Source organism: Salvelinus alpinus, chromosome 5 (assembly GCF_045679555.1).
Source record: "Salvelinus alpinus chromosome 5, SLU_Salpinus.1, whole genome shotgun sequence".
In the NCBI taxonomy this organism is placed as follows: Eukaryota; Metazoa; Chordata; class Actinopteri; order Salmoniformes; family Salmonidae; genus Salvelinus; species Salvelinus alpinus.
In genome coordinates this window covers 50941457-51013545 of record NC_092090.1, presented here as the reverse complement: position 1 = coordinate 51013545, position 72089 = coordinate 50941457, and the positions used below count along the sequence as shown (strand labels likewise).

The window sequence follows — 72089 nt, the reverse complement described above, 5'->3', positions numbered from 1 at the left end:
AACTCTCTAAACAACTTCTTCCGTGGTGACCCAAATCCTAATGACTTAATAGTTACATGATTAATTTAATCTGGTAACAATTAAACATAGTTAATTGATTAAATAAATAACAGTCATCATATTAATTAAAGTAAAGTCACGACAAGTGTCATTTCTCTTTGCTTATTTAAACTGTTCTGGCCATATTATGAAGTTGGTATTTAAAAAAAAAATGCAATTGAATATTCGAAACATACAATACACTTGCAGTGAAGCAGCACAACAACTACATCATACCAGCCATCCAACAGATTCCCATTCAGAGCGACAAACAGAAGCATCCAGGGTCAATGGCCTGCTCAAGGGCATGTTGACCGATCTACCACCAGGCCAAAAAACGTGAACCCGAACCCTCCAAGGTCCCCCCACAGTTCCCCAATAGCTGTCCCTTGACCATTCGAGACCCCTCCCACAGTCCCCCCAGGAAAAAAATAAATAATATTTTTTATTCCATTCCCCACCCCCAAGAACCCCCCAATGCACCAACAACCAAGAGAATGAACAAAAGAGAAAAAAGGAAAAGACAGAAGAAAACAGCAAACAACAATGCAAAAAATATATATATACACTGCTCAAAAAAATAAAGGGAACACTTAAACAACACAATGTAACTCCAAGTCAATCACAAATCAAACTGTCCACTTAGGAAGCAACACTGATTGACAATAAATTGCACATGCTGTTGTGCAAATGGAATAGACAAAAGGTGGAAATTATAGGTAATTAGCAAGACACCCCCAATAAAGGAGTGATTCTGCAGGTGGTGACCACAGACCACTTCTCAGTTCCTATGCTTCCTGGCTGATGTTTTGGTCACTTTTGAATGCTGGCGGTGCTTTCACTCTAGTGGTAGCATGAGACGGAGTCTACAACCCACACAAGTGGCTCAGGTAGTGCAGCTCATCCAGGATGGCACATCAATGCGAGCTGTGGCAAGAAGGTTTGCTGTGTCTGTCAGCGTAGTGTCCAGAGCATGGAGGCGCTACCAGGAGACAGGCCAGTACATCAGGAGACGTGGAGGAGGCCGTAGGAGGGCAACAACCCAGCAGCAGGACCGCTACCTCCGCCTTTGTGCAAGGAGGAGCACTGCCAGAGCCCTGCAAAATGACCTCCAGCAGGCCACAAATGTGCATTTAAACAGGTATTTACCTCACCATGGGTGCAGGATCTTGTCTATTTTTACAAGTTTTCTATTGAAATTCATTGTGGAGAGCGTATTTATATCTTTTGTGATATGAATACCGAGTATGTCAAATCAAATGTATTTATATAGCCCTTCTTACATCAGCTGATATCTCAAAGTGCTGTACAGAAACCCAGCCTAAAACCCCAAACAGCAAGCAATGCGGGTGTAGAAGCACGGTGGCTAGGAAAAACTCCCTGGAAAGGCCAAAACCTAGAAAGAAACCTAGAGAGGAACCAGGCTATGAGGGGTGGCCAGTCCTCTTCTGGCTGTGCCGGGTGGAGATTATAACAGAACATGGCCAAGATGTTCAAATGTTCATAAATGACCAGCAGGGTCAAATAATAATAATCACAGTAGTTGTCGAGGGTGCAACAGGTCAGCACCTCAGGAGTAAATGTCAGTTGGCTTTTCATAGCCGATCATTGAGAGTATCTCTACCGCTCCTGCTGTCTCTAGATAGTTGAAAACAGCAGGTCTGGGACAGGTAGCATGTCCGGTGAACAGGTCAGGGTTCCATAGCCGCAGGCAGAACAGAACAGCACGGCCAGGTGGACTGGGGACAACAAGAAGTCATCAGGCCAGGTAGTCCTGAGGCATGGTCCTAGGGTTCAGTTCCTCCGAAAGAAAGAAAGAAAGAAAGAAAGAAAGAAAGAAAGAAAGAAAGAAAGAAAGAAAGAAAGAGAGAAAGAAAGAGAGAAAAAGGGGAGAAAAAGGGGAGAAAGAGAGAGAAAGAGAGAAAGAGAGAATTAGAGAGAGCATACTTAAATTCACACAGGACACCGGATAAGACAGGAGAAATACTCCAGATATAACAGACTGACCCTAGCCCCCCATATAAACTACTGCAGCATAAATACTGGAGGCTGAGACAGGAGGGGTTGGTAGACACTGTGGCCCCACCCGATGATACCACCGGACAGGGCCAAACAGGCAGGATATAACCCCACCCACGTTGCCAAAGCACAGCCCCACACCACTAGAGGGATATCTTCAACCACCAACTTACCATCCTGAGACAAGGCCGAGTATAGCCCACAAAGATCTCCGCCACGGCACAACCCAAGAGGGGACACCAACCCGGACAGGAAGATCACATCAGTGACTCAACCCACTCAAGTGACGCACCCCTCTTAGGGACGGCATGGAAGAGCACCAGTAAGCCAGTGACTCAGCCCCTGTAATAGGGTTAGAGGCAGAGAATCCCAGTGGAGAGAGGGGAACCGCCCAGACAGAGACAGCAAGGGCGGTTCGTTGCTCCAGTGCCTTTCCGTTCACCTTCACACTCCTGGGCCAGACTACACTCAATCATAGGACCTACTGAAGAGATGAATCTTCAATAAAGACTTAAAGGTTGAGACCGAGTCTACGTCTCTCACATGAGTAGGCAGACCATTCCATAAAAATGGAGCTCTATAGGAGAAAGCCCTGCCTCCAGCTGTTTGCTTAGAAATTCTAGGGACAGTAAGGAGGCCTGCGTCTTGTGACCGTACCGTACATGTAGGTATATACGGCAGGAACAAATCGGAAAGATAGGTAGGAGCAAGCCCATGTAATGCTTTGTAGGATAGCAGTAAAACCTTGAAATCAGCCCTTGACTTAACAGGAAGCCAGTGTAGAGAGGCTAGCACTGGAGTAATATTATATTTTTGGGGGGTTTTAGTCAAGATTCTAGCAGCCGTGTTTAGCACTAACTGAAGTTTATTTAGTGCTTTATCCGGGTAGCCGGAAAGTAGAGCATTGCAGTAGTCTAACCTAGAAGTGACTAAAGCATGGATTAATTTTTCAGCATAATTATTGGACAGAAAGTTTCAGATTTTTGCAATGTTACAAATCAAGTTTCAAATCAAGTTTATTTTATATAGCCCTTCGTACATCAGCTAATATCTCGAAGTGCTGTACAGGCACCCAGCCTAAAACCCCAAACAGCAAACAATGCAGGTGTAGAAGCACGTAAATGGAACAAAGCTGTCCTTGAAACAGTCTTGATATGTTCGTCAAAAGAAAGATCAGGGTCCAGAGTAACGCCGAGGTCCTTCACAGTTTCATTTGAGACAACTGTACAACCATCAAGATTAATTGTCAGAACCAACAGAAGATCTCTTTGTTTCTTGGGACCTAGAACAAGCATCTCTATTTTGTCCTAGTTTAAAAGTAAAACACTTGCCGCCATCCACTTCCTTATGTCTGAAACACAGGCTTCCAGGGAGGACAATTTTTGGGCTTCACCATGTTTCATCAAAATATACAGCTGTGTGCCATCCGCATAGCAGTGAAAGTTAACATTATGTTTCCCGAATGACATGACCAAGAGGTAAAATATATAGTGAAAACAATAGTGGTCCTAAAATGGAACCTTGAGGAACACCGGAATTTACAGATGATTTGTCAGAGGACAAACCATCCACAGAGACAAACTGATATCTTTCTGACAGATAAACCAGGCCAGAACTTGTCCATGTAGACCAATTTGGGTTTCCAATCTCTCCAAAAGAATGTGTTAATCGATGGTATAAAAAGCAGCACTAAGGTCTAGGAGCACGAGGACAGACTGAAGCGTTTCGTATACATTGTTTGTCTTCAGGAAGGCAGTGAGTTGCTGTGCAACAGCTTTTTCTAACATTTTGGGAGATGGGAGATTCGATATAGGCCGATAGTTTTAAAAAGTTTCTGGGTCACGGTTTGGCTTTTTCAAGAGAGGCTTTATTACTGCCACCCATAAATGATATGTTGAAAGAGGAAGCTAAGTACTTTAAGCATATGTGTTCATTTGAGTCTCCTCCATCTCTTCTAACCGAAGCTAATTGTATGGATTTTTTTCATATTAATAATGTAAAATTAACTGTACAGAAAGACTCGTGTGAAGGCGAAATTACAGAGGTGGAACATCTTGATGCAGTTAAAGCCTTTAAGTCCGGGAAAACTCCAGGGCTGGATGGCATACCAGTTGAGGTATACCAAACTTTTTTTGATATACTCAGAGGAACATTAATAGCATGTTTTAACCAATCCACCATTGATAGCATGTTTTAACCAATCCTATGTAAATGGTAGATTATCGGACACTAAACAAGAAGGTCTGATTTTATTATTACTGAAACAGGATACAAGTGGTAAAAATAAAGATCCAGTCCATTTAAAAATTGGAGGCCCAGGAATGGCTATAGATTGCAACATTTACCTGAAGCTAACTCTAAAGATAGCACTAATGGGTGATCTGAAAAGTCAAAGTCAATTGATCAATAACATAATAATACCTTTATCCAAAAACTTTTTTTTTTTTACAATCTTTAGAAATAGAAAGGTTCAGAACTTTTGAGAAAAACACAGCACAGTTGAAAAATATATGGCTGGTGTTAACTTGTTATGGCTGCAGGGGGCGTATTGAAAACTGGAAAATATGTGCCAATTTTCAAACGGCCTCTTCATCAATTTTTGCTCTTACAATATGCATATTATTATTACTATTGGATATAAAACAGTCTCTAGTTTCTAAAACCGTTTTAATTATTTCTCTAAGTGGAACAGAACTATTTTTACAGCCCATTTCCTATCCGGAAGTGAGATTTCCAAAATCGATGTCGCTCTTCAAGACCTTGTCTATAAAAGGGCATGTCACTTAGGACTGTAGAAACACGTCATACGCCTTCCTCTGGGTGTCATGCGGAAGTGAGAGCAGAAATGACTTGATTATCTCGTCCTGGGATTGAACACAACCTCTTGGAGTGAGACTTGCGCACTTAATTTTTTTTTCTGGGCGCGAAGTAGGACCTGGACTCGGCTCCTGGAAAACCCTCGATAAAAGGTGAATATGATCTCTGGCTTCGATTTTATTTGATACATGTCACAATATCATCCTAAAGTATGTTTTTTCAATATAGTTTCATTATATTATTGAAATTTATTCTGGACTTTAGACGTGATGCGACGCAAGAATTGGTTCAAGAACGAGAGGTTAGCAACGCACGGCCAGTGTGCTTGCTAATTCAAGAGGGAAATCGTTCGTTCTGGATCGAAATAAAGACGTTTCTGAACAAAGGACCCCTTGGAGAACATTCTGATGGAAGATCAACAAAGATAAGGACCCAATTTGGGATGCTTTTTCATATATCTGTCGAACTGTGCTATGCTACCGTTTGACTAGAATCAATGCTGCTGTGTGCTAGCTATTGTAGTAAGCTAATATAACGATATATTGTGTTTGCTGTAAAACACTTCAAAAATCGGAAATATTGGCTCTATTCACAAGATCTTTGTCTTTCTTTAGCTATCCACCATATATTGTTCTGAAATGTTTTATGATGTGTAATTAGTAGTTGACGTTGGTGTCTGTATTTTCTCTGGCTACTCCCGTGCGATTTCTGACTGTAGCTATGATGGTAGCAGTAATGTAAAACTGATTTATAGCTAAAATATGCACATTTTTTGAACAAAACATAGATTTATTGTGTAACATGTTATAGGACTGTCATCTGAGGTAGTTTTTTCTAGGTTATTTAGGTTGGTTCTAGGTTAGTTAGGTTGGCTTGTGCATGCTACTTGCATCCTACTTGTGCTGTGAAAAATGTCTGTCCTCCTTTTTTATTTGGTGGTGAGCTAACATAAATATATGTGGTGTTTTCTCTGTAAAACATTAAAAAAATTGGACATGTTGGCTGGATTGACAAGATGTTTATCTTTCAAATGCTGTATTGGACTTGTTAATGTGTGAAAGTTAAATATAAAAAAAAAATAGATTTTGAATTTCGCGCCCTGCACTTGAGCTGGATGTTGTCATAGGTGTACCGGCGTCGGGCTGCAGCCATAACAGGTTAAACTGAAGGCGCTGTGAATTATGGGCCTGCTCTGAAATATGTGATAGTTGGCTTCTAAACGAGTTGGAAAAAGTGGGTTTGGTGTCAGATTGTATCAGTTTGGTGTCAGAATGATATCTAATTGACTGATGGACGCTGACTTGCTAGGTGACTATTGTACATATGCAATATGTTTAAACAGTGAGAAACCATCACCAAAATGAAAGACTGAAATCAACACTAAAAATCACATCACCATAGTCTCTAGGCCGTGCCGAGTTCAACAAGACGCCCCGCTTGACCATTGCTCGCTCTGAGTGCAGCGACCGTGAAAAAAGTAGGCCCAAAATGAAGCCTTGCCCTAAATTTCAGGTGATTTGGGGGACAGCGTCGGAACCGTTGGGGTGAGAAGGACAATTCAACCACAGGAATGTTCCTAAGGTCCTCCCGATCTGTGCAAGCCTCACCTTGACCGTATGGAATTAACATTTAAGAGTAAAAACTGTTTTTTTTTCATCTCACAGATTACAATGACATCTCTCCCCATAGGAATACATTGCCTGCTCCCCTAAATTCAACCTGAAGTCTATGTGGGTTATGAATTCCTTATGAACCTGTCTTTGATGACAATCCATCAGGCCACTATGAGGTCTACCTGTGTCGATTCTAAGCTCCTTGGAGCAACCGGAAGCGGTGAAAATCACCCTAAAAGTGTTTTGCCATACCCAACCTGCAGTTTGTGAGAAATAGTGCATTCAACCCTGTGTAAATCAGTCAGTTCTTAATATAAAGACTTTAAACTCAGGATTCTGTAAAAGCCTACCCCAATGAGGATATGTGTTTACTTTAAGCTTCTTGTGCCAACCGGAAGTGCCATAATTGGGGTCACAGTGTATCTTTCGAAGTGTTAAAAAAAGTCACATCTTTCCAAAACGTCATACGTATGACTAGGTAACCCTCATGAACTGTAAATCAGTCATTTCTCCCAACAGATGTCAAAGACAAACCTCTCACACGCACACACACACACATAAAGTGACACAGTGCGGGGCTTAAAAACACACAGAGCATGCAATGGCATTACCATAATCTCTACGCCGTGCCGAGTTCAACGAGATGCCCTGCTTGACCGTAGCTCGCTCGGTCTGTCCCTAAATTTCAGGTGCTTTTGGGTGACAGCGGGAGAACCGTTAGGGTTAGAAGCATATTTCGACCGTAGGAACGTTTCTGAGGTCCTCCCGATCTGTGCAAGCCTAACCTTCACCGTGTGGCATTAACCCTTAACAGTTAAAAAAGCTGTTTACATCAAATAGTTTTAAATGACTTCTCTCCCCATAGGAATACATTGCCTGCAATCCTAAATTCAACCTGAAGCCTATGTGGGTTATGAATGCCTTATGAACCTGTCTTCGATTACAATCCATCAGGCCACTATGAGGTCTACCTGTGTCGATTCTAAGCTTCCTGAAGCAACCGGAAGTGGTTAAAATCACCCTAAAAGTTTTTTGCCATACGTATGCACGGTGAGTTATGTGGCTCTAGAAGGTTCTCAGACCGAGAAACAGCCTCGTACATTTGCAATAACTTCAATTCATTTTGACCATTATGAAAATGACGACATTTAGAAAAGTCCCCGAGTCGCAAGACTAGGTGCATTGAAAATGCCTCGGACCATCGAGACGGACCCAAGCGTTTCTGTCCGATAGCTCATTCAAGGACCCTGTAGCAACGCCCGGAAAATGTAGATTTTCAACACCAATTAAGGTCGCTACTCGGGCTCCAAATGACCTATTGAGCCGAAACTTGGGATTCGGGGTCACCTCAGCTAGGCCTACACATAATGTCAGAACTGGACCCGCAGCTAGATAGTAACTACGTGTTATATGTTTTTATTATGGTTTAAACAGAAGGCGCTGTGAATTTTGGGCCTGCTCTAAAATATGTGATAGTTGACTTCTAAACAAGTTGGAAATGTGGGAGTTGTGTCAGTTTGTATCAGTTTGGTGTCAGAATGATATCTAATTGACTGATGGACGGTGACTTGCTGGCTGACTTTTGTCCATTTGCAATATGCACATTGCAAATGCACAGTACATTTGCAATATGATTTAACAGCGAAAAAACATCACCAAATGGACATGATGAAATCAACACAACAAGCGATGGAGAGGAACCACTATCACTGCCCGGCCATCCCGAGTTCATCAGGCCAGTCAATAATGATAAAAATACTCTTTCAAAATTCTGATGTTTATTTAGATATGGATCCATAACGAATTACTATGGGAATAAATATCAGTGTATTACAGAAATATTGGAACAAAGTTGTCTAATGAAGGTAAAAAAATTGTTGCTTACTGGAAAATACTCTTTCACACATACGGTTACGTTGTACAGTGCCATTATGGCTATTAGCAGGGCTATATTTTGGCCTTTATGGGCGGCGCACAATTTGCCCAGTGTGTCTCTCCCTCTATAAACAGAAAAAAATGTTTTGTCCTTTACAAATATTATTTTGTCCTTTATTCAGATTACAATCGCTGTCTTTAGTATTTTTTTAAAGAAATATCCTCCAAAATATTGTTATTTATTATCAAGTTGATGACACAGTCATATAGCCGGCACCTACATAAAGCTGAGTGACTCATTCATTCATGGCTTTGGATTTTAAAAAACAAGTTCCACCATTTTTTCTGATAGTCTTTAATAAATAAGTGTTTGGTTATCCTGATCTGGACACCATGTACAGTATTATAAGAGCCCATTATAAGCTATTAGCAGGACAATATACCTTTACCAACAACTCTCTGTATTTTTTTACTTTGTGGATGGGGGCTCCCGCAGTGCAAAATGCATTGCTACAGATGCTGGTTCGATACCCGTGCCGGTCGCCACCGGGAGACCCATGAGGTGGCTTTTGGTTATAATTTAGAATCCTCCAATCCTCTATATGTAATTATTGGCGGAGAGTCACGTCATGTTTTTCGATATACTGTAGGCCTACCATAGGCGACATGAGTCTCACTAGTGTTGAGTAATGTGCTGTTAAAAGTGGTGTAGGTCTTATTTATTTAAAGAGCATATTGAAGTTAGAAGCAATAGGATTTGAAGCAAAAGCATACAACTATTTTAGAACCATTTCGTGCTGCTCTTAGACAAGCACGCGGACTGGTCTTGATAAATCAATTAGATTTTTATTTTCACTTGATCTCCATTTGGGTATTGGTTAGACTAGAATTAGAAAATTAGGGTGAAGAAATGTTATGCTCTTAGTGTAATCTTCATTTACCTAGGCAAGTCAGTTCAGAACAACTTCTCATTTATAAGACTTCCTCCCCGTCGTGAAATTGAACCCTGCTCTGCTAGTACAACACAGGGGTCTTTAGCTAAATAGCCCAGTACTGTACTGCTGACCGTCACGTTATACAGTACCATATTTTCCGTTCAAAACTAACCGGATCCCAGAGGGTTTTTCGTTTTTCTTGGAATAGAAACACCATTATATTAATCAAATTAGACACACCTACTGATTCCAGGATTTTTCTTTATTTTTACATTGTATAATAATGGCAAAGACATCAGAACTATGAAATAACACATATGGAATCAGTTAAAAAGGATCGTCCCCTTTTTAAAATTTTCGCCTAAATGACGTACCCAAATCTAACTGCCTGTAGCTCAGGCCCTGAAGCAAGAATATGCATATTCTTGGTACCATTGGTGAAATTGTGAAATTGTGAAAATGTTATATAAAGTGGGGTCATATCTAATAAATATCCTTGCATTGTTTAACTAATGCTAAACAGATTGTGGTTCTTAATAAAGGGAAAAGGGAAGGGATGGGATGGGTTTAATGATTCTATATTGGTCTTCCAGATTTCAAGTCAGGGATATCTTAAATCTGTCCTTACACAATGCTGTGGCATTTATCAGTATCACTAACTGTATGGAGTCAGATGGGGGCCGAGATATAGTATACTATCTGTTACAACAGATATAGTTAAGTCAAGAAATTAGTGTGGGTTTGAACAGAATCTTAATTTTTTTTATTTGATTCTACAAATTGCTGTGAATATCAAAATAATTAGGAAATATTCAAAAACATTTTGTTATTTTGTCATGGATGTATCGGGTAGATGATAGACCAAAGGGGACCAACCCTCCTCCTGGAAAGCGACTGGGTGTGCAGGCTTTTTCTCCTGTCTTAACAAACCTTAACAAACCTCAGCTGATCATTAGTGTCAGGTGTGTTAGAGGTAGCCTGAGTTCCAGTCTGTTGGTGCTAGCATGCCAACTCACTGACAATGACAGCAATGGAGCTGGCATTGGCAAGAGCACAAACAGATCTTGGACCAGGCTGTGTTAGAGGAGGGCTGGAGCAAAAGCCTGCCAACCTAGTTGCTCTCCAGGAGGGTTGGCCTCGGACATCTAAACTTCACCTGATGGCCTTGACCCCCTAGTTGGCAGACGTTGGACTTTCAGGCTCCTTGGTAGCTCCTTGGTAGCACTTCATCAGAAGGCCTGTTTAAAATTGTGCATAATTCAAAACAGTATTTACAATAGGAACATTATACATTTGAACTTTATATCCTCCTACCTGTATTAGTCCAGTCTTATAGTTGTATCCCCTGCAGAGGCTTTTGTCTCCTGCTCTGACAGCAGTGTAGTGTGGCTCCTTCTCTCGCTGGCACCTGTAATGTAACACACTCATTACCTTCAATGAGGTATTACAGGTTTCTAATGATCGCCCTGCTGTAATAGACCTGACTAATGACCAGACTTAAGAAAGAACATATTTTAATAGCTAGACCAGAACTGGGAGGGAAAGTCGAGGTGTCAGGGAGGAGATTGGAGGAAGTGTGTAAAATACAGTAGAAAGGGGGTGGGGGAGGGGAGAGATAATAAAATAGATGAAGATGATTAAAGATAAATAAGATAACAGAAAACTGTCTTTATCTTCAACCTAACCTGAATATATTTTCTTTGTTATTTTATCTTCTCTATAGTTTGTGTCATTCCTACACTGTAAACCCCAAGCCATTTTTAACTCAAATACTTCTAGTAAGTTGTACTCCAGTCAATGAAAGTCATTATTACCAGTAGCGGTGCATTGGTAAAAATCACTGGGGAAGCCAGAAAAAATGGCATATTCCAACCTATGTGTTGTGATAATTACGTTGTTTACTCTATAACGTGTTAGTTCATATGCCTTTCGACTGTGATATATAGGCTTAGAGGCCGAGACAATAAGTAACCATTTTCAGGAAACTAGGCGTATGTCGCAAGACACGACTTCACAGTCGTGACTTGCTGTTAAACGTAAAACATTTTCGAACATGTGAACTTTTATGTGCCTTAATAACAAACTTTTATGCCATCTGTAAATACGAATAAAGTTTTAAACCTCTCTGGGATAGGTGGGACGCTTGCATCCCACTTGGCCAATAGCCAGGGAAAATGTAGAGCGCCAAATTCAAAAAAATTATATAAAATCAAACTTTCATTAAATCACACATGTAAGATACCAAATTAAAGCTACACTCGTTGTGAATCCAGCCAACATGTCAGATTTCAAAAAGGCTTTTCGGCGAAAGCATAAGATGCTATTATCTGATGATAGCACAACAGTAAACAAAGAGAGTGTAGCATATTTCAAACCTGCATGCGCAACACAAAACGCAGAAATAAAATATAAATCATGCCTTACCTATGACGAGTTTCTTTGTTGGCACTCCAATATGTCCCATAAACATCACAAATGGTCCTTTTGTTCGATTAATTCCGTCCATATATATCCAAATTGTCCATTTATTTGGCGCATTTGATCCAGAAAAAAACAGCTACCAATTTGCGCAACGTCACTACAAAATATCTAAAAAATTACCTCTAAACTTTGCCAAAACATTTCAAACTACTTTTGTAATACAACTTTAGGTATTTTTAAACATTAATAATCGATCAAATTGAAGACGGGTCTAACTGTTTTCAATACAGGAGGACAACAAACTGACGCTACTTTTCTAGTCTTGCGGAACTCTCAAACAGTACACATAACGTGACACTGATTCCAGATGGCCATACTTCTTCATTGCACAAAGGAATAACCTCAACCAATTTCCAAAGACTGGTGACATCCAGTGGAAGCGGTAGGAACTGCAAACAGGTTGAAAATCTGAATGGTTAGTCCTCGGGGTTTTGCCTGCTACATAAGTTCTGTGATACTCACAGACATGTTTCAAACAGTTTTAGAAACTTCAGAGTGTTTTGTAATCAAATATAATAATAATATGCATATGTTATATTCTGGGGATGAGTAGAAGGAAGTTGAAATTGGGCACGCTATTTATCCAAAAGTGATAATGCTGCCCCCTATCCTAGAGAAGTTAAATTACGAGCCTAGTTGGTTTAGCCAAAGAAAAAGTCAGGAACCTTCCCGCTAGCCATGATTGGCTGAGATAATGAGTGGACTGGACATGCTGAAAGATGAGTTTCAGATTGGTCTGCGGGGTAGCATCTTGTGTCTATAAAATGAGCTCTTCGTTATGCGTAGATAATCCTTTCTACTGCAGTTTTTCCGAAAGATGTAACATTAGCCATGTAGAACTGGAAATATGTTGCTACTGCTCTCAATAACATTGCTGCCCTGAATTTATCAGGCGCTATCGACAAAGTTCATTGGGAAAAAGTTGGTGGAATACTTTCTGGAGGACGATCGTGCCATGCTGACTCTCTCTGACTCTGAAAATGAATCAGATGATGAGGAAATCCCTGATTTAGGTAAAAACATTTTAAATTGAAGAAGACATTGTAGAGACTACTGATGACAGTGATGGGGAAGAAACGGCGATCAACAATGTTGTTGTCACAGAAGAAGTTGACCGAGGTTTGAAATCAGTGGAATATCTGGTAGAAGCAGAGTATGATAAGGAGATGAATAGAATTCTGGCGTTTGATTGCAAATACATAGGGAGTCGAAAAGAGAACACAGAAGGCTGTTGTATAAAACACCTGTCTCCGGATTATATCTTCAAACTAAGGGCATCCATGACATAGAGGGAGAAATATCCGATGATTCTTATGGCATTGCACACGGTCAGTGTGAACCAGAGTGACTTGACACAATGGGCCAAGCAAGCTGTGCAAACTAAACAGAAACGACACAGGACATGTTATTTAACCTGTCTAACCTGTTTAGGCCAGGGGTGCCGCTAGCGGCACTCCTCCCACATTCCATTGAAAAGGCAGAGCGGCAAATTCAAAAAAAAAATTATTTGAAATATTTAACTTTCACACATTAACAAGTCCAATACAGCATTTGAAAGATAAACATCTTGTCAATCCAGCCAACATGTCCGATTTTTTAAATGTTTTACAGAGAAAACACCACATATATTTATGTTAGGTCACCACCAAATAAAAAAAGACAGACAGACATTTTTCACAGCACAAGTAGGCTGCAGGTAGCATGCACAAGCCAACCTAACTAACCTAGAACCAACCTAAATAACCTAGAAAAAACTACCTCAGATGACAGTCCTATAACATGTTAAACAATAAATCTATGTTTTGTTCCAAAAAATTGCATATTCTAGCTATAAATCTGTTTTACATTACTGCTACCATCATAGCTACAGTCAGAAATCGCACGGGAGTAGCCAGAGAAAATACAGACACCAACGTCAACTACCTAATTACTCATCATAAAACATTTCAGACAAATATATGGTGGATAGCTAATGAAAGACAAATATCTTGTGAATACAGACAATATTTCCGATTGTTGAAGTGTTTTACAGCGAAAACACAATATATCGTTATATTAGCTTACTACAATAGCTAGCACACAGTAGCATTGATTCTAGTCAAACGGTAGCGTTAGCACAGTTCGACAGATATATGAAAAAGCATCCCAAATTGGGTCCTTATCTTTGTTGATCTTCAATCAGAATGTTCTCCAAGGGGTCCTTTGTTCAGAAACGTCTTTATTTCGATCCAGAACGAACAATTTCCCTCTTGAATTAGCAAGCACACTTGCCGTGCGATGCTAACCTCTCATTCTTGAACCAATTCTTGCGTCGCATCACGTCTAAAGTCCAGAATAAATTTCAATAATATAATTAAACTATATTGAAAAAACATACTTTAGGATGATATTGTGACATGTATCAAAGAAAATCGAAGCCAGAGATCATATTCACCTTTAAAAAGGTTCTTCCATGAGCCGAGTACAGATCCAACTTCGCGCCTTCCCAAAAAAATTAAAGTGCGCACTTCTCACTCCAAGATGTTGTATACAACCCCTGAACGAGATAATCAACTGATTTCTGCTCTCACTTCCGCATGACACCCAGGGGAAGGTGTATGACGTGTTTCTACAGTCATAAGTGACATGCCCTTTTATAGACAAGGTCTTAAAGAGAGACTTCGCATTTGGAAATCTCACTTCCGGATAGGAAAATGTCTGTAAAAAGAGTTCTGTTTCACTTAGAGAAATAATTCAAACGCTTTTAAAAACTAGAGACTGTTTTCTATCCAATAGTAATAATAATATGCATATTGTACGAGCAAGAATTGAGTACGAGGCCGTTTAAATATCATACGATTTTCTCCAAAAGTGAAAACAGCACCCCCTTGTCCTCAACAGGTTAACCTGTCTAGCCCCTGGGTTCCGCTAGCGGAACCCCCCCACTTTCCACTGAAAAGGCAGCGCGCGTAATTATTTTTTTGAAATATTTAACTTTCACACATTAACAAGTCCAATACAGCAAATGAAAGATAAACATCTTGTGAATCCAGCCAACATGTCCGATTTTTTAAATGTTTTACAGCGAAAACACCACGTATATTTATGTTAGCTCACCACCAAATACAAAAAAGCACAGACATTTCTTTCACAGCACAGGTAGCTTGCACAAAACCGACCAAATAGAGATAGAATTAGTCACTAACCAAGAAACAACTTCATCAGATGACAGTCTTATAACATGTTATACAATAAATCTATGTTTTGTTCGAAAAATGTGCTTATTTCAGGTATAAATCATAGTTTTACATTGCAGCTACAATCACAAATAGCACCGAAGCAGCTAGAACAATTACAGAGACCAACGTGAAATACCTAAATACTCATCATAAAACATTTATGAAAAATACATGGTGTACAGCAAATGAAAGACAAACATCTTGTGAATCCAGCCAATATTTCAGATTTTTTAAGTGTTTTACAGCGAAAACACAATATAGCATTATATTAGCTTACTACAATAGCCAACCACACAACCGCATTCATTCAACGCAAAGGTAGCGATAGCGAAAAAAACAGCAAAAGATATACATTTATTCACTAACCTTCACAATCTTCATCAGATGACAGTCCTATAACATCATATTACACAATACATATATGGTTTGTTCGAAAATGTGCATATTTAGAGCTGAAATCCGTGGTTATACATTGTGAAAACGTAGCAACTTTTTCCCAGAATCTCCGAAAATATTTCTGACACTCACCTAATCTGACCAAATAACTCATCATAAACTTTACTAAAAAATACATGTTGGATAGCAAATGAAAGATACACTAGTTCTTAATGCAATCGCCGTGTTAGAATTCTGAAAATAACTTTAGTACGACATACAGCTTACGTTATAACGAGACAGCGCCTGCAATGAGGGAGGAAAATAATACTAAACATTTTCCACAGAAATACGAAATAACATCATAAATGGTTCCTACTTTTGCTGAGCTTCCATCAGAATCTTGTACAAGGGGTCCTTTGTCCAGAACAATCGTTGTTTTGGTTTTAGAATGTCCTCTTATCCAGTCGAATTAGCAACCAAAGCTAGCCAAGTGGCGCGAAGCTGTCCATCGTCACCAAACGCAGAGAACAGAAAAAGCTAAAACTCCCGATAAACTTTCAATAATCTGATAAAACTATATTGAAAAAACATACTTTACGATGATATTATCACATTTATCAAATAAAATCAAAGCCGGAGATATTAGCCGTCTATAACGAAAGCTTTTCAGAAGCCAATGCTGATGTCCTTCCCGCCCCTTGCTGAACAAAGGAAATTTGGGGTCATGTCATTCCAAGAGCTCTCGTTCGACCTTAGATCAAGCTATACACCCCATTTCACCTCTCACTGCCTGTTGACATCTAGTGGAAGGCGTATGAAGTGCATGTATATCCATAGATTTCAAGCAAATGAATAGGAAGGCCCCGGAACAGAGCCTCGATTTCAGATTTTTCACTTCCTGACAGGAAGTTTGCTGCAAAATGAGTTCTGTTTTACTCACAGATATAATTCAAACGGTTTTAGAAACTTGAGTGTTTTCTATCCAATAATAATAATAATATGCATATTGTACGAGCAAGAATTGAGTACGAGGCAGTTTAATTTGGGAACGATTTTTTACAAAGTGAAAACAGCGCCCCCCTATCCCAAAGAAGTTAATGAAAGGGGTTGCAGTCTGCCGTGCAGCTTTCATCCATGTAAACTCAGCAAAAAAAGAAACATCCCTTTTGCAGGACCCTGTCTTTCAAAGATAATTCGTAAAAATCCTAATAACTTCACAGATCTTCACTGTAAAGGGTTTAAACACTGTTTCCCATGCCTGTTCAATGAACCGTAAACAATTAATGAACATGCACCTGTGGAACGGTCGTCAAGACAGTAACAGCTTACAGACGGTAGGCAATAAAGATCACAGTTATGAAAACTTAGGACACTAAAGAGGCCTTTCTACTGACTCTGAAAAACACCAAAAGAAAGATGCCCAGGGTCCCTGCTCATCTGCGTGAATGTGCCTTAGGCATGCTGCAAGGAGGCATGAGGACTGCAGATGTGGCCAGGGCAATAAATTGCAATGTCCGTACTGTGAGACGCCCAAGACAGCGCTACAGGGAGACAGGACGGACAGCTGATCATCCTCGCAGTGGCAGACCCCGTGTAACAATACCTGCACAGGATAGGTGCATCCGAACACCACACCTGCGGGACAGGTGCAGGATGGCAAAAACAACTGCCCGAGTTACACCAGGTACGCGCAATCCCTCCATCAGTGCGCAGACTGTCCGCAATAGGCTGAGAGAGGCTGGACTGAGGGCTTGAAGGCCTGTTGTAAGGCAGGTCCTCACCAGATATCACCGGCAACAACGTCGCCTGTGGGCACAAACCCACAGTCGCTGGAACGAGACAGGACTGGCAAAATGTGCTCTTCACTGACGAGTCGCAGTTGTCTCACCAGGGGTGATGGTCGGATTCGCGTTTATCGTCGAAGGAATGAGCGTTACACTGAGGACTGTACTCTGGAGTGGGATCGATTTGGAGGTGGAGGGTCTGTCATGGTCTGGGGTGGTGTGTCACAGCATCATCAGACTGAGCTTGTTGTCATTGCAGGCAATCTCTACGCTGTGCGTTACAGGGAAGACATCCTCCTCCCTCATGTGGTACCCTTCCTGCAGCCTCATCCTGACATGACCCTCCAGCATGACAATGCCACCAGCCATACTGCTGTTTCTGTGCGTGATTTCCTGTAAGACAGGAATGTCAGTGTTCTGCCATGGCCAGCGAAGAGCCCGGATCTCAATCCCATTGACCACGTCTGGGACCTGTTGGATCGGAGGGTAAGGGCTTGGGCCATTCCCCCCAGAAATGTCCGGGAACTTACAGGTGCCTTGTTGGAAGAGTGGGGTAACATCTCACAGCAAGAACTGGCAAATCTCTATTCAAATGACTCTTTCCTAACACACACGCCAAATGTTGCTGCTACCATAAACAAAATGTATCCTGCTACTCAGCCACTTTACCCCTGATTGTATGCATAGAACTACCTTGTTTATCACTGATATCATTATTGATATTGTTCTTGTTCATACTGTATGTAATTTATATTGACACTATCTATTTCTGATATTGCTACTATGCAAGTAACCATTTGGCTGTACCGTTTAAACCTTCTGTAGAGATCCATCCACTTCGCAAGATTTGGCCAGTGGTGTAAATACTTAAGAAAAAATACTTTAAAGCGAGACCGCACCGAAATTAATGGCGGAATAGTAGTGTAACATTTTTCAACAGAACAACGAATTAACATCATAAATAGTTCTTACTTTTTGATGAGCTTCCATCAGAATCTTGTGCAAGTTGTCCTTTGTCCAGAATAACCGTTGCTCGGTTGTAGATTGTCGTCTTCAACTTAGGAATTAGCAGCAAACATTAGCTATGTGGCCCAGACGTGTCCAACTCTTCATAACGCAGCACAAAGAAAATTCCGAAAATCGCAATATACTGATATAAACTGATATAACTCGGTTTAAAATATCTACATTATGATGTTTTTAACACCTATATCGAATAAAATCAGAGCCGGATATATCTAAGGCCTATAACGAGAGCTTTTCAGAATGCCATCCTGAGGTCTGTCTTGCGTCATGACGAACGTTGAAAAGAGTGCACCCCCGGTTCCAAGAGGTTTTGTACGGCCTCAGATCTGCCTAGCAACCCCATTCCAATTCTCACTGCTTACTGACATCTAGGGGAAATCGTATGCAGTGCATGTCGACTCATAGATTACATCTAAATTAATAAACTGACCCTGGAACAGAGTGCCCGATTTCAGATTTCTCACTTCCTGACAGGAAGTTTGCTGCAACTTGAGTTCTGTTTTACTCACAGATATAATTCAAACGGTTTTAGAAACTAGAGAGTGTTTTCTATCCAATAGTAATAATAATATGCATATTGTACGAGCAAGAATTGAGTACGAGGCAGTTTAATTTGGGAACGAATTTTTACAAAGTGAAAACAGCTCCCCATATTGACAAGAAGTTAAAGTACTATTTAACTATTTTGGGGGGATGATCTGTGCTTTACTTTAGTATTTATATTTCTGGCAACTTTTACTTTTACTTCACTACATTACAAAATAAAAGAATGTACTTTTTACTCCATACATTTTCCCTGACACCCAAAATTACTTCATACATTTTGACAGGAAAAGTGTTCAATTCACACACTTATCAAGAGAACATCCCTGGTCATCCCTACTGCATCTGATCTGACTCACTAAACACAAAATGATTTGTTTGTAAGTTATGTCTTGGTGTTGGAGTTTGCCCCTGGCTATCCATCAATAAAACATTTGTTTTTATTCTTGTGCCGTCTGGTTTGCTTAATATAAGGAATTTGAAATGATTTATACTTTTACTTTTTTTAAAGCAAATACTTTAAGACTTTTACTCAAGTAGTATTTTACTGGGTGACTTTTAATTTTACTTCAGTCATTTTCTATGAAGGTATGTTTACTTTTACTCAAGTTTGACAATTTAGTACTTTTCCATCACTGGATATTTTTTTTATATTTAAACTTGAACTAGGCAAGTCAGTTAATAAGAACAAATGTTTATTGATAATTACAGCCTATTAGGGAAAAGTTGGTTAGCTGTATTGTTCAGGGGCAGAATGACAGATTTTTCCTTGTCAGCTCAGGGATTAAATCCAGCAACTTTTTGGTTACTGGCCCAACACTCTAACCACTAGCCTACCTGCCACCTGGATATGGCTGGGGGCTAAAGCATTTCTTTCACATGACCCATCAATTTAGACAAGTGTGTCTGGGTAAGCATCATCTAATATTTATAAAATATTTTTATCTGGACACAATCTGTTTACATTGAATTTTTCTTATGGTAGGCAACTACTTTTACCACTTTTAGTGTTAACCTTTACTACGCTACTCACTGTTTAGCACATGACCTCACATGTGAATCCTTAAAGAGATGGGTGAGGCTGGCTTAATAAGAGGGTGTGAACAATGCTGAATTGGTGTAGACAACAGAGAGCTCTCCAGTAGGTACCAACATTTTCTCAAAAGTAAATTTGCAAGTTTATCAACATTAAAAGCAGAATTACTTTCCCATTGTTCCTCAAAAATACACTGTGTGACATACCATTTTGTGGCTCTGAGTCCCTACTTTTATCCAATGTAAAAAACACAATTTCAAATGTTGCTACATAGGACCGATTTGAGCCTGTCGGTCACAGAATATATTCATCCACACCTTTGTTTCATAACAAAACCGTAAAGCAACCTCTGTCCGGCGAAGTCCACAAAGCATATTGCATTTAACAAACAGTTACATGACTGACCTACAGCATGGCCAAGCAACCTAGGGATATGTGTTCCGCTACCGGGACAACTTCCGGTGAAACTGGAGGGTGCACAAATCAAATAAATAATCATATAAATTATGGATATTACATATTTAAGTACATAAGTGTCTTATATCAGCTGAAAGCTTAAATTCTTGTGAATCTAACTGCATTGTCTGATTTACAGTAGCTTTTACAGTGAAAACATGCATTGCGATTGTTTGAGGACTGCGCCCCACATCAAAATATTTTTCCACCGGCACAGGTTTCATACATTCACAAATAACGATTAAATATTCACTTCGTTTTTGAAAATCTTCCTCTGATTTGTCATCCAAAGGGTCCCAGCTATAACATCTAGTGTCGTTTTGTTCGATAAAATCCTTCATTATATCCCAAAAAGTCAGTTTAGTTGGCGCCATCGATTTGAGTAATCCACTCGTTCAACATGCAGAGAAAGGAATCTGAAAAATCTACCCCTAAACTTTGTTTCAACAAGTCAAATACGTTTCTATTTACGCCTCAGATACCCTAAAATGTAATCAAACTATAATATTTCTTACGGAAAGAAGTATGTTCAATAGGAAACCGATTTTAGCAGGTGTGTACTGTCTTCATGGCTCGCGCAAACACGAATTTCCAAGACTGTGTCCCTGTACTAAAACTGATATTTCTTATTTGTTTTTTAAGTTACAAGCTTGAAACCTTGAACATAGACTGCTGACACCCTGTGGAAGCCATAGGAATTGCATCCAGGGAGCAAATGGTCAATATGACCTTTTACTTGCCTTTCTAAGAGGATGGTCTCTCAAAATAAATATTCTCCTACAATATTTTAACATTTCTACAAACTTCAAAGTGTTTTCTTTCCAATGGTACCAATGATATGCATATCCTGGCTTCAGGCCTTGACCAACAGGCAGTTTACTTTGGGCACATCATTCAGGCGGAAATGGAGAAAAAAAGAGACCTAGCCCTAATGTTTAATATTTCCAACATATCCGGACCACTAAATAACTATTGATTTAGAACCACCGCAAGTCACAAAGAAAACTGGAGCTGCCTCCACTAATCCAGCACCATTTCAATTTCAACACCAAATCACCTCTCCTTAGTCTAATACAGTGAAAACTAAAAGATATGTTGACTCACCCTACTTGTAGAGAAACACTAATCCATCCTCCTCTCTTTCATGTTGACGAAGTGGTCTATCACTCTGTCATACAGTACACGCTTACATTTTTTGTCGTCCCATGAAAGAAAGTATACTAACTTAGCCAGGTGTAACGGCTGTCGCTTTCCTCATCCTCAGATGAGGTGAGGAGAGAAGGATCTTCGGACCAAAATGCGGAGTCAGGGAAATATGCCATCTTTATTTTTAATACGAAAACTGATGACACGAAAACAAACACTTTACAAAACTTACAAAATAACAAAACGACGTAGAACGGAACCTGAACATAAACTCACATGACAAACGTAAACTCACGAACAGGAACGTTACATCGAAACGTACGAACAGCCAAACAGCCCCGATAGTGAATAACATCGAACACAACGAAGACATCACAGGAGACAATCACCCACCAACAAACAGTGAGAATGCCCTACCTAAATATGACTCTTAATTAGAGGCAAACGCAAACCACCTGCCTCTAATCAAGAGCCATACCAGGCAAACCGAAACCAACATAGAAACAGATAACATAGAATGCCCACCCAACCTCACGTCCTGACCAACTAACACACAAAAACTAACATAAATAGGTCAGGAACGTGACACCAGGTGGCAAAAATTTTTGCTCGATAACCAAACTTCCTTTCATGGGCAGCGTTAGCTAGTTAACATTAGCCTTCCATATCTAGCTACATAATGAACTTTCATTTTCTCAGGCCTGGGGTACAATGTATGAATTAATGGTTGGATCAGAATATCCGTGGTAATAATTGGCCAGTACGTTGAGTTAAGTAAAACCACAAGTTCAAATCCTTGTCTCCATCCATGGATAATTTAGGAAAGGTACAGTTTTAGCTAGCTAGCTAGCCACTGGAGGATAACACAATGAGATGCAACAATTCAAGTTGTTTCTGTCAATGACAGAATGTGATTTAATAGGAGTGACTCTCGATGTAATTTAATAGGAGTGACGCCAAATCTAAACTGGCTTCGCTCGACACTTTTTTTTTGGTGTGCCAGGACCATTCACAGTTGAGCTCGCTCAGTTTAGCTCAACACTGATTGCTCGCTGGCTTCCCTTGCATTCAATGCTACGGGTGGCAATAATGTCATACTCTTTTGGACCAGACCGGATCAGATAGATGGCCTACACATACAGAGACAGAGGGGTGCTGTTTCGCTCGCTCAGATGCTTTCTCCGGTCAGATACATTCAGCCTCTTGCGAATTGAAGGAAAATTATGAAACACAGAGAGATGACAGATAAATTATTGATCTTTTATTTTATATTTTGTTGTAAATTTTTGGGGGGAAGCCTGGCTTCCCTTGTTATCCATGAATACATGCCATTGTATATTACATAATGTTTGTGGTACATACGAAATGAGAAGTCACACCACCTAAATATATATTTTTTTAAATGTTGGTATTTTACACACTTTTTCTCTCCAAACCAACTACATTTTTTTAAAGATATTTGTATTTATTAAGGATTCCCATTATCTGCTGCCAAGGCAGCAGCTACTCTTCCTGGGGTCCAAACACATTAACTTGGCTTTCGAAGACCTTGTGTGCTTGAAATACTATCAGCTTTTATGACCCTGATAAAGATAGCACGATTATATCTAACTGCGCATTATTTTGAGACTCTGAAATAAATAAATATTTTTTCTCCACTCTTGTTTCTGAGTAAAAATGTAGCCTACATTTGGTGTATCATTTGACTGCAAGAAATGCTTAATTCTGCAGGAGTTAATATAACGGCTATGTGAGAGGTTATAGACCTCCAGTCAGCGTCCAGATGGGTTAAATGGAAACTGAAATCTATCTGAACAGTACACTGGTAAACTTTTCTGTAATTTCAACAGTAAAACACTATTTGCACAGCATTATGGGTAAACTGCTGAAAATACTGTTATTAACTGTAATTGTAAGCCTCCTGTAAAAATTACTCTAACTTACTGTAATTCTTTACAGTAGTACCCGAACGCTGCTGTAGTTGGCGACGCCAAACAGCCTGTGGTGTGTGTGTGTTAAAGAGAGAGAAAGAGAGCTGTATCACATAGTTGAAACCAAGAATGTTCTCAGGGCAGGTCTGCCAGTTTTGACTAGCAGAAGTGACTTTTCGTAGTAGGTCACGAGAATTAACGCAACAGGTTAGGATAATTCGAAAAGGTTAGGCAAAGCTAAAATTCTAACATTGTCCCCGACGCGACTCAGACTCTACTGCAGGTTTTCTTAACTAAGCTACTAACCTAGCTAGCTAGCTTGTTTGAATTGGGTTTGCTGCGTTTATCTTTCTTGCTGGTAAAATAATCAGTGATATTGTAGCTATTGAACAAATCATTTTAGTATTAACAACGTTCAGAAATCCATATGTGTGTTTCTTTGGATAGGTTACTTAACCGGTGGGTGCATGACATGGGTGGCATGGTGCTAACGCTATGGTATTAAATGCAAAGTGGTCGTAGGCTTCACCAGGAAAAAAGACTGTTCGTCTAGGGAGGGAGCAAGAGTTTAGCTAGGTCGAATGCACCTTTAGTTTGTCAGCAGGCACGGACTGACATTTTGCATTGGGATGTATAATTTTTGATGATTCTGTATTTGAAATGAGAGGTGTCAGATGATAGGGGATTGGTGCTTGCTAACATTAGATACCATATAGCTCAGAGATGGGGAACTCCATTGGATACGTAAATATCTCTGGTTAGCTCTATATAGTCTGGGGACACATGTGATTTAGCAAAAGTGTAGTGGAATATTCACCCTGCTTTTGTTATCCTTATTAATCCATTAAATTAGAGGACCAATGTTCCCTCTAAACTGCACGCCTAGAATTAATATCAGCCCACGAAGAGAAGCAGGAGATTCAACTTCACTAATTTTCCCCCCCCGTTAGTTATTAACACTATCAACTTTTTCCTGTACTGTGGCAATCGTGATCGAATAAACGCAATATTAGCCACTTTCAATGCAACATTCCGAAACCAAACGAACTATGCAAGATATTTTGTTGTAGGCAGATCGCATCAGAGTAGGATTCTATTGCATTGACACACAGAACTCAGCCCCTACTCTGGGAATAACCAATCAGAGCTGCAGTAGGCATATATGCAAATAAACCATTGCCATATATGGATATGTGCCATTTGCTTTTAACTGGACTGTGTTTACAGCTGTGGTTGTGACTAGATGGGCTTGCTTAGAGATCAAAGGGAGAACTGCATGTAGCCAAGTGTGCTCAACTTTTGCTAGTTAGTGAGTTATTTGCCCAGTTATAGATAATGTGTAGTCCACAATGGGGAGTGATTGCTTATAGCCAAGTATGCACATATTTTGCTCTTTAGTGAGTTATTTGCCCAGTTATATATAATTTCTAGTCCACAATGGGAGAGTGATTGCTTCCCCAAGAGCACAAAACATGTACATTTCTAGACATCTTTGAAAAGCCAGTCAGGTGAATCGTTTTTTTTTTTTTTTTTAAGGGGTTAAGGGGCAGTGTTATATTTTGACACAGGCTTGACTTAGCTAAGTAGCCTCTGGCAGAGGGTAACATAATTTGTCTGATTCTCTGTAATAATGATATGGGAATAATTGTATTTTGTTAAGTTAAGTGGTTTCTTGCATCAAACAACACAGCAACATGTTCAGTCACCTCCTTGTCTGAAGGACAAGTGGAGAAACAGGTTAATGTCAAGCCTTGAATGTTTTTTCAAAAGCCTCATGGAATGAATGCCAACTATGGTTGCACATTTTGGGGAATATTCAGAGGTGGAAACTTTCTGTGGGAATTAACGGGAATATATTGGAATTAACAGGAATATATGGGAATTAACAGAAATATTAGCAAATTCATATTAATACCTTTTAAATGTAGATGTTTTTTGCATTGGATATATTTACCATATCATATGGAGACAGAAACATGAACCTTTTACCTTATCATAAGTAGACATAATTGCAAATAATTAAATCCTTCCAATAGAAATAAAAAATATTTTTTTTTTGTTACGAATTGATCTTTAAATTAAATTAGTTGCCACCTCTTGCACATCAGACTCTGAAGCCTCATCTTCACTGTCACTTTCCAACCTTGTTGAGGATAGCTCGTTGTCAGGCTCAAAAAGCCTGAAATTTACCAGGATGGCCACCAATTTGTCAAACCTTGTATTGGTCAGCCTGTTGCATGCTTTGGTGTGTGTGTTCCCAAACAAGGACCAGTTGCGCTCTGAGGTGGCTGATGTTGGTGGGATTTGGAGGATGATGGAGGCAACAGGGGAAAGAGCCTCAGATCCACAAAGTCCCTTCCACCAGGTGGCTGATGAGATATGTTGGAACGACTGCCATACTGTATCTCCATCCTTCCCCTCCAGGAGACTGTCAAACATGATGACAACACCACCCGAATGGGTGTTGCTGGTCAGCTTCAATGTGGTGCTCTTATTCTTCCCACTTTGCTTGGTGAGGTGTTGATGATTCGTTACTAGAGAAATGAGACCAAGTTGAGACGCTGGACGAGGTGGATAAGGTATAATAAGACAGTTTATTCGGATGTAAAGATATCTGAGCAAAGCGTGCACGGGGTCGTTCATTTAGCTCAGAAGGAACTAGCAGAAGCGAGTCCCGAAACATATTGTGCAATACATTTTATACAGTGAATGACGTAGGTAGATTCTGGTAGTTCGTGCTCCTGACTGGTCGTTGTAAGTGGAGGCCCCTCCCCTCCACACTGGTATCAATGACCCATTGGTTCTTGGCACTGTTCTTTGTTCTTGGAAACCCAGCCTGAAACAAGGGTGTGTGTGTGTGTGCGTGTGTGCACGTGCGTGTGCGTGCTCGTATAGTGGCATTCCTGCCTTATCAGTGGTCATAAAAGGTCTGAGTCAGCCATCCTCCCCTGCGTGTGGGAGTGAGGTTAGTATCTGTTACGGGCAGAACGTGTTTAACTGTGGGGTGTAGTAAGATATTTGCAACAAAGTCTGCTTTAATAAGGAAGGCATTATAACAGTATTATAGCTATGTGTTAAGGTCAATGAAGACAGCATTCATTACAAATCCCCCTCTTCACGTCTTAAAAGACGTGACCACAGTAAAATTTGTCAGTAGACAAATTTTTTATTCCCCCTCTTCATGTCTCACCAGAGACGTGACAATAGTAAAACATAGTAATGCAAGCCGGGGAAAATTTGTCAGTAGACAAATTTTTGATTCCCCCTCTTCACGTCTCACCAGAGACGTGACAATAGTAAAACATCTAGCCATCAAATTGATACTCAGGCTCAGCTTCCTTAATAGCAAGGAGTGGGTACATCTGACCCCTATCGGCCTGCTTTGGGTCAATAGCAGAGGTAATAACGACCGGATATCCCTAATCTCGCCCAGGGTGGGAGATCACCCGTCCCTCGGCGAGATTCCTTAGTTCGTGTGACTGGGAGTCGTTCCCACATTCTCACTAACTAAGGTTCCTATGTTTGGGATCGAATTTAGGGCGCTCAAATCGGCCCTGACCTCAGTCAAAGTTCTGGAAGGAATTGGTGCTGGAGTGCAATGTGTAAGGTGGTGCCAAGGTGCGCCTGATTTACCTTTGACCTGGACTGAGTGTGAAGTAACCTCCTTCACTTCGTACGGTCCAGTCCACCTGGGTTCCAGCCACTTTCTCTTGTGGACCTTGACCCTCACTCAGTCACCAACCTTTACCTTCAGTGGCGGCGGATCTCCCGTCAGCTCCCCCTCTTGGACCTTGTGAATCTGTGTGGAGAGAGCTGCAGAAAGTTCCGTCAATTTTCTCACATAATCAGACATTACAATTTGATGTACATCAAGGGTGGGCATATGACCTCCCTCCCTTGGTGTACCAGGCATGACTCTTCCAGTCATTATCTCATGAGAAGAGAGATGGGTGCCTGCACCTGGAGAGGCTCTCATGGCCATCAACGCCAGGGGCAGGGCTTCGACTCATGTCAACTTCGAACCTGCACATACATTTGATTGGCACGTTTCACGAGGCCTTGAGATTGGGGCCTGTACACTGACCCAAACTTGTGCACAATACCCAATCTTTCCTCCACCTGTCTCAGGTGTTGGTTACTGAAATGGGACCCGTTTGTCGGATCGGATTTGCCTTGGAACTCCATACCTTGGTATGAGTTCAGTCTGCAGCCACTTAATGACTGACCTGGCATCCTCACGTGCTGTTGGTATTGCCTCGACCCATTTGGAAAACCTGTCTACCATTACCAAAAGGTACCTTTTCCCATTAGTCACATTATCTGGCCCCATGTCAGTGTAATCTATGCTAATGTCCTGGAAACAAGCGTTAGGGACTGGGTATGAACCCATGGGCGTTTGATATGGTTTCTTTGGATTGTGGCTACCACAAATGCTGCACTCATCACAGAATAAATCTGTCATGTCTTTCATGTGGGGGTGCCACCAGATGTGGGACACCTTCTGTAAAGTCTTTGGTTTGCCTTCGTGTGTGGGCCCATGAGCTTCTCGTATTTGTTCTGGACAGAGGTTTGCTGGGGCCACTAGTCTGCCATCATGGCATCTCCACAGTTCATCAGGTCCCTTGGTGGCCCCTTTCTGTCCCCATACTGAGTGTTCATAGGGTCCTGCTGAGAACTGGAGTTATTTTATGTGTTGCTCTGTGAGCTCAGTCCGAGCTGGTTGGGTCTGTAGTACCATTTGTCTCGGGGTGTATCCGCCAGCTTTCTTGGCTGCTTTATCAGCTGCATCATTTCCCTCGCTGACTCTGTTTTTCAGTTGTTGATGTCCTTTACACTTCATGATGGCCACCTTCTCAGGTAGTGAGACCTATTTAATCAGTTTTTCCATCTGTGCCTTGTGTTTGATTGGAAGGTTTCCTGTGGTGGTGAAGTTGCGTCTCAGCCATTATGGTCCATTCGTATGGACTGCTCCATGAACATAAGCTGAGTCGGTGTAAATGTTCACAGTCTTCCCTTCAGCTCTTTCCAGTGCTTGTGTCAAACCTATGATTTCAGCTAATTGGGCTGATGCGGGTTGTGGGATGGTAGCAGATTCCAAAGTCACGTGTGATCCATCCGGAAGCTGCTGCACCACTGCGTATGCTGCTATGTTCCCTTCTTCTCCTCTATATCAGCATCCATCTGTGTACAACCATAGGTCAGGGTTGGTGAGTGGTTCGTTCCCCAGGTCAGGTCTCAGTTTCAGTTCTTGTGCAGCTCTTTCTGCGCAGGAATGGGGTAGTCCTTCTTCAGCATTGAGTGCGTCTGCCATGTTTTTGTCGGTGTTGACAAATGTGATGTGTGATTGTGTGCATTTATTCTGGATTTTTGTTTTTCTTTCAGCGCTGAACGTGAATTCTTTGCTCATCAGATATGCTGCAACCCCATGGTGGGTGTGGATTTCCAATGGATGGCACATTACCAGGTGGGCTGTTTTTTCAGTAGCTTTTGCCACTGCAGCCACATACCTGGAGCATGTGGTTTGTCCTACTTCAATGTGGTCCAGTTTGGAGGAGTGATACATCAACACTCTTCTCTCCCCCTCTTGTTTCTGGAAAAGGATGGATGATGTAAATCCTTCTTTTTCAGAAACATCCAGATGGAACTTGTTTTTGTAGTCAGGTGCTGTTAAGGCTGCTGCCGCTGAGAGATCTGTTTTCAAGAGTGCAAAAGCCTTTGATGCTTCAGTAGTCCAGGTCAATGATGAGTGTAGGTTGGTGGTGGGCAGCTTCAGGGCCATGGGGCATATTCGTCAGACATGCCCTGGAAAGGGGGAGGTGATTGCTGATTCGGGTCTGGATTGGGGTGATTGTATGCGGGTTGAAGGGCCGCACGTGGTTGATACATCATGGGACGGACCCCTCCCCTTACTCTCGGGGCGTATCCTCGTCCCCTATTCATCAGCCACTGGTTTTGGGCAGCTGTCACTGGGTATGGGCATTGCCGAGCCAGATGTCCTGTCTGTTTACAATTGTGACAGCCCCCCCAAGGTCCAGAATATCTGGGTTGTTGTCCCCATGGCGATGTATAGCCTTGTTGTGGTGGTTGGTAGTATGGTGGGGCTGCCATTGGTATTGGCTGCTCCAGGAGTTGTGACGATAGGGGAGGTCCCTGTGGGGTTGACATTGGTGGTTGTTGTTGTTATATCATTTGTAAAACAGTTTTTTCAATGATTTGCAAGATATCTGGTTGGTCATCAGCCATCATCTGTTTCTTGGGTTTCTCCCCTTTTTGGGCCTCTTTCAGTTGTAGTTTCAGAAGTTGTATCTGTAGGGACTGGACTTGTGTTTCAGCTCCTCCCTTGTCCTTGTTGTATTGGGTGATGTGGTGATGCACATGGGAGTTGAACTGAGCCTGGGGAAGTGCCATTAACCCCACAGTGCTCCTGAGTTTAGTTCGAACCTCATTTGGAGCTTTGTCTTCTCTTTTCAATGGGCCTGGTTGAGACCCATCACCCCGTCCTTGTGGGTGGATTGGTAGAGAGCCACCATGTCCCTGTAGTGAGACGGGGTTCGAACCACCACCACGTCCTTGTGTGTGAGCTCTATCCCTTTCCTCCCTTTCTCGATGATCAGGCCTCTCTTCACACATGAGTTGCCCTTCTTGGATGCCCAAAGTCATGCTACCTTTTAGGTGTCCTCCCTGCACCACAAACACCGGTGCCTGTACCACAGCAGGGGTCAGAAAAGGGTTTAATGGATTTATGGAATAGGGAGGTGGTGTTGTTTTCTCTCCCTGTGGCAGTTCCGGGTATAGATGGGTTGGGGCCGATGGGGTGGCTGTGGTGGCTGGTGGGGTGTCATTGTCGTTGGGCATGCCCTTTTTGGTGTCAGTTGGTGCTCCAGTGACCACCCCCATCATATCCGTTTTTTTATATGGGAGTGCCCTTCTTATTTCTTCAATCGCCCAAGTCCCTATACTTAACTCAGCCTCCGCTCTTTCCCTGTGCTTTGTCCCTTCTTTCTTAAATAAGTGTAACTTATTTCTCTCCACCTCACTTTCCACTCCCTCTTTTACAGCCTCCTCCAGTTCTTTCTCCATAGTTGTGAGTTGCCCTTTCGATGGGGCACCTCCACTAAAGTAACCTGCCTGTGTCCATTTCAGTCTCACTCCCTCCCACACCTTCTTTATTGATTTATACTTTTCCCTTCCCCCTGCTCTGTCCTGCATTCTCTGATCTAAGCATTCATTGAATTTGAGTTTGGGGACGGTGGTTGTGGCCATTTTGTCGTTAAGCTATGTCTGGGTCTTTTACTATCTTGGTGTACTTAGCCCGTCACTGGTCGAAACCAGCGATGTATCCTTGGTGCCGACACAGACTTATCTCTTGTGTCCCACCCTCGTACACAAAGAATTTTATTGCCTTATGTTTGGCGAATTAATTAAATACTTTCCCAAAGTATTTCGGCAATATCCTTTTGGAACAATATGTTAATAAATTCGAGCGCTTCTGAGATAATTATTGAATTAATTATGGGACCTATTTTTCTCAATAAGTTTTATTTGTCCATAATTAATGAATTATTTAAATACCTTCCCAAAGTATTTCAGTTATATCCTTTTGGAACAATATATTAATAAATTCAAGCGCTTCTAGAATAATTATTTAATTAATTCCAGGACTCCTTTTTCTCAAAAAATATTATTATCACATATTCAACTAATTAATTAAATACTTTCCCAAAGTATTTCAAACGTGTCCTTTTGGGACAATATATTAGTAAATTCAAGCGCTCCTAGAATAATTGTCAAATTAATTCTAGGACTTATTTTTCTCAAAAAATATTATTATCACATATTCAACTAATTAATTAAATAATTTCCCAAAGTATTTCAAATGTGTCCTTTTGGGACAATATATTAATATATTCAAGCGCTTCTATAATAATTGTCAAATTAATTCTAGTCCTTAAGGAAATACCTACAGCACAAGAGGGAAAAATCAAGCTTAATACAATCAAGTCATCACTCAGCACGGCGGCTGCAAAACGGCCCAAACTTTGACTCGGCGGTCACTTCAACACAGCCTTACTGTAGAATACCAGTAGTTAGTAACAATCAGTCTCGTGAAACGGTCAAGCAGTTACATTAATTTGGAGAGTTCAGGTTTAATTCCCATACTCCTAGTTCAAGCTTAGACTTCTTCTTGCTCCTAATCGAAAAATAGTTATCGACTAGTCCCGGATTGGCTAATACGACTTGAATCCCGAAATGTCAAGCTTAGATTTACCACTGATACTCCTGGTTGGATGCCACCCCAACCAGCCCCAGATTACTAATACGACTTGAATCAAAAACACTTATCAAGCTTAGATTTCTCACTGATACTCCTAGTTGAACAACACTTCAACTAGCTTCAGATTACTAATACAACTTGATCACATCTCATTCATCTATATCAAGCTTAGATTTCTCACTGATACTCCTAGTTGAACAACACTTCAACTAGCTTCAGATTACTAATACGACTTGATCATATTACGCAGATACCTTTACACAATGCCTTCAAATTATTAACAGTTTTCCATAAATTTTAACAGTGATTCATACTCACGCCCAGTAGTCCTAATCTCAATTTAGATATTGGCTATAATACAATATACAGATTTTGATTTAACAGGCTCTGTTTACCTTTTAATGTCGAGCTCTTTGATCAGTTTCCTGGGGTGAGTTGAATCCCCGAAGGCTCCTGTGGACAGGTCACCCGTCCTTCTGGAATCTGTCTCAAACTTCTCTTTTCTCACATCAACTCTCTATAGACCGAATTCAAAGGTTGAAAACCATCCTCTGCTACCAAGTTTTGTTGATGATTCGTTACTAGAGAAATGAGACCAAGTTGAGACGCTGGACGAGGTGGATAAGGTATAATAAGACAGTTTATTCGGATGTAAAGATATCTGAGCAAAGCGTGCACGGGCTCGTTCATTTAGCTCAGAAGGAACTAGCAGAAGCGAGTCCCGAAACATATTGTGCAGTACATTTTATACAGTGAATGACGTAGGTAGATTCTGGTAGTTCGTGCTCCTGACTGTGACCCATTGGTTCTTGGCACTGTTCTTTGTTCTTGGAAACCCAGCCTGAAACAAGGGTGTGTGTGTGTGTGCGTGTGTGCACGTGCGTGTGCATGCTCGTATAGTGGCATTCCTGCCTTATCAGTGGTCATAAAAGGTCTGAGTCAGCCATTCTCCCCTGCGTGTGGGAGTGAGGTTAGTATCTGTTACGGGCAGAACGTGTTTAACTGTGGGGTGTAGTAAGATATTTGCAACAAAGTCTGCTTTAATAAGGAAGGCATTATAACAGTATTATAGCTATGTGTTAAGGTCAATGAAGACAGCATTCATTACAGAGGTCAATTGCTGCTATAACTTGATGACCTTCACATACCTAACTCTTTTCTTGGCTCTCTTGTAGAGTGCATCCATTGTTTTCAGTGCCATGATGTCATTGAGGAGCAGATTCAATGCATGAGCAGCACAGCCAAAGGGTGTAATGTGCGGGTAGGACTCCTCCACTTTAGACCAAGCAGCCTTCATGTTCACAGCATTGTCTGTCACCAGTGCAAACACCGTCTGTGGTCCAAGGTCATTGATGACTGCTTTCAGCTCATCTGCAATGTAGAGACCGGTGTGTGTATGGTGTTCCTTGTGTCTGTGCTCTAGTAGAATACTGGTTGAGCAGTGGAGATGATGTAGTTAACCACTTGCATACACAGCGTGAGCAAGACATTCATCAGCATTTCTCTGACTATGTTCCTCCATTGAGTCAAAAAAACTTCTGATTCCAGGAGGACCATGAGCTGTTGCTATCAATAAGGTGTCTGATTCATCATTTTCACCTCGACTAGAAGTAGAGGGACTTTTGTCAGAGGTTGCTTGTTGTAAGCGCTGAGGGAACTTTATGCACTTGGCCAGATGATTCTGCATTTTTGTTGCATTCTTCACATATGAGTTGGCACAGTATTTGCAAATGTACACAGCTTTTCCTTCTACATTCGCTGCAGTGAAAGGTCTCCACACATCAGATAGTGCCTGTGGCATTTTATTAGAAACAAATGAGTAAAAACAAAAATACAATTCCATGTACAGATAAATATCTAAGCAGTTAGATTGAACAACTCCTTTGTAAGATATATTTTTTAAATGAAACATGTATGGAAACAGGTGAATTAACACTCCTTAGCAGGTTCAAGCAAGTTAAAACCCACATGGTAACAAAAACTAACTAGCAGAAATTGTTAACAAGTTAGAAATAATTTAAACACACTTTGCTGTAGACTACTATTTACTAGTTAACAAAAATCATGTATGTCATATAAAATATATTCACCCCACACAGTATTGTAATCAAAACTTACCAGAAAGCATGCAGTCCTTGGCTAAATAGCATAGTGTGGGCTCAATAGCATTTCATTAGTGTAAGATCTCGAAAATCAGCTGTACATGTGATGGAAAAATACACTGCACATGTGATGGAAGAATGCACTGTGCATGCAGAGGGTTGCAATTCCATTGAATTGGGGATAGTTTAACCAAAATATGCCACAAGACCTAGAATTGCCTTAGGTGTATCCCACAAAAAAGGTTCACTGTTATAAGCTAACTTTTTTAAATGAATTTAAGCAAATTTCCCAAAATTCACAGGCTTAACTTCCCATGGAAAATTTCTCGAAAAATTACAGAAATTTGCCAGAAAGTTTCCGACCCTTTTCAACCAGCTATTTCCATGTTAAAATGTTATGGGATTAATTATCTCCATTGTTTTTGGTGATAGGCCACTCTGGTAGGCCTAAAACAGCCTACAGCAGACCTGAAATTTGCTCAGTGCCTACATTTTTTTTGAGGGAACATTGGTAGGGACTATTTCTTTCACATTGTAATTTTTGCATAAATTGTTTAATCTTTTCTTCTTTAAAGATTATGGTGGGCGCTCATCATCCCCTCTACCTTGTGAGTCAGGCAGTGGTGTGAGTGAACTGCTGTCCCCTCCAAGTCCGGCCTCTTCTTTGCCTACAACAACAATGATTAACATGAGCACATTGTGGGTCAGCATCTTCCAGGTACCTTGGCAGAAGATTCCCTCAAGCCTCAAGCAGGCCATTGCCCAAGGAAAGAGGGTAGAGGCGACAGATCCCAACAAGACTGTTTGCAGTGAAATTGCAAAATTCATTGTAACGCAGTACCCAAAGTCTTTTGGAGACCTGACCGAGGAAGGAGAACCACTTGGCAGTGGGTACCACTGCTGTTCACAAAGATTAAGACCAGATTGGAGCATAAAAATCATAACCACACTTTAGATAGAATGCATAGACCCAAGAGGAGCAATGAAGAGGAAAGGGACATCAGCGGACAGGTAAAAACAGCAAAAACCAGGGTCGACAGTTATAGCTGCATCAACTGGCAACCACAAGACCTTCCAGAGAAAGAAACCCCAGACTCCATGGAAAACAAGAAACAGGCGATGGGGTGACCATTTTCAGCTGTGTGGGTCCCAGAGGTGCAGACAAGAGGGAAGTGGATGACCTGATGAAGCTGATATATGCTTATCAATGCCACATGATCAACACTTGTCCTCCTCCAAGCATCAGTGACCTCCAGGAACAGTGGCCTTGGCTCTGCGACCACTTCAATCCCCTTACTGGCATCGAGATTGGCAGTTGCCTGACTCAAGTTCTCCTGAACAAGGGTAAGAGAACTGTCAACATTTTTAAAAGCCAAAAGACGAAGTTGAGTAGAGTGCCTGCTGAATGAAATCGAACAGCTAACAGCCACTGCTGACACTATTTTGTTGATGACCTACTTCAAAGAGAAGAACTTATCACTGTTCCTCTATGCAGATGTCAGGAATAGTGTTTTTAAACTTATTAAGTTTATATGATTAATGGTATTTATACTGTACTATTACACATGAATAGAATCTTTTTAACTTCTTTGGGGTAGGGGGCAGTATTTTCACGTCCGGATGAAAAGCGTGCCCAGAGTAAACTGCCTGCTACTCAGGCCCAGAGGCTAGGATATGCATGTTATTAGTAGATTTGGATGGAAAACACTCTGAAGTTTCTAAAACTGTTTGAATGATGTCTGTGAGTATAACAGAACTCATATGGCAGGCGAAAACCTGAGAAAAATCCAACCAGGAAGTGGAAGATCTGAGGTTTGTAGTTTTTCAAGTAAATACCTATCCAATATACAGTGTAAATGGGGTCAGATGGCACTTCCTAAGGCTTCCACTAGATGACAACAGTCTTTAGAAAGTTGTTTCAGGCTTCTACTGTGAAAGGGGAGCGAATAAGAGCTGTTTCAACCAGTGGTCTGGCTGAAAGCCATGAGTTGTGCGCGAGCTTCGTTCCCTTTCTAATGACAAAGGAATTGTCCGGTTGGAATATTATTGAAGATTTATGATAAAAACATCCTAAAGATTGATTATATGCATCGTTTGACATGTTGCTACAAACTGTAATGGAACTTTTTTGACATTGTCTGGACTAGTGCCCGCGCCTTGTGCATTTGGATTACTGGACTAAACGCGCGAACAAAAAGGAGGTATTTGGACATAAATGATGGACACTATCGAACAAAACACATATTTATTGTCTAACATGCAGACCTGGGAGTGCCATCAGATGAAGATCATCAAAGGAAGTGATTCATTTTAATGCTATTTCTGACTTTTGTGACACCTCTCCTTGGTTGGGAAATGGCTGTATGGTTTCCTGTGGCTAGGCGCTGACCTAACATAATTGCATGGTGTGCTTTTGCCATAAAGCCTTTTTGAAATCTGACACAGCGGTTGCATTAACTTCTAACGAGTCAGAAACCCGGATCCGGGAGCACCCCCCACCCCCCACCAGTAAAAAAGCTGAATAGCATAGCTAGCATAGCGTCACAAGTAAATAGTAGCATCTAAATATCATTCAATCACAAGTCCAAGATACCAGATGAAAGATCCACTTCTTGTGAATCCAGCATTCATTTCTGATTTTTAAAATGTTTTACAGGGAAGACACAATATGTAAATCTATTAGCTAACCACGTTAGCAAAAGACACCATTTTTCTTTGTCCACCATTTTTTCTCTCCACCAGTAGCTATCACCAATTCGGCCAAATAAAGATATTGATAGCCACTAACCAAGAAAAAACCTCATCAGATGACAGTCTGATAACATATTTATTGTATAGGATAGTTTTTGTTAGAAAAATGTGCATATTTCAGGTAGAAATCATAGTTTACAATTGCACCCACCATCACAACTCGACTAGAATAAATACAGAGAGCAACGTGTATTACCAATTTACTCATCATAAAACATTTCATAAAAATAGACAAAGCATAGCAATGGAAAGACACAGATCTTGTGAATTCAGACAATATTTCAGATTTTCTAAGCGTTTTACAGCGAAAACACAATAAATCGTTATATTAGCATACCACATGTGCAAACGTTACCCCAGCATGAATCAAAGGCAAGGGGAGCGATAACGTTATGATCACCAAAATATATTAATTTTTTCACTAACCTTCTCAGAATTCTTCCGATGACACTCCTGTAACATCATATTACAAAATACATATAGAGTTTGTTCGAAAATGTGCATATTTAGCCACAAAAAAACGTGGTTATACAATGAGAATACTAGCAAAACTGCCCTGTGATCTAGTCTAATCGATAGCTAATCATAAACTTGACTAAAAAATACAGGGTTGACAGGAATCGAAAGACAAATTAGTTCTTAATGCAATCGCTGACTTACATTTGTAAAATTATCCTTACTGTGCAATACCGGGTCCGCCAAGCGAAGCTACACATAACAAAATGGCGACATATGCGTTTAAAATTTTTCAACAGAACAGCGATTTATCATCATAAATAGTTCTTACTGTGAGCTGTTCTTCCATCAGTATCTTGGGCAATGTATCCTTTCTTGGGTCTAATCTTCTTTTGGTCGAAAGCTGTCCTCTTGTCCCGTCGAAATGCCCACTAACGTTCGACCGGGACCCCGAAACGTGCCCGGCGCTTCAATGTGCATCACAAAGCAATGCCTCAAAATCGCACTAAACGGATATAAATTGCTATAAAACGGTTTAAATTAACTACCTTATGATGTTTTTAACACCTATAACGAGTAAAAACATGACCGGCGATATATAAGTGGCTAAACCAACGCTTGGAAAGAGAGAGAGTCCGATGTCCATCTTGCGTGAGGCGCAGCAGGAAAAGAACGGTACATCCGGTCTTTCGCGTTTTATACTGGCCCTGATTGCGCAATCGACTCCATTCAAATTGTCACCTCTTACTGACATCTAGAGGAAGGCATGGGCAGTGTTTGTATCCTCATAGGATTTACAGGGACTTTAAAACTGACCTGGGACCAGAGGCCAAAATGTCTGAAATCTCACTCCATATCAGGAAAAGTGCTGTAGAATGAGTTCTGTTTCACTCAGAGACATAATTCAAACGGCTATAGAAACTAGAGAGTGTTTTCTATCCAATAATAACTATAATATGCATATTGTACGAGCAAGAATTGAGTATGAGGCAGTTTAATTTGGAGACGATAAATGCTAATGTTGAAACAGCACCCCCTATATTGAGAAAAGGTTAAGGATAAGTTTTTTTGAAATCAGACACTGTGGCTGGATAAACAAGAAATGTATCTTTAAAATGGTGTATATTACTTGTATGTTTGAGGAATTACGCTAGCGTCCCACCTCTTCAACAGCCAGTGAAATCCCATTATTATAATTCCTCAAACCTACATGTCTTTTACACCATTTTAAAGATACACTTGTTGTAAATCCAGCCACAGTGTCCGATTTCAAAAAGGCTTTACGACGAAAGCAAACCAAATTACTATGTTAGGTGAATGCCTATTCACAGAATAACACAGCCAAAGAGAGGATTCACAAAAAGCAGAAATATAGATAAAATTAATCACTAACCTTTGATGATCTTCATCAGATGACACTCATAGGACTTCATGTTACACAATACATGTACAGTGGGGAGAACAAGTATTTGAAACACTGCCGATTTTGCAGGTTTTCCTACTTACAAAGCATGTAGAGGTCTGTAATTTGTATCATTGGTACACTTCAACTGTGAAAGACGGAATCTAAAACAAAAATCCAGAAAATCACATTGTATGATTTTTAAGTAATTCATTTGCATTTTATTGCATGACATAAGTATTTGATCACCTACCAACCAGTAAGAATTCCGGCTCTCACAGACCTGTTAGTTTTTCTTTAAGAAGCCCTCCTGTTCTCCACTCATTGCCTGTATTAACTGCACCTGTTTGAACTCGTTACCTGTATAAAAGACACCTGTCCACACACACAATCAAACAGACTCCAACCTCTCCACAATGGCCAAGACCAGAGAGCTGTGTAAGGACATCACGTTTGAAATTGTAGACCTGCACAAGGCTGGGATGGGCTACAGGACAATAGGCAAGCAGCTTGGTGAGAAGGCAACAACTGTTGGCGCAATTATTAGAAAATGGAAGAAGTTCAAGATGACGGTCAAACACCCTCGGTCTGGGGCTCCATGCAAGATCTCACCTCGTGGGGCATCAATGATCATGAGGAGGGTGAGGGATCAGCCCAGATCTACACGGCAGGACCTGGTCAATGACCTGAAGAGAGCTGGGACCACAGTCTCAAAGAAAACCATTAGTAACACACTACGCCGTCATGGATTAAAATCCTGCAGCGCACGCAAGGTCCCCCTGCTCAAGCCAGCGCATGTCCAGGCCCGTCTGAAGTTTGCCAATGACCATCTTGATGATCCAGAGGAGGAATGGGAGAAGGTCATGTGGTCTGATGAGACAAAAATAGAGCTTTTTGGTCTAAACTCCACTCGCCGTGTTTGGAGGAAGAAGAAGGATGAGTACAACCCCAAGAACACCATCCCAACCGTGAAGCATGGAGGTGGAAACATCATTCTTTGGGGATGCTTTTCTGCAATGGAGACAAGACGACTGCACCGTATTGAGGGGAGGAGGGATGGGGCCATGTATCGCGAGATCTTGGCCAACAACCTCCTTCCCTCAGTAAGAGCATTGAAGATGGGTCGTGGCTGGGTCTTCCAGCATGACAACGACCCGAAACACACAGCCAGGGCATCTAAGGAGTGGCTCCGTAAGAAGCATCTCAAGGTCCTGGATTGGCCGAGCCATTCTCCAGACCTGAACCCAATAGAAAATCTTTGGAGGGAGCTGAAAGTCCGTATTGCCCAGCGACAGCCCCGAAACCTGAAGGATCTGGAGAAGGTCTGTATGGAGGAGTGGGCCAAAATCCCTGCTGCAGTGTGTGCAAACCTGATCAAGAACTACAGGAAACGTATGATCTCTGTAATTGCAAACAAAGGTTTCTGTATCAAATATTAAGTTCTGCTTTTCTGATGTATCAAATACTTATGTCATGCAATAAAATGCAAATTAATTACTTAAAAATCATAAAATGTGATTGCCGTATTTCTAGATGGCCATATTTCTTCATTACACAAAGGAATAACCTCAACCAATTTCTCTAGACTGTTGACATCCAGTGGAAGCCGTAGGAACTGCAAGCAAGTCGCTTACAAATCTGGTTTCCCAATGAAACCTCATTGAAAAGAGAGTGACCTCAAAAAAAAACATCTGAATGGTTTGTCCTCGGGGTTTCGCCTGCTAAATAAGTTATGTTATACTCACAGACATGATTCAAACAGTTTTATAAACTTCAGAGTGTTTTCTATCCAAATATAACTAATAATACTAATATGCATATCTTATTTTCTGCAGATGAGTAGCTGGCAGTTTAATTTGGGTATGCTTTTCATCCAAACGTGAAAATGCTGCCCCCTACCCTCTATAAGTTAAAAAAGAGAAGCCGTGCAGGGTGCCTAGTTATTATTCTTTTGTTGATATCAGGTAACGTGCAACCTAACCCTTGCCCTGATATGCAATGTCTCCAAACCCCCTCTGATTTTAAATCAAGATCTGGTTTTGGTATTTTTCATTTGTCAAATTGATGGGGTTAGGATTTGGGCTAAATCAACTGATGCTGATGTAATTGTGTTTTCTGAAACCTGGCTCAGCAAGTCTGTTTTTAATAAGGATATTTGTATAAGTGGTTACAATGTTTATCGCACTGATCAAGTTAAGGTGGGGGTGTGGCTATATATGTAAAAACTAAATTCCCTGTAAGTGTGGCAAAGTCTGAAACTATTTGTGAACAGTTGGAATTTCTTGCTTTGAATATTGAGGTTTCGAAGGGTCTCTCTATAACTGTGATTGGCTGTTAGAGACCCCCCTCTGCTCTCGGTGATGCATTTTCTTCTTTGACGCACCTTATGTCTAAACTTCTTTACAGTGAAATGATCTTGATTGGTGTTCTCAACTGGTGTTGGTTAAAGCCGTTGTCTGATGATTTAAAAATGTTTTGTAATTCTATGAATCTTACCCAGTTGATTAACTCACCCACTCGCCCAAATCTTAAATGCCCAGATAAATCTACCCTGATTGATTTGATATTAACAAATGTTCCACATAAATATTCTGCGGTTGTTTTTTTGTAATGATTTAAGTGACCATTCTGCTGTTTTTGCTGTTAGAAATACTAAGGTTCCTAAGACAAACCCACGTTTTATTCGTAAGAGAAATTTGAAGTGTTTTAATTAAATCATTTCTTTCATGATTTGTTTTGTTTTGACTGGAGCAAGATTGAGCCTATCCCTGCCTTGAAATTCTTTCATTATGTTTTTTTCCAAATAGTAAACAAATATGCCCCATTCCGCAGGTTCAGGGTTAAAGGGTGGGATAATCCATGGTTTTCTTCTGAGCTGTCTTGTATTATTCACGACGGTAATCTAGCCTGGGCTAAAGCAAGGAAATTGTGTTCTGATGCTGATTGGCTTATTTTTAGGCCGTTACGAAACAAGTGTTCTTTTCTTCTCAGGAAGGCCAAATCTGAATATTTTATGTCTGTTACCACTGATAACCTGATTGACCCTAGAAAGTTTTGGAAGGCTATTAAGTCTATGTCTGGTAACAGTAATGTTAATGAATTACCGTCATGTGTTTTGAAGGACTCTGTTGCTGTATATGACAAAACTGAAATGCTGAATTGTTTCAATGAGCACTTTGTATCATCTGGTAGGCTGTTTCATTCAGTGTCCTCTGTCTCTGTACAACCCTGTGTGGATGAAGCAGTGAGAGCTAGTCAAACTTTTTGCTTTTTGCCATTCTCAGTGCAGGTGGTACATAAAGCCCTGAAATCCTTAGATCAGAGAAAGCCTGCAGGTCCTGATCTTCTGGATCCCTGCTTTTTAAATCTGGCAGCTGATTTCATAGCTGAACCACTTACATATCTGTTCAATCTAACCCTGGAATGTAATGAAATTCCGAAAATCTGGAAATCAGCATTTGTCCTACCACTTTTAAAAGGGGGAAATCCAACTATTTTAAATAATTATAGGCCAATCTCAAAGCTGTCACCCCTGGTGAAAATACTTGAAACCCTTGTGAGTGAACAGCTAAAATAGTTTTTTATTTACTAACTCTATTTTATCAATGTACCAATCTGGCTTCAGGAAGAAGCATAGCACAATTACAGCAGCCATGAAGGTTTTAAATGATATCACTGAAGCCCTTCACAAAAAACAGCAATGTGTCTCACTTTTTATTGATCTCTCTAAAGATTTTGATACAGTTGATCATGCTATACTAAGGCAGAGATTGTCGAGTGTAGGTCTTTCAGAGCATGCAGTTGCATGGTTTGCCAACTATCTGTCTGATAGAACTCAGTGCACTCAATTTGATGGGCTTATGTCTGTTAAATTGTCTGTCTTTAATGGTGTGTCCCAAGGCTCTGTACTTGGTCCTCTCTTATTCACTATTTATATAAATTATTTATACAAAAATTTCCAAAATGCGCAACTTCATTTTTATGCTGATGATACTGTTATTTATTGTTGTGCCTCGTCTCTTACAAAAGCTTTCCAGAACTTAAAAACTGCTTTTTATACTGTTCAACATACCTTGTGTCAATTGAAATGTATCCTCAATACTGACAAAACTAAACTAATGGTGTTTTCTAAAGCAAGAAATTGTAACGACTCTCGTCGTTGGTTGAAGGAGAGGAGGACCAAATCGCAGCGTGGTACGTTTCCATATTTATTGGAACACTTATTAAACACGAACAAAACAATCAACAGAAATTAAACCAACGACGCTACAGACCTGAACATGTGAACCTAGTGAAAACAAAGAACGCAATGAACAGGAACAATCACCCACAAACAAACAGTGAGAACAGCCTACCTTAATATGGTTCCCAATCAGAGACAACGTAAAACACCTGCCTCTGATTGAGAACCATATCAGGCCAATTAGACAACCCTAAAACAATGAAACACATAACATAGAATATACCCACCCAGCTCACGTCCTGACCAACTAAACAAAGACTAAACAAAGGAAATAAGGTCAGGAACGTGACAGAAATAGACCTCTGAACCTTTCACCTATTACTACCTGTCAGGGCAAGGAGATTGAGGTTGTAACCTCATATAAATATCTTGGAATTTTAATTGATGACGGCTTCTCTTTTAAATTGCATATTCAACAACTTACAAAAAAATTTAAGCTGAAATTGGGATTTTATTTTAGGAATAAGGCCTGTTTTTCTTTTGAAGCCAGAAGGAGGCTAGTATCAGCTACATTTATGTCTTTACTAGACTATAGGGATATTTTATATATGAATGCTTCCGCTCAGTGTTTGAGATCAATTGACACCCTTTACTATGGCACTTTGAGATTTATTTTAACCTGTCCAGCTCCAGGGTTCCGCTAGCGGAACGTTTCAAAAAAAATAAAAAAAAATGGCGAAATGACATAATTATAAATATTTAGCTTCAATTAAATCATAAGTATTATACACCAAATCAAAGCTATACCTCTTGTTAATCTAGCCAATATGTCCGATTTCGAAAAGCTTCACTGCAAAAGCGAATATCGATCAGTAAACAACACATTAGGTACAGTTACAGCAAAGTACATTAGTCACAAAAGTCAGAAATAGCAATAAAATTCATCAATTACCTTAGGAAATGTTCTTCTTTTGGCAATCCTAAAGGTCACGACGAAACAATCAAGTGGTGTTTTGTTTGATATAATCCATTTTTATAGCCTAACACGAAACATTTTGTAAACGGCTTGTGTGGAAAATTCAGCCTCCTTCAACTTTGGACGTAACGTTCATTGTAATTACTCACTCTAAACGGACGTTTATCAAGTCAAGTTCGGTTTCATTAGAATCCTCTGTTTGTTAGTAAAACAACCAAACATCATGGTTCTTTTCCCGGGACATATTGACCGACAGGAACTGATTTGAAAACACCAAACAACGACCTCATTACGCGCCAATCGAACGACCTGTTCTTCGTTGATTGACTGTATTTCGGACCAATGACCTCTGATCTTCTTGAAATCTAGCTGGATAGATAGCCAATGAACTGAGGTAAATGGGAACATGTAATGGTTCGACCCGGGAAGAATATCCTTTGTCCTATACTCTTGCGTACACACAGCCATTCGCCATTGAAATTTCTACAAGAAGTAGCCATACCATTTTACGCGCAGCAAACGTTTTTTTAGAGCATTTTCAAGTCATAGTAATGGAAAATAAATCAGCCAAATCGAAGGCGAAGACCAAGTACACAGACTTGCATGATATAATTGATGAAATAGACAGATCTAGTGATAGTGAACATCTAAATGATTCCAGTGAAATTGAATCCGTAGATTCAGAATTCGAGGACATGTTCCTCCACGGGGAAGACGCAGTTTTGGATCGGTAAGTAACGTTGTTTGAAATTAATAATATCAAATATTATTCATTTGAGTTTTTGAGATATTGGTATTTTATTTGCCTTATATAAAAATAGGACTAGGACATGAAATATAAACTACACAAGTATATTGAAATATAGAAAGTACATATTGCTCTACAGACACTCATATTGTGGGTGTATGTCTGTGTGTCTGTGTCTGTATGATTATTACCAAATTGTTTACATGTATTTTCTATATAAAATGGAATGGATAAAACCTCACCATAGTTACTAATTGTGTATATATAATATGTGTGTCTGTGTCTGTATAATTATTACCAAATTGTTTACATGTATTTTCTATATAAAATGGAATGTACAACCTCACCATAGTTACTAATTGTGTATATATAATATGTGTGTCTGTGTCTGTATAATTATTACCAAATTGTTTACATGTATTTTCTATATAAAATGGAATGTACAACCTCACCATAGTTACTAATTGTGTATATATAATATGTGTGTCTGTGTCTGTATAATTATTACCAAATTGTTTACATGTATTTTCTATATAAAATGGAATGGATAAAACCTCACCATAGTTACTAATTGTGTATATATAATATGTGTGTCTGTGTCTGTATAATTATTACCAAATTGTTTACATGTATTTTCTATATAAAATGGAATGTACAACCTCACCATAGTTACTAATTGTGTATATATAATATGTGTGTCTGTGTCTGTATAATTATTACCAAATTGTTTACATGTATTTTCTATATAAAATGGAATGGATAAAACCTCACCATAGTTACTAATTGTGTATATATAATATGTGTGTCTGTGTCTGTATAATTATTACCAAATTGTTTACATGTATTTTCTATATAAAATGGAATGTACAACCTCACCATAGTTACTAATTGTGTATATATAATATGTGTGTCTGTGTCTGTATAATTATTACCAAATTGTTTACATGTATTTTCTATATAAAATGGAATGGATAAAACCTCACCATAGTTACTAATTGTGTATATATAATATGTGTGTCTGTGTCTGTATAATTATTACCAAATTGTTTACATGTATTTTCTATATAAAATGGAATGTACAACCTCACCATAGTTACTAATTGTGTATATATAATATGTGTGTCTGTGTCTGTATAATTATTACCAAATTGTTTACATGTATTTTCTATATAAAATGGAATGTACAACCTCACCATAGTTACTAATTGTGTATATATAATATGTGTGTCTGTGTCTGTATAATTATTACCAAATTGTTTACATGTATTTTCTATATAAAATGGAATGTACAACCTCACCATAGTTACTAATTGTGTATATATAATATGTGTGTCTGTGTCTGTATAATTATTACCAAATTGTTTACATGTATTTTCTATATAAAATGGAATGGATAAAACCTCACCATAGTTACTAATTGTGTATATATAATATGTGTGTCTGTGTCTGTATAATTATTACCAAATTGTTTACATGTATTTTCTATATAAAATGGAATGTACAACCTCACCATAGTTACTAATTGTGTATATATAATATGTGTGTCTGTGTCTGTATAATTATTACCAAATTGTTTACATGTATTTTCTATATAAAATGGAATGGATAAAACCTCACCATAGTTACTAATTGTGTATATATAATATGTGTGTCTGTGTCTGTATAATTATTACCAAATTGTTTACATGTATTTTCTATATAAAATGGAATGTACAACCTCACCATAGTTACTAATTGTGTATATATAATATGTGTGTCTGTGTCTGTATAATTATTACCAAATTGTTTACATGTATTTTCTATATAAAATGGAATGTACAACCTCACCATAGTTACTAATTGTGTATATATAATATGTGTGTCTGTGTCTGTATAATTATTACCAAATTGTTTACATGTATTTTCTATATAAAATGGAATGTACAACCTCACCATAGTTACTAATTGTGTATATATAATATGTGTGTCTGTGTCTGTATAATTATTACCAAATTGTTTACATGTATTTTCTATATAAAATGGAATGGATAAAACCTCACCATAGTTACTAATTGTGTATATATAATATGTGTGTCTGTGTCTGTATAATTATTACCAAATTGTTTACATGTATTTTCTATATAAAATGGAATGTACAACCTCACCATAGTTACTAATTGTGTATATATAATATGTGTGTCTGTGTCTGTATAATTATTACCAAATTGTTTACATGTATTTTCTATATAAAATGGAATGGATAAAACCTCACCATAGTTACTAATTGTGTATATATAATATGTGTGTCTGTGTCTGTATAATTATTACCAAATTGTTTACATGTATTTTCTATATAAAATGGAATGTACAACCTCACCATAGTTACTAATTGTGTATATATAATATGTGTGTCTGTGTCTGTATAATTATTACCAAATTGTTTACATGTATTTTCTATATAAAATGGAATGGATAAAACCTCACCATAGTTACTAATTGTGTATATATAATATGTGTGTCTGTGTCTGTATAATTATTACCAAATTGTTTACATGTATTTTCTATATAAAATGGAATGGATAAAACCTCACCATAGTTACTAATTGTGTATATATAATATGTGTGTCTGTGTCTGTATAATTATTACCAAATTGTTTACATGTATTTTCTATATAAAATGGAATGTACAACCTCACCATAGTTACTAATTGTGTATATATAATATGTGTGTCTGTGTCTGTATAATTATTACCAAATTGTTTACATGTATTTTCTATATAAAATGGAATGTACAACCTCACCATAGTTACTAATTGTGTATATATAATATGTGTGTCTGTGTCTGTATAATTATTACCAAATTGTTTACATGTATTTTCTATATAAAATGGAATGTACAACCTCACCATAGTTACTAATTGTGTATATATAATATGTGTGTCTGTGTCTGTATAATTATTACCAAATTGTTTACATGTATTTTCTATATAAAATGGAATGGATAAAACCTCACCATAGTTACTAATTGTGTATATATAATATGTGTGTCTGTGTCTGTATAATTATTACCAAATTGTTTACATGTATTTTCTATATAAAATGGAATGGATAAAACCTCACCATAGTTACTAATTGTGTATATATAATATGTGTGTCTGTGTCTGTATAATTATTACCAAATTGTTTACATGTATTTTCTATATAAAATGGAATGTACAACCTCACCATAGTTACTAATTGTGTATATATAATATGTGTGTCTGTGTCTGTATAATTATTACCAAATTGTTTACATGTATTTTCTATATAAAATGGAATGTACAACCTCACCATAGTTACTAATTGTGTATATATAATATGTGTGTCTGTGTCTGTATAATTATTACCAAATTGTTTACATGTATTTTCTATATAAAATGGAATGTACAACCTCACCATAGTTACTAATTGTGTATATATAATATGTGTGTCTGTGTCTGTATAATTATTACCAAATTGTTTACATGTATTTTCTATATAAAATGGAATGGATAAAACCTCACCATAGTTACTAATTGTGTATATATAATATGTGTGTCTGTGTCTGTATAATTATTACCAAATTGTTTACATGTATTTTCTATATAAAATGGAATGGATAAAACCTCACCATAGTTACTAATTGTGTATATATAATATGTGTGTCTGTGTCTGTATAATTATTACCAAATTGTTTACATGTATTTTCTATATAAAATGGAATGTACAACCTCACCATAGTTACTAATTGTGTATATATAATATGTGTGTCTGTGTCTGTATAATTATTACCAAATTGTTTACATGTATTTTCTATATAAAATGGAATGTACAACCTCACCATAGTTACTAATTGTGTATATATAATATGTGTGTCTGTGTCTGTATAATTATTACCAAATTGTTTACATGTATTTTCTATATAAAATGGAATGTACAACCTCACCATAGTTACTAATTGTGTATATATAATATGTGTGTCTGTGTCTGTATAATTATTACCAAATTGTTTACATGTATTTTCTATATAAAATGGAATGGATAAAACCTCACCATAGTTACTAATTGTGTATATATAATATGTGTGTCTGTGTCTGTATAATTATTACCAAATTGTTTACATGTATTTTCTATATAAAATGGAATGGATAAAACCTCACCATAGTTACTAATTGTGTATATATAATATGTGTGTCTGTGTCTGTATAATTATTACCAAATTGTTTACATGTATTTTCTATATAAAATGGAATGTACAACCTCACCATAGTTACTAATTGTGTATATATAATATGTGTGTCTGTGTCTGTATAATTATTACCAAATTGTTTACATGTATTTTCTATATAAAATGGAATGTACAACCTCACCATAGTTACTAATTGTGTATATATAATATGTGTGTCTGTGTCTGTATAATTATTACCAAATTGTTTACATGTATTTTCTATATAAAATGGAATGTACAACCTCACCATAGTTACTAATTGTGTATATATAATATGTGTGTCTGTGTCTGTATAATTATTACCAAATTGTTTACATGTATTTTCTATATAAAATGGAATGGATAAAACCTCGCCATAGTTACTAATTGTGTATATATAATATGTGTGTCTGTGTCTGTATAATTATTACCAAATTGTTTACATGTATTTTCTATATAAAATGGAATGTACAACCTCACCATAGTTACTAATTGTGTATATATAATATGTGTGTCTGTGTCTGTATAATTATTACCAAATTGTTTACATGTATTTTCTATATAAAATGGAATGGATAAAACCTCACCATAGTTACTAATTGTGTATATATAATATGTGTGTCTGTGTCTGTATAATTATTACCAAATTGTTTACATGTATTTTCTATATAAAATGGAATGTACAACCTCACCATAGTTACTAATTGTGTATATATAATATGTGTGTCTGTGTCTGTATAATTATTACCAAATTGTTTACATGTATTTTCTATATAAAATGGAATGTACAACCTCACCATAGTTACTAATTGTGTATATATAATATGTGTGTCTGTGTCTGTATAATTATTACCAAATTGTTTACATGTATTTTCTATATAAAATGGAATGTACAACCTCACCATAGTTACTAATTGTGTATATATAATATGTGTGTCTGTGTCTGTATAATTATTACCAAATTGTTTACATGTATTTTCTATATAAAATGGAATGGATAAAACCTCACCATAGTTACTAATTGTGTATATATAATATGTGTGTCTGTGTCTGTATAATTATTACCAAATTGTTTACATGTATTTTCTATATAAAATGGAATGTACAACCTCACCATAGTTACTAATTGTGTATATATAATATGTGTGTCTGTGTCTGTATAATTATTACCAAATTGTTTACATGTATTTTCTATATAAAATGGAATGGATAAAACCTCACCATAGTTACTAATTGTGTATATATAATATGTGTGTCTGTGTCTGTATAATTATTACCAAATTGTTTACATGTATTTTCTATATAAAATGGAATGTACAACCTCACCATAGTTACTAATTGTGTATATATAATATGTGTGTCTGTGTCTGTATAATTATTACCAAATTGTTTACATGTATTTTCTATATAAAATGGAATGTACAACCTCACCATAGTTACTAATTGTGTATATATAATATGTGTGTCTGTGTCTGTATAATTATTACCAAATTGTTTACATGTATTTTCTATATAAAATGGAATGTACAACCTCACCATAGTTACTAATTGTGTATATATAATATGTGTGTCTGTGTCTGTATAATTATTACCAAATTGTTTACATGTATTTTCTATATAAAATGGAATGGATAAAACCTCACCATAGTTACTAATTGTGTATATATAATATGTGTGTCTGTGTCTGTATAATTATTACCAAATTGTTTACATGTATTTTCTATATAAAATGGAATGTACAACCTCACCATAGTTACTAATTGTGTATATATAATATGTGTGTCTGTGTCTGTATAATTATTACCAAATTGTTTACATGTATTTTCTATATAAAATGGAATGGATAAAACCTCACCATAGTTACTAATTGTGTATATATAATATGTGTGTCTGTGTCTGTATAATTATTACCAAATTGTTTACATGTATTTTCTATATAAAATGGAATGTACAACCTCACCATAGTTACTAATTGTGTATATATAATATGTGTGTCTGTGTCTGTATAATTATTACCAAATTGTTTACATGTATTTTCTATATAAAATGGAATGTACAACCTCACCATAGTTACTAATTGTGTATATATAATATGTGTGTCTGTGTCTGTATAATTATTACCAAATTGTTTACATGTATTTTCTATATAAAATGGAATGTACAACCTCACCATAGTTACTAATTGTGTATATATAATATGTGTGTCTGTGTCTGTATAATTATTACCAAATTGTTTACATGTATTTTCTATATAAAATGGAATGGATAAAACCTCACCATAGTTACTAATTGTGTATATATAATATGTGTGTCTGTGTCTGTATAATTATTACCAAATTGTTTACATGTATTTTCTATATAAAATGGAATGTACAACCTCACCATAGTTACTAATTGTGTATATATAATATGTGTGTCTGTGTCTGTATAATTATTACCAAATTGTTTACATGTATTTTCTATATAAAATGGAATGTACAACCTCACCATAGTTACTAATTGTGTATATATAATATGTGTGTCTGTGTCTGTATAATTATTACCAAATTGTTTACATGTATTTTCTATATAAAATGGAATGTACAACCTCACCATAGTTACTAATTGTGTATATATAATATGTGTGTCTGTGTCTGTATAATTATTACCAAATTGTTTACATGTATTTTCTATATAAAATGGAATGGATAAAACCTCACCATAGTTACTAATTGTGTATATATAATATGTGTGTCTGTGTCTGTATAATTATTACCAAATTGTTTACATGTATTTTCTATATAAAATGGAATGTACAACCTCACCATAGTTACTAATTGTGTATATATAATATGTGTGTCTGTGTCTGTATAATTATTACCAAATTGTTTACATGTATTTTCTATATAAAATGGAATGTACAACCTCACCATAGTTACTAATTGTGTATATATAATATGTGTGTCTGTGTCTGTATAATTATTACCAAATTGTTTACATGTATTTTCTATATAAAATGGAATGTACAACCTCACCATAGTTACTAATTGTGTATATATAATATGTGTGTCTGTGTCTGTATAATTATTACCAAATTGTTTACATGTATTTTCTATATAAAATGGAATGGATAAAACCTCACCATAGTTACTAATTGTGTATATATAATATGTGTGTCTGTGTCTGTATAATTATTACCAAATTGTTTACATGTATTTTCTATATAAAATGGAATGTACAACCTCACCATAGTTACTAATTGTGTATATATAATATGTGTGTCTGTGTCTGTATAATTATTACCAAATTGTTTACATGTATTTTCTATATAAAATGGAATGGATAAAACCTCACCATAGTTACTAATTGTGTATATATAATATGTGTGTCTGTGTCTGTATAATTATTACCAAATTGTTTACATGTATTTTCTATATAAAATGGAATGTACAACCTCACCATAGTTACTAATTGTGTATATATAATATGTGTGTCTGTGTCTGTATAATTATTACCAAATTGTTTACATGTATTTTCTATATAAAATGGAATGTACAACCTCACCATAGTTACTAATTGTGTATATATAATATGTGTGTCTGTGTCTGTATAATTATTACCAAATTGTTTACATGTATTTTCTATATAAAATGGAATGGATAAAACCTCACCATAGTTACTAATTGTGTATATATAATATGTGTGTCTGTGTCTGTATAATTATTACCAAATTGTTTACATGTATTTTCTATATAAAATGGAATGTACAACCTCACCATAGTTACTAATTGTGTATATATAATATGTGTGTCTGTGTCTGTATAATTATTACCAAATTGTTTACATGTATTTTCTATATAAAATGGAATGTACAACCTCACCATAGTTACTAATTGTGTATATATAATATGTGTGTCTGTGTCTGTATAATTATTACCAAATTGTTTACATGTATTTTCTATATAAAATGGAATGTACAACCTCACCATAGTTACTAATTGTGTATATATAATATGTGTGTCTGTGTCTGTATAATTATTACCAAATTGTTTACATGTATTTTCTATATAAAATGGAATGGATAAAACCTCACCATAGTTACTAATTGTGTATATATAATATGTGTGTCTGTGTCTGTATAATTATTACCAAATTGTTTACATGTATTTTCTATATAAAATGGAATGTACAACCTCACCATAGTTACTAATTGTGTATATATAATATGTGTGTCTGTGTCTGTATAATTATTACCAAATTGTTTACATGTATTTTCTATATAAAATGGAATGGATAAAACCTCACCATAGTTACTAATTGTGTATATATAATATGTGTGTCTGTGTCTGTATAATTATTACCAAATTGTTTACATGTATTTTCTATATAAAATGGAATGTACAACCTCACCATAGTTACTAATTGTGTATATATAATATGTGTGTCTGTGTCTGTATAATTATTACCAAATTGTTTACATGTATTTTCTATATAAAATGGAATGTACAACCTCACCATAGTTACTAATTGTGTATATATAATATGTGTGTCTGTGTCTGTATAATTATTACCAAATTGTTTACATGTATTTTCTATATAAAATGGAATGTACAACCTCACCATAGTTACTAATTGTGTATATATAATATGTGTGTCTGTGTCTGTATAATTATTACCAAATTGTTTACATGTATTTTCTATATAAAATGGAATGGATAAAACCTCACCATAGTTACTAATTGTGTATATATAATATGTGTGTCTGTGTCTGTATAATTATTACCAAATTGTTTACATGTATTTTCTATATAAAATGGAATGTACAACCTCACCATAGTTACTAATTGTGTATATATAATATGTGTGTCTGTGTCTGTATAATTATTACCAAATTGTTTACATGTATTTTCTATATAAAATGGAATGGATAAAACCTCACCATAGTTACTAATTGTGTATATATAATATGTGTGTCTGTGTCTGTATAATTATTACCAAATTGTTTACATGTATTTTCTATATAAAATGGAATGTACAACCTCACCATAGTTACTAATTGTGTATATATAATATGTGTGTCTGTGTCTGTATAATTATTACCAAATTGTTTACATGTATTTTCTATATAAAATGGAATGTACAACCTCACCATAGTTACTAATTGTGTATATATAATATGTGTGTCTGTGTCTGTATAATTATTACCAAATTGTTTACATGTATTTTCTATATAAAATGGAATGTACAACCTCACCATAGTTACTAATTGTGTATATATAATATGTGTCTTTATTTCACAGTCCCAGCGATTCTGATTGGGAGCCAAGGTGCAAATCCCCCACTGAAGCTGGTCCATCCAGCTGGACCCCTGCTGTATCCGGCACCACACCTACCCCCGCCCGGCCATCAAGGGGTGGTAAGCCAGTGGCAAAGAAGCGGAGGAAGGGCAGCGTGGAACCGTCCAGAGCGTCCAGCGTGGAACCTGCCAGAGCGGAGGAGGACCGTTGGCACTCTGTTCTTGAGGAAGATGTGGCCCCACCATCTCCACTTTTCCGGCCAAAACGCCCAGTAGGCCCTCAATTGGACCTGACTTCAAAATACACCCCCATGCAACTTTTCCAGTTGTTTTTCACCTCGGCAGTTGTTGACAACCTGGTGAAGAACACAAATAAATATGGCGCGAAGAAGCAGGAAGGCAAGACAGAGACATGGAAGGCCATTTCCATTGCAGATCTGTTTCACTATCTTTCTATGGTTATCTACATGGGGGTGGTGAAGTTGAAAACCCTGAAAGACTACTGGAAAACTGCACCCCTCTATCAACTGCCTTTCCCCTCAACGGTCATGTCTAGGAAAAGGTTTCTGTCAATTTCATGGGCACTTCACATAAGTGACCCAGAAGTTGATAAGGACAACGAGGCGAAACGAGGCACGGCAGGGTTTGATAAGCTCTGCAAGATCAAACCTCTCTACCACGATATCATTGAGGCTTGCAAGACTTATTTTCAGCCCGCCCAGAACCTTTCCATAGATGAGAGAATGGTAGCCTCAAATGCCAGAATTGGCCTAAAACAGTACATGCGCAACAAACCGACAAAATGGGGTTACAAGCTGTTTGTTTTGGCCGATTCTGCGTGTGCATACACGTGCAATTTTTTTGTCTATGAGGGGAAGAACACTTGTGCGAGCGGTAAGGGACTCAGTTATGACTCTGTGATGCAGTTATTAGATTTCCAGCTGCTGGGGAAGGGCTACAAACTATTTGTAGACAACTTCTACACAAGCCCTACCCTGTTCACAGACCTGAGGAAGCTGGAGATGTGGGCCTGTGGCACCATTCGGACCAACAGAGTGGGTTTTCCAAAAACCAGGGTGAACGACATGCCTAAACGGGCTGAGCGGGGTACCATGAGATGGATCCGTGAAGATGGTTTGCTGTTTGTGAAGTGGATGGACACTCGAGAGGTAGTCATGTGTTCTACTATTCACAAGTCGTTCGGTGGGGATCACGTTGTTCGACGTTTGAAAGGTCCTACAGGCGCTTGGACCGCCAGAAATGTCCCCATTCCAGATGCTGTGAAGGACTACAATAAGAGCATGGGGGGTGTAGACCTATCGGATGCGCTGATAGGCTATTATAATGTACTTCACAAAACCATGAAATGGTACAAAACTTTATTTTACCATTTTATTGACATTGCTGTGGTGAATTCCTTCATCCTCCAGAAGGAAATGGCCAAGAACTGTGGACAGCCCCCCATCTCACAGCTACCCTTTAGGGAGCAGCTCATCCAGGAGCTTGCTAACTACAGCAAGAACACTGTAGCACCTTCTGTCCCCTCTACCTCTGTCCCTTCTGCTCCAACCAGCGGTACGCACATGCTGAAGTTCATCATTGCAGGCAGGGATGTGCCTCAGGGAAAAAGGGGCTCAGTAGGGCGGCTTCGTTGTGCTCTGTGTCATAAGAAGTCCCCAGTCACCTGCACCACCTGTGCTGTGACCCTCTGTTTCACACCAGAGAGAGACTGCTATGGGATATGGCGTCAGGAGCGCAACATTGTGTAGAGGACAGAGAGTCTTCAAATGATTGAACATTGAAGTGTAAATAGTTCCCCTTGTTATTTTTTTTATTTTTTTTTATATAATTTTTTTTTGCTTGAATTTTTCAAATATATATTTTTGGGGGTATGTTAGAATAATTGTCTTGTATTTTGTATATAGTTATTTGTATCATTGCATCATTGTACCAATTCGGCCACTTGGGTACATTTGGGAAACTTGTGAGGGACACCTGGTTGACTTCATGCTCAATGGCATGTACCTCACTCATTCCTGAAGGTATCCATCTGAAACTTTGGTCAAATACTGTTGCCTACCTATGTTCTGATTTGAAATGATCCCCAGTATCATAACTGAATGTTTGGCCTTTCTTGTTGATTTTTAAAGATGCAACAACAGTAAAAGAACAAAAAACGTCTGTTGATTTCCTTGTATTATCTTCTACCAGATCTATTGTGTTATATTCTCCTACATTCAATTCACATTTACACAAACTTCAGAATGTTTCCTTTCAAATGATACCAAGAATATGCATATCCTTCCTTCTAGGCCTGAGCTACAAGCAGTTAGATTAGGGTATGTTTTCAGGCGGAAATTGAGAAAAGGGGGGGCTGTCCCAAACAGGTTAAACTGCAAAACCCTTACGCACCACTGCACTTTGTATACCAGGGTTGGCTGGCCTTCTCTAGTCACTCGTAGGCTCAGTCACTGGTATACTTTTATTTATAAAGCCATTTTGGGTTTACAACCTTTTTATTTGGGCATTTTTATTGTTCAGAAATGTGGTGGGTACTCTCTTCGTTCGCTGAACTTTATCCTGCTAACTGTTCCAAATGTCCGAACTGAATTTGTTAAAAGGGCTTTTATGTACTCTGCGCCATCGTCTTGGAACGCCATACAAAATAATTTTAAACTGAATGAACTTGTCCCGATTGGTATTTTTAAATCACTGATGAATGATCTTGAGACTGATTCCCTGACCTGTCAATGTTTTTAATTTGCTGTTTTTGATTTTGTTATACTTTTGTGAATTCTATGGTTTTTACTAGATTACTTGTAGTTTTTGATGTTGTTTGTCTGTAATTTTTGTAATGACTTGGTGCTGCCTATCTTGGCCAGGACGCTCTTGAAAAAGAGATTTTAAATCTCAATGAGCCCTTCCTGGTTAAATAAAGGTTAAATTAAAAATTAAATAAACTCTGAAGGAACCAAATGCACAGTGAAAGAAAGAGTGAGCCACAAGACCGGAAAGTTAATTCGGAAAGGTTGTGCCAATGAACCCATATGTTACACGCTTCCTCACAGACCTGAAGGAGTTTGGGTGGAAAAACTCCAACATGTAAGTTAACAAACACACACACCTGATGAAGACAAACTTTATTTGTCAGTTGTCATCTGCCTTTTGTCATGACTCTCCTGGGAGGTACAAAGGATCAGGTTACGGTGGATCAATTCTACAGAGATCTCCCTCCCGCAGAGGGGGGAGGGATGAATGTGGGGGTTTTATGACACCTAGTTTGGGTGTCTGGAATGTCTTTGTGCCTTATGAAGAGTTTACAGCCCAAAACTAGAACATCAAATAAATGCACTCTGGGACAATGTATTTCATCATCCGAATGGGTGGGAATAATGATGGATGGAATATGAAAATTAATGTCTATTTTCTGATGTTATTAAAAGGTAAATGAAGACATTATAATGAAAACATTGTAACTTGAAGTGTATTCATAATATGTATATGATGTTTACATACTTTACGTTATGTTGAAAATATCCAGATTAAAGAGAATGTTTTTGTGATGATAAGACTGTGATTTTAGTTGTCTAAACGAGACCATAGTAAATTCTAATACTGTGCCTCGTAACTAGCTATGCCCCAGGGAACCCAGAGTGTGTCATAAAGACGTAAACACCCCTTTTTACCAGAGGGTATAAAGCATGTGAGTTAAGAATTAACATACCAGACTAGGTTGACCAGTGCTGCAGCCAAGGTCTACGATTAGACACAATCCCAAAACGCGACACGAGGTTGAAGAGGACAAAGGAACCTTGTAACAATCAATGCTATGGTTGAGGACTGTATCTAAGAAGTTGAAATCAAGCAGGATCACCCAGTTATTCTCTTCAACTCATCGGTTGTCTATCCTGCTTTCATTCCCAAGCTGGGAGTATTGACACAGCTGATTAGCCGTCCTCAGAAGACCACTCTCACAGAACGAGTGCAAGGAAACATAAAACTAAGAGAAAGGACATTGTGACATCTTGTGGACAATCAGAGACTTACACCCGAGAACGAAGGAGACGGCCATCCAAAGAACAAGGCATTGGTCGAACCGTACCCCCTACGCGGAACTCGGCCCACGAAGACCTGGGCCCAACAGAGACAGGCAACAGAGATACTGTTGTGGAAATATTGGTTCAAATATTTCTCAGATACCGGAACTTGTGAATTCAAATAGACTTTATTGCAAAAGCAACAAAGCCGAGCATGCCCATGGACCAACTGAACTTTCCCGTCTCAACACTCTCCTATTATACAGTTTTACCCTTACATAACATAATCACTCCACATTATGTAAATGATTAATACCCTTTAGCCTTGGCAACCCTTCTCTTTTTGCCTTGCTTAGTTTCCATTCTCTTATTGGCTCAGACATTAGGGCATAGATTCTATTGGTGGCATGATAGCAATGAGCTACATAAAAAATAAACAGACATGCACACTCCTAATGCAAGTACATGTCTAATGGTGATTATAAGGCCTTCACAAGACCCAGAATGACCAGGCCTGTGTTGATCCAGCTTTGCACAATCACATGGGCTCAGCCTTCATTCTGCTTACACATGTCTAATAATTAACCCCATATTGATTCAGTTTCACTACTTCTGGGAAAACAGTATAGATACTGGAAAGTCCCCAAAGCACTGGAAATTCTCCTACAATACCCGACGAAGACATTCAACACGTAAATACATGCATTACACGTCTTACCCATAAGAGTGGCAGTTCGGGGCAAGGTATTAGGGCTAAACTAAGCATAGTTTACAAATGTATCAAAGTGTTGCTTTTCTCTCTTTCTCTCTCTCTCTCTCTCTTTAAATCTCCATCTTGTGTAACACGTGTCATATTGTGTTGGTCCGCTAGGGATCTGTTGCAATTATATTAAGTTCTAATCAATAACCTAGACTGTGTATGTGTGTGTATGTGTGTGTGTGTGTGTGTCTTATGTTATCATTTAGCTTGTTAATAAATAAATAATCAACTCAATTTGTGTGGTACGGAATGATTAGTGAGACCCGGGTTTGTGAGAATTTACGGATTATGCAACATTCAGAATGAGACTGATATGAGGAAATTATTGACTGTTATGACATCGATATTCTGATATATTCTTGAGTTAATTCAGGAAACGGTAACTCATTAAACAAACTTTTCCCGTGGTGCCCCAAGTAACTAATGAGTTAATTATTATGATTGATTATTATGAATGATTGTTTCCCATCTATCTTCAGAGCTCATGCTGCTAGGCGACCTAAACTGGAACATGCTTAACTCCCCAGCCATCCTACAATCTAAGCTTGATGCCCTCAATCTCACACAAATTATCAATGAACCTACCAGGTACCACCCCAAAGCCATAAACATGGGCACCCTCATAGATATCATCCTAACCAACTTGCCCTCTAAATACACCTCTGCTGTTTTCAACCAAGATCTTAGCGATCACTGCCTCATTGCCTGCATCCGTAATGGGTCAGCGGTCAAACGATCTCCACTCATCACTGTCAAACGCTCCCTGAAACACTTCAGAGAGCAAGCATTTCTAATCGACCTGGCCGGGGTATCCTGGAAGGATATTGATCTCATCCCGTCAGTAGAGGATGCCTGGTTATTTTTTTAAATGCCTTCCTCACCATCTTAAATAAGCATGCCCCATTCAAGAAATTTAGAACCAGGAACAGATATATTCCTTAGTTCTCTCCAGACCTGACTGCCCTTAACCAACACAAAAACATCAGTCAGCTGATGTTCTGAAAGAGCTGCAAAATCTGGACCCCTACAAATCAGCCGGGCTAGACAATCTGGACCCTTTCTTTCTAAAATTATCTGCCGAAATTGTTGCAACCCCTATTACTAGCCTGTTCAACCTCTCTTTCGTATCGTCTGAGATTCCCAAAGATTGGAAAGCAGCTGCAGTCATCCCCCTCTTCAAAGCGGGGGACACTCTTGACACAAACTGCTACAGACCTATATCTATCCTACCCTGCCTTTCTAAGGTCTTCGAAAGCCAAGTCAACAAACAGATTACCGACCATTTCGAATCCCACCATACCTTTTTCGCTATGCAATCTGGTTTCAGAGCTGGTCATGGGTGCACCTCAGCCACGCTCAAGGTCCTAAACAATATCCTAACCGCCATCGATAAGAAACAATACTGTGCAGCCGTATTCATTGACCTAGCCAAGGCTTTCGACTCTGTCAATCACCACATCCTCATTGGCAGACTCGATAGCCTTGGTTTCTCAAATGATTGCCTCGCCTGGTTCACCAACTACTTCTCTGATAGAGTTCAGTGTGTCAAATCGGAGGGCCTGTTGTCCGGGCCTCTGGCAGTCTCCATGGGGGTGCCACAGGGTTCAATTCTTGGACCGACACTCTTCTCTGTATACATCAATGATGTCGCTCTTGCGGCTGGTTAGTCTCTGATCCACCTCTACGCAGACGACACCATTCTGTATACTTCTGGCCCTTCTTTGGACACTGTGTTAACAACCCTCCAGACGAGTTTCAATGCCATACAACTCTCCTTCCGTGGCCTCCAATTGCTCTTAAATACAAGTAAAACTAAATGCATGCTCTTCAACCGATCGCTGCCTGCACCTGCCCGCCTGTCCATCATCACTACTCTGGACGGTTCTGACTTAGAAAATGTGGACAACTACAAATACCTAGGTGTCTGGTTAGACCATAAACTCTCCTTCCAGACTCACATCAAACATCTCCAATCCAAAGTTAAATCTAGAATTGGCTTCCTATTTTGCAACAAAGCATCCTTTACTCATGCTGCGAAACATACCCTTGTAAAACTGACCATCCTACCGATCCTCGACTTCGGCGATGTCATTTACAAAATATCCTCCAATACCCTACTCAATAAATTGGATGCAGTCTATCACAGTACCATCCGTTTTGTCACCAAAGCCCCGTATACTACCCACCACTGCGACCTGTACGCTCTCGTTGGCTGGCCCTCGCTTCATACTCGTCACCAAACCCACTGGCTCCAGGTCATCTACAAGACCCTGCTAGGTAAAGTCCCCCCTTATCTCAGCTCGCTGGTCACCATAGCAGCACTCACCTGTAGCACGCGCTCCAGCAGGTATATCTCTCTGGTCACCCCCAAAACCAATTCTTCCTTTAGCCGCCTCTTCTTCCAGTTCTCTGCTGCCAATGACTGGAATGAACTACAAAAATCTCTGAAACTGTTAACACTTATCTCCCTCACTAGCTTTAAGCACCAGCTGTAAGAGCAGCTCACAGATTACTGCACCTGTACATAGCCCATCTATAATTTAGCCCAAACAACTACCTCTCCGCCTACTGTATTTATTTATTTTGCTCCTTTGCACCCCATTATTTCTATCTTTACTTTGCACATTCTTCCACTGCAAATCTACCATTCCAGTGTTTTACTTGCTATATTGTATTTACTTCGCCACCATGGCTTTTTTTTGCCTTTACCTCCCTTATCTCACCTCATTTGCTCACATTGTATATACTTATTTTTTTTCTACTGTATTATTGACTGTATGTTTGTTTTACTCCATGTGTAACTCTGTGTTGTTGTATGTGTTGAACTGCTTTGCTTTATCTTGGCCGGGTCGCAATTGTAAATGAGAACTTGCCTATCTGGTTAAATAAAGGTGAAATAAATAAAATTAAAATAAATACAATTCAGTAAATAGCATGTCATCACATTAACTGGGCAAATAACTCAATAGCATGTCATCACGTGATAGTCACGTCACGACATATTGGAGCCCCGTGCGAGGAATCCAAGATAAAATTAGGCCTCACTGTTGAATTCAGTCCAAAGGAATTGTGTAGCAAGATACTTATAAACCAATAGCGCTATAGGCAGGATTATTGTTGGTGGCGTGTGTATGGTTCTTTTTTCACCCAGATACTAGTAGAGAGATTTCTTCCTGTGTTGTATATCTGACGAAAGTCAGTGTGTAGGAGATTCAATGAATACGACGAGCCTGGCCATATGAGCTAGCCAATGTTGTTTAGGTATTCGGGAATAGACGTGTTGGGCCACAACGTAGTGTTTTTTCTGTCTCCCACATTTCAGGAATGAGTAGACTCGGTCATTATTCATTTCTGGAGTCAAGACATATGGGCTGGCCGAATAGGAATTGAGGAGATATTAGCTGGACCGAAGCAAGTAATTATCCCTCATTCTCTCGCGTTTTCGGGAGCGTGAGTAGACCAACAGCGTATTTCTTTGTTTTCCGTGCGTTACAGTTAACATCGTGAAAAATATTGAAGAACATGAGACGTCACTTGGTAAACCCATTCTCTTGTTGGAGGAGACTTTTCTTGTGCTGGAAAGTAAGATTCTGCACACGTATGGCTAAGCATTGCACGAGATGCTAAGCTAACAAGGGGATGCAGCCATTCTTTTTTTCCTTCGTTCACAAAGCGACACTCTGTCCCTTGGAAAATGGAAGTCCCGCCTCCTGGGACTCCCGTTTGAGTTCAGCTTTCTGCAATTAGTGACCCCTGGTGGTGAAGAATCGGCAGTAATTTTTATTTTATTTATTATTTCATGTGACACCACTCGTTCTCTCACAGCTATTACTACGGTGTACGCTGTATGGTATCCAAATAATCTCAACTGATTGGATATCATTGTCTCATTCAATTTAATAAATAAGTTAAATTGCCAAACTTACCTTTTCAGGTCGGTCATTGGGATAATACACAAATTGATTTGCTCCAACCAATGAGACATTGTTAAACTTTTAAACATGAACCTAGATACAGCAACGCTTTCAGGTTAATTAAAGTTCCCAAATAGCCTATACAGGTTTGATTTATCATTAAAATTGATTAATCAATTAAATTCGCTTTTGCAAGTTCATCAATAGCCCAACTCACACATTACACTATTGATGATTCATTGACGTAAATAAACTGATTTAAATCGTGCAAAACGACTACGCTAAAATTGTCACGGCTTTGAAAATAGAATTCCGTGGTTCTGCAACTCGCAAAATGGACAGCTCGATGGCTAACAATGTCGAACAAACTCGGAATGAACACCCACAAGCCCAAAATCGTAGGCTTTGTTCAGCTTACTTTGGCATGCTCACTAAAACAGGAATGGAAGAGCTATTGCCATTCAAGAAAATGTTTCTGTCAAACATGTATCCCAACTTCATTAACTACTTTGGCCCTACTGAGAGCCCAGACAACTAGGTTTTCGAACTTGGGCGGGAACAATCACTCAATTGGAAGGTGCGGCAGCAGGGACAGGTGCGGCAAAAGATGTCGCACAATGGGAGTGGCTACCAAGTAACCATCACACCGATAGCCACTGCAGTAACAATAGCTATGAAGAATGTCCCCAACCAAACAGGTTCTGTAAAGATCGACCTGGCCTCTACGTCCACGCACCTAACCCCCACGAAGGGTCGGGAGACAAGGGTAACAAGCGTAACAAGAGCAACAAAGGGTTCAACAATGATGTAAACGTCAACCAAAACAATATAGAAGCTTTGATAAGAGATGTAATGCAACGGGAGAAATTTGAGAAAGAGAACAAGGATAAGTCACCATGGCCAGGCGTAAAATTCCGGTGAACGAGTCCGCCAAAATTCACACCATTTGCGAGGATGTCAACATTCCCATTACCCCCGACCCTCACTCAAATCGCTGTCCAGGGACTGCTCAATCTAAACACAAGCCCACAGGTTTTGTTTAGAGACTCTGATGTGGAGACGCACAAGGTATGTAGCGTTGCAACAGATGATTTCTCTCCCATTTCAATAGAGGACACACTGGGTCACGAAGATGGGTTATCTGTCTTGAAAATCGACACAGATAACCAACTGCTCCATTCTTCCAACCCACTCCACTTTGTTGGGCATATGATGAGAAAAACCAACTCGAAGAGGCCATACCTTAAAGCAGTCTTAGAGGACTGTTTGACCTATGATGCTCTGATAGATTCGGGTTCGACTCCCTCATATCTCAAAATTTGCTGTATGAACTCAAAAGGGCAGTGGACCCAGCAAAATGTTGGTTGAAAACGGAACATTGCGACACAAAACTTCAAGGTTTCACTCAAGCTACCTCGCCTCGAACCAAGCGTATACTACTAAAACTGAACTTCAAAAGCGAGTCACTTATCCACCCTGTGTACGTGACTAGCATTGACCCCAAACAGATGCTTATTGGGATAGATTTAATTGATTGGAATACCAACCAAGTCTGGTCACAAATAACTATGCCAACTCTGTTGACATTACCACATTCTTCAAAGGCTACATGCCAAACGTTGTGCAACGATGAGGGTTCGACGTCATCAACTGACATACCCCTGGTGAACTTGGTCAAGAGTCCGCCATTGGTGGCAAATGACAGGGTTACAAGTTCAACTCGGAAATTAACCGAACTCAGGTTTTACTGTGTGGCTTGGGTGTTTCACCAGCCGACACATACTGCCCTCCTCTGATAGGTGGTGTGTGCTTAAAACAGCACTATGGTTGAGGATGCCATACTGACAACTTGGTTTGAAAAATCTGCAATCAGTTTGGAAATGTTCAACAACAATTCGAAAAGGGTTAACTCCTACCCCCTTGTTCCGAAAACGTTCAGATTCCCACTGGGCACGACTCCCCAGACGACAATCACCCTTAGGGGTGTGTATGCTATCACTCTGCATTGGAACCAAGGAAGTATCTCACTACCTACTGGTTGTCGCGAACCTCCCACATACAGTCTTCTGTGTTCCAATGGCATGTTGTGTTACCTAATCCAAGTTTACAATTTTAAATGGCTAAGTGATCATTAGAAAACCCTTTTGCAATTATGTTACCACAGCTGAAAACTGTTGTTCTGATTAAAGAAGCAATAAAACTGGCCTTCTTTAGACTAGTTGAGTATCTGGAGCATCAGCATTTGTGGGTTCGATTACAGGCTCAAAATGGCCAGAAACAAAGACATTTCTTCTGAAACGTGTCACTCTATTCTTGTTCTGAGAAATGAAGGCTATGCCATGCGAGAAATTGCCAAGAAACTGAAGATCTCGTACAATGCTGTGTACTACTCCCTTCACAGAAAAGTGCAACCTGGCTCCAACCAGAATAGAAAGAGGAGTGTGAGGCCCCGGTGCACAACTGAGCAAGAGTACAAGTACATCAGAGTGTCTAGTTTGAGAAATAGACACCTCACAAGTCCAACTGGCACCTTCATTATATAGTCTCTGCAAAACACCAGTCTCAACATCAACAGCGAAGAGGTGACTCCGGAGCGGCGCACAATTGGTCCAGCGTCGTCCGGGTTAGAGGAGGGTTTGACCAGCAGGGATATCCTTGTCCCATCGCGCTCTAGCAACTCCTGTGGCGGGGTGGGCGCATGCATGCTGACATGGTCGCCAGGTGTATGGTGTTTCCTCAGACACATTGGTGTGGCTGGCTTCCAGGTTAAGCAGGCATTGTGTCAAGAAGCAGTGCGGCTTGGTTGGGTTGTGTTTTGGAGGACGCACAGCTCTTGACCTTTGCCTCTCCCGAGTCCGTGAGGGAGTTGCAGCGATGAGACAATTGGATACCACGAAATTATAAAATAATTAATGTGGTGTGTATTCCTACGCCACCCGGAGAAGCTCCTACGTTTGTGAGACAATACAAAATTATGCTTGCAGCATTTGCAACAGTACAAGAGATTATTGACTCCCTATTAGCTAAACAGATAATCAGGGAATGCAACAGCGCTCCCGTGTGGCCCGTTTTGAAATCAATGGGAAAATGGCGTCTTACCATTGACTATAGACAACTCAACAAGTTGGTCTGTTGTCTCGTTGGCCAATGACACAGCTCAACCAGGAGTTGCCAAAGGTGTCAAACGCCAGGTACTTCTCCACTGTCGATGTGGCGAATGGTTTCTGGACCCTGACAGTCGACCCTTGTGACCAACACAAGTTGGCTTTCTCTTTCTCAAACAACCTCTTCACGTTCAATCGTTGCCCGTTCGGGTATGTGAACTCCCCCTCAGAGTTCAACATCTTCCTGCACAAGGCAATGCCAGACGCAGCCTCCAGGGGAACGATTATCTATGTAGACGACGTTCTCATGAGAAAAGAGATTTGTTCACATCACCTCAACGAGATGGAACACGTTCTTACCCAACTCGGGGCGGCCGGGGGGAAATTGGCCATCATGAAAGGACAATGATGCAGGACCAAGGTAAACTATGTTGGACTTCTGGTGATTGCTGAGGGCATCTTGCCACAGTCTTAATAGTATCCTAGCAGTCCGCAACATCAAAACACCTACAAACCTTCATGAGTTGCGCAGTTTCTTGGGAGTATGTAATTACTCCCGTCAATTGATTGAAAGCTACGCCGACTTGTCAAAGCCTTTGACGTGTCTTCTTCAGAAAGACACCCCGTTCGTTTGGGATGCCACTTCACGATGAAGCTGTGACTTCCTTGAAAAACTTGCTTTGCAAGGCACCCTGCCTGGTATACCCAATCAAAGACAAGACGTTCTTTTTAGAAGTCGGTTTTTCAGAGCACTGCCTTAGTGCTAGGTTGTACCAAAAATACAACCAAGCCAAACGTATGGTTGCTGATGCGAGCAAAACACTCAATCCTGCTGAACACAAGTACTCAAACTCTGAAAGGTGCTGCTGTCAACAGTCTGGGCAGTCAAACACTTCACCAGTTATATCGGCACATGAAAGGTGATCATAGAAACACGTCACCAGCCTGTGACTTTTCTGAAAAGCAAACGAATCCGTGAGGGTGCTGTACACAACAGCAGAATAGCGGCTTGGCTAATGATGCCGCAGAACCATGATGTGGTAGTCAACTACGCAAAAGCAAAAAAATTGTATTTTTAGTGGGATTTTGGCAGTGTGTCAACGCTGTGGAACAATGCAACCGACTTCGCACCAGCCCTGCGTGACATAGCTCCGCCATTGCCTTCGAACCATCACTACTTCAAAGACAACGTGTGTCATGGCATGCCAATGACATTTGTGGTTGGCTGCTCTTACCGTCAACTAGACCACTTGCAAGCTGGTGTGAGATTGGTATGGCACAACGACATTCCGTGCAAACCGCTTCAATTTCAGCTAGGCAACAAGACCAGCCAGTTCACAGAAGTGCTTATCACAGTGGCGTGCTTATCACACTGCAAACGGTATTGAAACATGACTTGTCAGAACTGGCAATCTGCACCGACTCAAACTACGCCAGAATCACCTTCTTATGCCACTTGCCGTTTTGGAAACAAAAGCACATGACTACTTCAAGTGGCAAAGAAGTGAAAAACAAAGAGCTCATTCTAGCTTGCGATGACCTCATAACCAAACACGACATACAGGTGTATTGGAAGAAAGTCAAGGGACACTCCAAATCACCTGGGCATGACTTGGCAACAACAAACTTGGCAACAACCATGCCGACAGCATGGTAAAATTTGGTGCAATTCACGGCACCCCTTGGGTGTTCGATGCTCGAGACGCAATGATCACAGAGGCGGCCATGGTGTCTGCGGTAACGCGTAGCCATGTGCACCGCGGGAAACATCTTCGCACAAACATAATGTGTTGCTAACTCATTCATTCCTGAATGGTGATCTGTCATCAAGTCAAATAGTGGCTATTTAAGAATATCAATGTAACATTTATTTTGATTTGTTTACCACTTTTTTGCTTCCAACATGATTCCATATGTGTTATTTCATAGTTTTGATGTCTTCACTATTATTCTACAATGTAGAAAATAGTAAAAAATATTTAAAAAAACTTTGATGAGTAGGTGTTCTAAAACTTTTAACTGGTAGTGTTTCTACACCTGCATTACTAGCTGTTTGGGGTTTTAGGCTGGGTGTCTGTACAGCACTTCGAGATATTAGCTGATGTACGAAGGGCTATATAAAATAAAATTGATTGATTGATTGATAGTGTGTATTTGTGCAAGTATTGTTTTTGTTACAGTATTCCATTTCAGGGAGCTTTCTAAAGACAACTGGCAATGCCGCTTAGTACTGTAAAATAATTGTATATTACTGTAGGTATTTACCTGTAAATTTACATCAACTCTTTCCTTACTGTAAAACATATTACAGCATACCTGCTGTAAATTGTTTTACAGTAAGGAAAATAGTACTGTAAACTATATTAAAACATCACTGCTGTAAAGAAAAATTACAGTATTAAACTGGTGACTGTGGTGCCAGGACAATGCTGTAAATTTACAGGGGAAAGTTTTACAGTGTAAGCTACAGTTCCCTTGATGTGCCATAGGGCTATTTGAAGTCCCCGTCTTGTGACTGTCGAATTTGTATAGCCCTCATAATCATCACACATAACATAGCTGGCATTACTATCATTATCTTTTACCACTTCACCAAATATTTCCCAAATATTACTTTTCTGGCACTCCCTTCTCTTTATTTTCAACTCTCCATTTCACAGCTTTTCTCGTATTGAATTATACTCCGAAATTAAAATGTTTGCCTCCTTGGATCAATTTTACTTTCTGTGATTCAGAAGATAGTGGGAGAGATTTTTAATTAGAGAAGAATGGATTAACTTTTTCAATGCCAGTTAGGGATACTATAGTTATCACATTTCACATTGGATTTTTTAATTCTGGTGCTGCTCTGCACACACAAGCTTGATAGAAGTTATTGAATGGAAATGTAGGCGATTGAAAAAAATAACCCCAGAAAACACACAATCAAAAATCAAGCTTGCTAGCCTAGCTAGCTCTGGTCCAACATTATGCCAACTCTAAGCCAAAGGCATTCAAAGTTCCTCCATAGAAGCTGCTCCTCTATAGGTATAATTCTGTGGGCCTCAATCAAATAATGTAGGTCATCACAAGATGCCCAGCACTTCAAGCCAGCCTCCTCCTCCACCCTCTCTCGCTCCCTCCTCACCCACATTTAATTTGAATTTCGCGACCTTACACTTGTCTTTCCATAACACATGCAAGCAACTCACTGAGCTATAGCTTGCCAGCTCCATATCAAGCTGCACTATCCTCAATACATGATTCGATAAGTAATTTAATGTCGAGATAAATGTAAAAAAAAAAAAAAAAAAATACGATTTCAGAGGTTTTTAAAAGGAACAGAAATTAATGATATAAACTGTACCTTTTTGTTTCGAACTGGTTCAGAACTTTATTTTGCTGGTCGAAACAGTGGAACAGAACGAAAAAAAGTATGGTTATGTTCAGAACGAACAAATTGGAATATAATTTCGGTTCCAACCCTTGCTTTTCATTTAATTTGATTTCAATTTACTAGAATGCCTTGTTGTGTACAGTCTAGTAGGCCTACATCAGACATTGGACTGCACAAATGCACTGACTAACCGGGCCTTGCATTGGTGTATTGGACTTGATATGTCAGACCATAATAACCATGGTCAAGTCCACGTTAACACTAACACGATCTCCTTCCTGCAATTTTAAAATTGCTTTTATTCTTAATTTTTTATAGATTTTATTTTTTAAAGTAAGAAAATAAATATGAAGTAGGCTATAGGAAATACAAAGGCAGAAGATCAATTATTGAATGGAAAACCCAGAAAACACACAATCAAAAATCGTGCATGTCAGTATTCCACATCCAACTCACACAGTGATCTTATAGATTTCGATAATTGTTTCGCTCACCTCCAAACTCTCATTATCGCTTTAATACAGTCCCGTTTTTCCGTGACACACACAAGATCTGTCTCATTACGGAAATCGCTCTTCAATTCTGATTATTTTATTTGAAACCATGGTTATATTTCTGTGCGCTATATCACGCTGTAATGGAGTCCAGGCGGAGGGCAGGGGACTAATAGGGGCATCAGATGCAGCGGGCGATTCAGCCTGGGCAGGAGGCCCAGAGTAGAGCACTCCTGACAGGCCTTCCTCTTCACGGCTCCCCACTCTGTCTCTCTCTCTCTCTCCCTCTCTCTCTCTCTCCAGGGCTCAAACGCTGCAAACGTATTAGAAAGTCAGCTGCTCAAAACAATAATATAATTTGTTAAGCTGCCATTTCTGTAGATGGAAGATCGATTTTTCTTTTAGATTTCTGTAATTGAGTGAATACAGATGCCAGGCGGATTCACACACACATACTCACTCTCTCACACACACACACACACACACAAACTAACAATACGTCAACAAAAACTATCCTGGTAGAATATATCGTCTATTATAGACCTAATAATAAAAGATGGTATTCAAAGTCCACTCCGTGTGTGCAGTTCTATCCAGGGATATCCATTCCCTGATTTAAATGGGTAGGCTTTCTGCGATAGTGTGGCACCTGTTCTACTAACCCAGACAAATTGGATATCATTTGTATGTCTCTGAGTGCAGCATGAAGAACGTTAGCGGTAGTTTCGCGAGACAATAACTAGCATTAGCGCAGTGACTAATGTCTACAGGTATGATAGCAATGCTTCCAGTCATCGTGCTAACGCTAGTTAGCATACAGTGAGCTCCAAAAGTATTGGGACAGTGACACGTTTTGTTGTTTTGGCTCTGTACTTCAGCACTTTGGATTTGAAATGATACATCCAAATGTGTCACTGTCCCAATACTTTAGGAGCTCACTGCATGCTACCATACCTGTAGACCTCGAGTCATTGCTCTAACATTAGTTAGCATTGGCTTGCGAAACTACCACTACCTTCCTTCATAGCCGAGACATAAAAATGGTGTCCATGAGTTCATCTGAATCTGGGTAAGTAGAACAAGGGCTTAAATGGCAGAACTCGCAATATCCCTATAACACAGTCGATTACAAAAAATCTGAGTAGGGAGGACACAGAATTCTTGATCTGAAATTGCTTAACAGAATTGCATTTGTTTTTGTTGCGCTTCCATTAAAAAAGTGTCTTCTCATCCGCAGGACGCATGTAAACATCCATTCCACCCTCAGATGCGCTGCATTAAACAGGGACGATTGTGTGTGTGAGAGAGCGTTTTCACTGGGGAAGATTGATGTGGTCCAGTTACAAAGGCTGAGTGAGATGTATACCCCCTTTTATCAGGTTCCTATATGTATTACAGCCATATCAACGCATTGGGCGTTAAAACTAAACCATTCATATTTTTTGGCTTTTATCATTTAACAAAAGCTAAATCGGGGTGACTAATAACACTACTACTACTACTACTAATAATAATAATAATAGGCCTACTTATAATAATACAAATAATGTTATGGTGTTGTAGGCTTCTAAACACAAATTCCATAATTTGCAGGGCCTTTAGTTGAACCATATTTTTCTTTATTGTTTCGTATTATTATTATTATTTTCATATTATTATTATTACATTATTGTTGTTAATGCTATTTGTAATGTTTGCTACATGTTTGCGTGTGCAAGGTTTATGATTTCTTCTGATGTAGCCAAATGTTTCCTTGCCTTGTAGCAATTCTCCCAATACACATGTCTTCAAAGCTTAGATGTTTACTACTTTGTTTAAATACATTTAACAACCATGGTATGAACAATTGCATGCACGTTTTTCTTTGTCATCCGTTTCAAATGCAGAATTCAATAAGCTTGTGAAATTGGGTTTAGCCAATAGAAAAAAAGTTTGGTTCAATATATTGAATCAACATTTCTTAAATATTTGTGCCTTTCAGTGCTGAAAGACAAAGGCAAGTATGCAGGGATTGCTGGCTTATAGAGAAATAGGGATAATTTATCAAGCCATTAGGCAAATCGGCCCATATTTTACTTGCAGACTGAACCTTTTGGCGGGTTTGTTTGCGGCTATGGAGAGAACTAGGCATGCCTTTGCAGAGAGGAAAGCAGTTTTTGTCATCTGACTAAATTTTATTGTCAGAGAACACTTTATATATATATATATTCATTTTTTTGTGGTGTAAACAGCATCATATTACTTAATTTTTCAATACAGTACTACAAATTACATTAGGCCTAGACACAATTACAACTAATTCCATTAACACCGTTTTCCAATAAGGGCATGTGTTATAGAAAGTCCTCACTCATGCTGGAGATTCATTGATAATGATAAGGAGCAAACTCTGACAGTGTAACCTACAGACCGCACAGCTCTCCTCCACTCTCTCACACAGAGGGTCCTCCTGCAGACAGTTGCATCGAAGCTCATCTCTGTGTTTCTGATCCTCAGATAGTTTTTTTTCTAATAGGCTATCTTTATATCTTACCATTAAATGGACCACCTGACCTTTTCCCCTGAGTTTCCATGCTTTGCCGATCCCATCCGTATACATCTGGGTGATGCCACCAGTGCCGGCCTTGTTAACAGATTGCAGCAGCATAAAAGATGAGTTGAACCGGTGTCATCCCGGAGAGGGGGAGAAAGGGGCCGAGCAGTGAGGGTTCTCGCTCGGACGCCTCCTTTGTGCG

The 72089-nt window shown here is 39.1% G+C and overlaps 1 protein-coding gene and 1 pseudogene across 1 annotated transcript; both read left to right on the top strand.

Annotated features, from left to right (window-relative positions):
- The first annotated feature begins 16743 nt into the window (after positions 1–16743).
- LOC139575207 (uncharacterized) lies at positions 16744–17487 on the top strand (annotated as a pseudogene).
- A 17147-nt stretch (positions 17488–34634) lies between these two features.
- Positions 34635–55438, top strand: LOC139575306 (piggyBac transposable element-derived protein 4-like). Its single transcript, XM_071400253.1, has 2 exons — positions 34635–34798; positions 53674–55438. Exons 1-2 carry the CDS (start codon positions 34635–34637, stop codon positions 55436–55438), a joined length of 1929 nt encoding a protein of 642 aa, XP_071256354.1.
- Positions 55439–72089: the final 16651 nt, after the last annotated feature.

Bases quoted from the DNA above. Each gene is read 5' to 3' on its own strand.
- LOC139575306 (XM_071400253.1), top strand. From the start codon at position 34,635: ATGCATAGACCCAAGAGGAGCAATGAAGAGGAAAGGGACATCAGCGGA. The intron at 34,799-53,673 runs GTGACCATTTTC...TTTATTTCACAG, and splicing joins AACAAGAAACAGGCGATGGG to TCCCAGCGATTCTGATTGGG.